The 72,089-nt window shown below is 37.4% G+C and overlaps 1 protein-coding gene across 1 annotated transcript; it reads right to left on the bottom strand.

Moving 5' to 3' along the window:
* Positions 1–53,800: 53,800 nt before the first annotated feature.
* LOC131637833 (eukaryotic translation initiation factor 3 subunit A-like) lies at positions 53,801–55,240 on the bottom strand. Its single transcript, XM_058908403.1, has 4 exons — positions 55,114–55,240; positions 54,761–55,005; positions 54,068–54,514; positions 53,801–53,980 (listed from the first exon to the last, which is right to left on the bottom strand). The coding sequence occupies exons 1-4, from the start codon at positions 55,238–55,240 to the stop codon at positions 53,801–53,803; spliced, it is 999 nt and encodes a 332-aa protein (XP_058764386.1).
* Between the last annotated feature and the right edge of the window lie 16,849 nt (positions 55,241–72,089).

Raw genomic sequence — 72,089 nt, 5'->3', positions numbered from 1 at the left:
TCCTAGCATAGCTTGAAGTCGTAATATTGACATTTGACGATGGTTAAAGTACGGGAATTTTATTTTGGACAGACAATCCTCGTTTTTTGTAATATTCTCTTTTTTTTTTTGTCGAGGATTTATAACAACCTCTTTTAGTTTTTTTTGACTTTATTATCCCTAACTTTTGCCTGAACTGTTTATTTTGAGGTTACAGTCAGCGGGATGTTTCAATTTTCGATAAGTCTCCTTCACAGATTTTGACTTAACAGTTTTTTTTTCTTCTTATTTTTGATGGATATTGACTGTCTGACTTAATGGTCACGGGAACCCATCATTATTTGCGTAACAACGGCTAGTATAATTGAGTTAACTGAGTAACTACCCTGCCCCAGGTTATGATTAAGGGTTTTAATTGCATGAAAAAGAAACTTCTACTCCTTAGGCTCAAAGGGGGTTAACGAGGGGTTAACATCCTTATATCTCCGCTGTTTAGGAATTGAAACAATGCCTGTACATCGTCAGCATTGTCCGTTCAAAAGCATTACTGTATGAGGTTGCGGTATCATTTTCGTCATCCTCCCTTAAAAGGCTTACAGCTTAGCAGGAGTCGAATATCACAAAACATAAACAAAGTAATGACCAGTTTAAATAAGTGATAGCGAAATAATTAATTCAAGACAAACACATGCAACGCACTAATGATGATTATTAAAACAGATAATGTCTATCATAAGTCAAATGTTTAAACAAACAGAAAAGAAATTGCAAATGAAAGTAAATCTAATGATCCAAAAGTTCATCCGTCTAGCCATCCACAGCATTAGCAATCTTGTTGTGATCGGGCATGGGAGCAGTGATCATGTTAGGGGTTGCAGGAGGGTCGAACTTGATTTCCGCGGCATCGATCATGTCTTGAATATTATTCTTCAATGTCCAGCAATTGTCAGTGGCATGTCCAGGAATATTGGAGTGATAGGCACACCTCGCGTTGGGATTATAGCAAGGGGAGGAAGTGTTGGGATTTGGATGAGGAGCTATATGTGTAAGTAGCTTTGCTTTCAACAAGTGTTGCAGCGCTTGAGTCAAAGACATGTTGATCTTGGTGAATTGTCTTTTGGATGCGCCTTGCTTACGTTGGTTGTCTTGTTGTTGTATCGATGCTTGATTAGAGACCAGGATTGCCCCAACAGTGTCAGATTCATTCCTCTCACTGTATGGTTTTTTTGTAGCACCCGATGAAGTATCCAATCAGTGAAACCAGATGATGAGCTTCCCAGCAGATGGCTATAGAAAGGTCTAGTCAGTGTACTCATAAACATGTCGACCAACTCTCCGTCAGCTAAAGGAGGTTGAACTCTTCCACCCAAGTCTCTCCATTTATGAGCATATTCTTTGAAGCTTTCATTAGGCCCCATGGACATGCTTTGTAATTGCATGCGAGTCGGCGCGAGGTCAGCATTGTATTGGTATTGCTTGTTGAAAGCAACAGCCAGATCTTCTCATGTATGAATGTTGGTACCCTCTAGTTGATAGTACCACTCGAGTTGACAGTATGAGGCTGAATCTTCCTTACATAAGACTTCAAGTGCAGTTTCGGACAAGAGACCCCATCGTATTTAGCAAAGGTGGGAGTCTTGAACTTTGGAGGGATAGCAACTCCAGGGATGAGTCCTAGTTCCTCAAAATCTAGCCCAGGTACCTTCTGAACTTCCATGGCTTTCATACGTTCTTCCAGCAGCTTGTATTTGTCATCAGGATGTTCGTCCTCAGAGTAGTAGTCTCCCTCTTCCTCAGAGGGCTTAACAGAATCAGGGTTACTTTTCGCATCAGCATTAACACTAGCATCATCCTTTTGTTCATCGTCGTTACTGTCTTCAGAGACTTCGGCTTCCCTGAGTTGCAAGATCGGTCTTCTGAGCCTTTTCCCCAGAGTCTTCTTCCCTTTCTTCTTCTTTTTAGTCAGCATGGTTTTCAGCTCTTCTTGCCCCTTGGCTAAGTTCATAATCAAGGCTTAGAACTCAGCATTCTGAGCCTGAAGGTCTTTGACTGATTGCTCGAGATTCATGATGCTGAAATAAATAGCGAGGAAGGATGAGAAACCCATCATATGAGACCTGTAATGCGATGTTATGAATGCAAATGCAATGTTTTCAAGGATCTTTAGGAATTTAGTTAGCAACTTTAGAAAATGATTTGGTCGCATCTTTGTTTGAAGAACTCTGATTCTTGGGTGTTCTTTTCTAGGAATCGAACTCACCATATTCAGTGTGTCATAGCCTCTGATTCGGAATACCTTACTTGGAAGGTATATAGCTAGAGGAAAATAAATCCCCTTGCCCCTTGATAGGTATCGTGTCTCTGAATTGAAAGACAAATGGCCAGAGGAAAATAAATCCCCTTGCCCCTTGATAGGTATCGTGTCTCTGAATTGAAAGACAAATGGCCAGAGGAAAATAAATCCCCTTGCCCCTTGATAGGAATTCAGTCCTTGATAAGAGCACCTGAAATTGTGCGCCCTAAATCCCTAAGATCCTTGAAAGGGTTAGTCAATCATGCTATGTTATGATGTCATGATGATGTTATGCGAATGTAATACAATAGGTAAAGCATAAGGTAATAAGGACAAAATGTCCTACAAGTAAATCCTGCAAGGAAATAGAAGGGTTAGTAGCACACACAAGCAAGTCACACAAATGTCCTTAGGTTTAAAGGCTTTCATGGAGTTTAACTAGGTAACTACCCTTCCCCAAAGGTACTTCTAGGGATAAAGAGATTTCAGCAACAGGGTTCTACCAATTACCCAGAATTGTCGGCCCCTCTAAAGCACCCTCGGACATGATGCATTCGCATCATGCAATGATACTTTAATAAAGAACCTATCTTAGTTGTAGTATCGGGTAGAGACTAGGACCTCAACATTTGTCAATAGTAGCCCCCTCACTACGTCCTAAAGGCCAAGATGGGTTAAGGGTAACTAAAGGTCCTTGAGCTCCGGCGCACCCAAAGTTACATACATAGACCTCCCTCATTTGAGAAAGGTGTGCATATATCTACGGAGTCCTAACTCAAGCGTGAACTTCATATTGACTCATCTCCCACATATGTGAAAGAGGTCGCCATGACTATGCCATTCCTATCTTAAGTGTACTTGAATCCGGGTATAGGATTCGTCCTTCATTTAAATTCCCAAGCAACCTTTAAAATAAAGCAAGCAAAGCAAACATTTAAGTGATCCTAAACTTTAAGGTAACCCCTCTTTTAATTTGAAAGCTTCCCCAGCAGAGTCGCCAGTTCTGTAATACGGTGAACTGACTTTATTGAAATGTTGCGGTAAGCAAGAGTCGCCACCGACTTTTATTTTATCCAATTAAGAAAGGCTAAAAGAACAGAAAAAAACCTTTTTGAAAGAGATTGAGTTCGGGGGGTAAGTTATACAAAGGAAAGGTTTAAGGCACCCTTTGTATCAATGGTTATCCATGGGCTCTTAATTGCTTAGCTCACTTTTGAATCATTTGAAATGTTTGAAGTGTCGTGTGTGTTTAGGAAAGATTTTTGAATAAGGACTTTAGCTTGTAAATAAGCGTAGCCTTTTGGAAATCATTTTGAAAAGGAGGTGCGAAAAGTAATTTGAATTTTAGAGCAAGCAATTAGTAGCAACTACCCTAAGTTTTGAAATTTGTTCTTTTAGCTTTTCAGGGTGAAAGGGTCCATCCATACCATGAGAGGGGAGGAAGTCTTTTAATTGGATGTTGAAGGGTCATCGAAGTTATCGTTCGCCACAAGACTGTCCCTACCATAAAGACGGCAGGTAGTCTAAGGGATGGATAGAATAGTCATTAATCTTTTTAGGCATCATGCGAGGATACCTTAGCAATAGGACAATCATCTTATTTTTTGAGGCAACATCGAGGGACTAGATGATTTTCAATCTCTTTAGGCAACCTTGCTTTAGGTATCCTCGGAATCGAGGGACTTGACTATTTTTGTATAATTAGAGGCAACAAGGCAATAGTAAGGCAACAGTAATAAGGCAACGAGAGGGGTTACCCTAAAGGTGTGTGTGTGTGTGCACCAATCACGTGAATTGTATTCAAAAATAATTTATCTTTTTAGTGAGCTAAGTTCATTAGGCTTGCACTCCTTAAGATTACTAACCATGCAGTATAATAAAATAACAGGCAGAAAATAAAATCCTATGCTATTACAATAAACACTTGTATGCGGAAAATTAAAGGCAGAAAGTAAAAACTTAAATCTATTACAATAAACCCCTGCAAACGAAAAGAGGCAAAAATAATAACAACCCTAGGCTATTACAAGGCTTTGGGGCAGTTACAATAATATTGCAAGAATTAAATTAGGCAAGGCAATTGGCATAAGGCAAACCCAAATGGGGAACAAATTAACCAGGTTAATAGAATAAATAAAGGGCAAACAAAAAGGTATTTGAGACAAATAAAGTAAAAGAGGTTTTGAAAAAAAACAAAAATATCAGATTGAAAGGAAATGCAAATCCTAACACTAAACCCCCTAAGGTTTATTAAGAAGAAACCTTGTTGTGACCTAAATAAGATTTGAACAGAGTGCGTTAACGGACAACACCTACCTAAAACACCTAAGGCTACTAGGGTTTTCTATGGTTTGTGAAGTTGAGGTTAATTACCAGCTAAATTTATTACCTAAATTATCTAATAAAAAATTTAACCCTAATTATTCTAATTAATTAAATTAAGCATCTAATTTTAATCCTAATTAATTAGCTAATTATTTAAACTAAATTAAATTAATTATCTAATATAAAAACTTAATTTTATAAATAATAATAAGAAAAAAAAGTTTTATTATTTTTGTAAAGTTAAAGAAAAAAAAAGAGTTAATTAAAAAATGTTTTTAGTTAAAGAGAAAATAAAATAAAAAGTAATTAACAACAATTAAAAGAAAGATTAAAAAACAAATAATAAAAAAGAACCTGGCGCAGTGATCTGGTATGACTGAGTCTTGAGGGTTCATGGTGAGGAAGCATCTCCTGGGCGTTAGATCTGCTCCTATGGGATGATCCAATGGCGGAAGGCTGAGGGGGCATGGTATGCAGGCATGAGCGTTGTATTGGATCTGTAAAAGAAATATTTAAAAAAATATATAGGAAAGCCAGGGTTCGAACCCAGGCTTATGAAGTTGCCAACAAGTCTCTCCACCAACTGCACCAAACACTTAAGTCATTAGTATGATAATTAAAAAAATTAAATACACAAAATAAACATTAAATGGACTTTTTCAAACGAGCAGTCAACGCGTGGGACCCATGTCTGCTGAGTGGCGAATCAGAATGAGGGAGAGTGAATTGGAGTTGTTGACTGGCCAATGATAAACAACGCGCGTGGGAGAGAGAAAAAATAGGCGCTGAACGACCACACAGAAGGCTACACGCATGGTCTTGTCTGCCACATTGTCTTCATCTTCTTCCTCCAAAGTTACCTGCGATTTAGCTTTGCGGTTTGCTGCGAATTCTCTTGCGGAAATACCTTCGAGTTCCTGCAATCACCAAAACTCACGCAATGCGCATGGAACAAGGATAAATCGTACCCAGACCTACTAATTAGCGTATTACAAACTCGATAGTGTGGTTCTTTGATCCTATAAACGCTTGTGCCATAGAAACCGAAGGTATTCTTCCCTTGTGTCCTAAACATGGCAAAACGTGATAGTTGCGCCAAAACTCTCATGTGAGGGCTCATAACAAACGCACACATTAGTATGAACATGAATATATGGATTAACAACATTAATATAACATATAACGCATGTTTGAGATTCAAGAAATTCTTCTAATGGTGTACCTTCGTGAGAGAGGTTCTGAGCGTGAATTAATTCGTTTAAAGGCTTGGATCAGTGGCTGGGGACCTGTGGAGCATGAATTGATCTTCAGAATGGATTGAGAACGGTTGGAGAACCAAGTTTGAATAATCCCTAGTTTCTTGATAATTTCACTACCTTGAAACCCTATTTTTTTAACCAATTTTTCGTCCTCTCTTGCTTCTGAATGTTAAAGGTATATATTGAGGATGATTTTAGGGTTATAACATTGGAAAGAAATCATGGGCTTGATGACTTAGAAATATGATAATATTTGATGGAAAATATGATAATATTTGATGGAAAATATGATGATATTTGATTGAAAATATAATGCCAATCTTTCTATTTTTACTCAATCTCTTCCCAATCAAATATATATGACTTGAGCTCTAAGATTTGAATTGAAAAAATAAATCATGCACCCATTTGTTATTTATTTTAATTTATCTTGATATAAATCAAAAATAAATAAAATAAAAAACAGGACCAAAAATCAACGAAATTATTTGGCCCTCAAAGTATTTCTTGGGCCTTTATATGATCCAAAATAAAGTTCTATGATTTAATTCATTAAGCTTGCATTTTATTTAATTTATTTGGCTTTTAATTGAATAAAATTCAAATAAATATAGATAAAAGTGACAAAAATATGAAAATGGGTTTAAAGGTCCTTATTTAGCTCATGGATGTGTTTGAAGTCCAAATCTTAGGCCCATTAGTTCAAAAGTTGGAATTTTGTCAATTAGGGTTTCATCCATTTTCCAAATTTTGCCCAACTTCTGACAATCATAACTCACTCAATTTTTGTCATATGAAAGTGTTCTAGAATTTTTTGGAAACCTCAAGATGTCCTCTACAAGCCACTTTGGAACATATTTTCCATTTGGAGATTTTATCTTGATGATATTGCTCCTGAAAAAAAATAGCCTTTTGCGATCTTCTTGAAGGACCTGTAATGTTTTGGCTCATATCTCTTATGCATAAGCATTTCTTGACCTTGGGCCCAACATCAAAGTTGTAGATAATTAAATTTCCTTGAGAATAGGCTTTGGTTGGGAAATTTCTGATAAAGTATGAGAGACATATGATCAGTCAAAGTTGGGTTGACTTTCTCCTATAAACCCTAATTTAGTAACTTGAATTCTTGTTGATTTATGATCTTTCCTTGATAAATCATGATCAACTTTTAATCAAATGATGAATCTAACATTAAAATGTTGATGTTGACCAAAAATCAGGATTTTTGACTGTGATTTGACCGTAGTTGACTTTTAGGTCAAACTGGTCGACTGTTGATCATTTGAACTGTTGACTGAGCAATCTTATGAATCAGAGTTTGAAACTTGGCAAGAGGATACTGTGAGGCATATGAGAGGCCATGAAGTTCGCTTGAAGTATCAAAAGTTGATTTTCCTTGGAGAGAAGCAAAACCCTAATTGTGAAGCCTTTAATTAGGAGAGTGTGTACTCAATTGAGTCTGGAGCTTTTGGTGCGTGCATGAAAATCTGGTGGGCAAATTTTGGGGTATGACACTTACGTTAGAAGATAAAGTAGTTCATTGGTTATCAAGAGATCCATCATTTCTCAGTGTGAGTGAAAAGAATAGTTGGAACCATAATCGTGATAATTCGTATGTGACTCCAATGGATGAGCAAAAACAAAAGTATCGGCAAAAGACCGCGGGTGGGAAAGCTAGGTCATTGAGCTGCAAAGTGAACATGCGTGAAATGTTTCAAGTGTGGAAGACGGGGACACCGTGCTGATGAATGCTAGAGTAAAGTTTTAACTTGTTTCAACTTTGGAGAACCTGGTCATATCAGTGCACAATGTTAAAAGCCCAAGAAATCCCCAAATGTCGCAAAAATTAGTGGGAAGGTCTTTGTTCTGAGTGGTGAGGAGACCTTTGCACATGATGACTGGATTCTGTTCAGACCCTTAAAAGGTTTTGTTGATAAAAGTATTTAAAGAATAATAGGGTTTTAGTAATGTTTGTTCAAGTGTGCAGAATCTAAAGGCATTAACCTTGATATAAATCAAGATAAACACTTATAAGAATCATCAAGACAGATGCAAAGCTGTTCTGAATCAAAAAGATCAGAACCAAGCTTTCATGCTCATGATAAGTCAAACTCAAGTCTCTCATATGTTGTGCTAAATCTTATTTAGAAATCTAAAGACCTGCAATATCTAAAGACTAGAGTTAGTTAAAGCAAGCAGATGCTGTCATAAGGAATGGCTCTGTAACTTCTGAACAAGCTTCATCAATAGTCTTGAAGTCGCTACTTCAAAGGATTATTATCTATATCAAGTCAACAAATCTAAAAGCACTAATCCAAATTAGTTCTGATTAAGACTCTAATAAAGGAAAACTCACCACCTGTGAACTCAGGACTTTGTAGTCTCACTCTAACCAGGTTCTAAAGGCATACTCTAACTTCTGATCAAGCCTTAACAAATTCTATAAGAATCATCTGATTCAAAAAGTTAGGTATAAAAGATAACAATGACTCTACTCATGCTTCAACAAACTTCTACAAGAAGTCTTCAGTAGGAATTTATCTTAAGAGGATCTTGTAACAATGTACAACTACTTTATGTCTATTCAAGAAAGTAACATTGTCAGGATCCCATCTCTTCAGCAGTTCTACAAACTCTACTTTTCTCATATCAAGGGCTTTATGCTAGCTTTACTTAGACTTCACTTTACGTGTTCTAGCTAAAGACCTTCAACTACTACTTGTACTATGGCAGTTTCAACCTTCAACGACTACTTACACTATAAGTAGTTTCAACCTTCAACGACTACTTGTACAGTGAGTGGTTTCAATCTTCAACAAATATATTTTCAGATATATAAATGAAGAAGAGAATTGAAGAAGAAGGTGTGCATGTGTAAGACTGTATACATATGAATGTGATACCAGAAAACACCAAGGGAGTTGAGAGAAAAACGATGTCAGACAGAAAACACAGTTTAGAGTAGCACACAAAAGAAGAATAAATCCAACTGGAAGGGTTATTGTGTGTTAAGAGAGCAAAGCAAGATATCTTAACATATGAGTAGGAGAGTCAAAATAAAGAACATGTGAATATGTACAACAAATTAAGACCATCTGTGTAGAAGAAGAAGAAGAGAAAATAATGAAGAATTCATTCTTATACACTTAGGAGCTACTCAAATTATATCATAAACGGTCACCCATCCAAATACTATATGTCAAGTACGCTTAACTATGAAGTTCTTATCTGTTAGACTACCGAAAAAAATATGCATCTTGTTTGTATAGGTAGTACCAATCAATCCTTATAAGCCTTCATTTAACCAATCAGTCTCTTACTTACACATCCTTAGGATCTCTCTCATTTCGATGTGAATTCGACGACCACTCCTCGCCCTCTTCGGCCTCGAGAGTGTCTCACTGTCATACCTCATGCACCGACAACCACTCCCTGCCCTAGTTGGCCTCAAGTGTTACATACCCACCAGCTTCCGCTTGGTTCGTCCCCGAACCACATCGTACTAGGAGTGGTATGCTCTGATACCATTTGTAATGCCCCCAGACTACTTTTAGGATTACCGACTGAATCCACAAACCAACACGTGTCTTTTCAGTATGTTTTGTCCTCACTTACACACTTTTCAGAAAAGTTCCTAGAAGGTCACCCATCCAAATACTACTCCAAGTCAAGCATGTTTAACTATGAAGTTCTTATATGTTAGGCTATCAAAAAACAAGATGCATCTTCTTTTCGGTAAACTAACATAAAAGAACTCCACAATTAAGCGTGCTTGACTTATAGTATTTGGATAGGTGAACTTTTGGGAAGTTTCCCGGAAAGCGTGTGAGTGAGGACAAAACATGCTGAAAAAGATCTGTGTTGGTTTGTGGGGCTAGCCGATAATCTTGAAAGCAGTCTGGGGTGTTACACAACTCCATACAACTTAAGCAAGCTAGATAATCTTGACCACTTCTCTATGTTGTTGTTTTACAAAATGCAGCCAATCCAATGAGCCACTCTAAAAATAACTTCAGGAGTATCATATTTTTTGTGATATTTTGGCGCTTGTGTTGATGCACTTCATCGAGATAGCGGCAAGATAAACTCCATAATCACTTAGTTGATGTTCCATCATAATAAGTTTGGCACAACAACTACCCATAATAACTTATTCTGCCTCAGTTGTGGATAATGCTACACTTGCTTGTTTCTTGCTATGAAAGGAGACAAGCTAGTTGTAACACTGTTCTAAACCCACATAAAATTTACGAATAATTTAACTTAAAATCACCGCACAAGAATGTCACACGTCATAAAAAAACATAAATCAATCCTGCTCCGTAATACGGGTTACAACAATAATAGTAACAATTCATAACATGCACATCAATGGTATTCATGCACCTTTAAACTTATTTAAAACATCGCAACAAAATCATCATTAATAAATATCCTCAAATTGTCAAAATCATGACATTTAGTCTCATAAAAGAGTTGAAAATAAAACTAATCCTACATTTAAAAATCCTTGCAAAATCACAACATAATGGTGATATAAAAGACCAATCAAGTCATAAGTTATCATCTAAGTCATGGTTAGAGTCATAGGTTCCCCCATACAAAGTGAAAATGTCTTTCCACGACCATGAGTTATCACTCAATTATGGGTTCGGGTCACAGATTCACGTCAATACAATTGGAACATCTCTCACCCCCTGCCACCTCTTACATGGGCCAAACACGGGTCACATAACTAGATACAACATCTCTCCGCACCCACTACCTCTTACATGCGCTACGCACAGGTCAAAGGTGTAATGAAGAAATGAAAAACACGAGAAAGGGGTTTTGAATTGATTTTTTTTAAAAATAAAGAAAAATGACACGTTTGGTTATCCTGGTTCGTTTGAACTCAAACTACTCTAGTCCAACCTGTCATACCCTAATTTTGACCCCCCTAAGATGTCGCACTTCCAGGCACTTCATCAATTCAAGACAAGTACCTAGAGCAGTTTCTTGCTTACCTAACACTCAGTCGAGGGTATTCAAGAACAAAGAAGCTCAGGCAAAAGATCAATCAATAAGAAAATGACCTCTAATACAATCATAGGACTCAAGTGATTCATTCATCCACCTGTGTTGATTAGACACCAGTCATCAGGACTCAAGCTTGCTTAAGTCACCAAACTAGGGTTTTGAGCCTATCAAGGACTAAAATCAGGGCCCACATCTGGGAAACCCTAAAAAGCTCCAGGGCGTCACTCAAAGGGTTCAATCATCTTCAAATGATCCCTATGACAATGTACAACAGGAATTGTACTTCAATTCAAGATCCACAGTCATCAATTTCATCTGACCTACAAATTAGGGTTTTTGACATAATTCACCTAGACAGTTGACTTTTAATCAGGACATGGCTCCACAACTCAAAACATGATTCAAGAACTTCTATTACCTCAATATGCTCCATTAATATCATTCATTTGAGGAGGAGAACTTGATTCATCACAAAAATCCAAGATTTCACTTCATTTGGAAAAACTCAACTGTACAAGATCACCTTTGACTTTTAGGGTTTTGGATCAAACCATGACTTTTAAGGATCAATATCATCAATATATGATTATTGAAGTCGTTTTACCAAATAAAATCAAGAAAATCCATCAAGGATCAAAAAGTCAACAAAAAGTCAAAATGGTGTATTTTGACCTAGTTCATGGATCTCAAAATTTCACCTACACAACTCAAAAAACTTCCAATATGAAAGTTGTAGATCTTACAAAATAAAACAAATTTTCAAATTGGAACTTTTTTTCAAAAGATCAATCATTTTAGAGATGTGAGTTTTGAAAGTTATAGGTCATAAACACTTAGTAAATTTTTAAGTGTTTTTAACCAAGTTTTCTTCAAACTTTAAGCCCATTTTACACAATTTTCCCAAATGATTTTGAAGAAACTCCAAACTAATGGATTGAAGTACATATCAAGGGCCTTCCAAATTGTGTTCAACCTCCTCCAAATTCATTTTGAGCTAGGAGTTATGTTTGGTTAAAGTTAGGCTCATGAAGAGATTTTTCAAGACATGACCAACTTTGGTCTTGGTCGTTTTGTGCCAAAGACCTACACTAATTGGTACATCAAGACTCCAAATATATTAGAAGAGATTAGAGAGAATCCTTTGAATCATTTGCATCAAGATTCCAAAACATCCAAAAATTAAAGCCATGTGATTAAGTAATCATTACATTTAGGAATTTATGGCAAATGATGAATCACCAATTGGAATCTTCTTCTAAGCCAATCAGAAGCTATTGTGCAACAGAAATGTCTCCCAAGATCAGAAAAGATCAATGGCTAGGGAGCTTGCTCGAAAATGTCATCATAACATTTGGGATATTCTTTGAACTTCTTCATGGCCAATAAACCAAAATTACCTCACTAAGCAAGCTTACTCTCTCCAATTGCTTTGAATCTTTTGCCTATAAATAGAAGAGCATACCTTAGTATTAGACACACCAAAGCAACTCAAAAATCTTGCTTTCTCCTTCTCTCCCTCATGCTTATAGTTTTCAAAAGTTCTTTGGCAAGAAGAATTGAATTCTTCAAACCAGAGCTTTTCTTTTGAAAGTAAGCCTTCTAACATCTCAAGGAGGTTCATTAGAAGTGATCCAAGCACCTGGAACACTTCTGGAAGTGGAGAAACACCATAGCCACTTTAATTTTGGAGCTTAAGCAGTTGGAGGTCTGTAGAACAATTTAGAGGGTATCAAACAAATCTAAGCACATCAACATGTTCCTAGGGATGTAGTGAAGCTATTCAGATGCCTGCAGCACATCTGTAACCACAGAATCACTAACCTCCATGTTCACTTGAAGCTCAAATAGAAGGTGTCGAGTAGGGCAGTTCTGAAGCATTCAAGTTGCAATAAGCATTCAGTTAGCATCATTGAGTCACCAGAAAGCTTTTGTGATCATCCATCCACAGCCAGAGGCTCTCCACCATAGCCATCGACCTCCATTTTCAGAGGTATTTTTTCAAACTCTAACACTCTTTTTTAAGTACTCTTTGCAATATATCTCGATACCAGTTTACTCAGCATCATCAGAGGATTAAAAACCCTCTATCATCATTTAATTTTAAAATTAGGGTTTATGTGTTCATCGTTTTTTCTGAAGAATTAGATAGTTGTAGTTAATATAAATCAATATTAGTTATATATCTGGATTCGTGAGGAAATTTAGAGCGAAATTCATGTATACATCATCTCCCGTTTGGTTGAGAAATAAGCAAGTTCAAAAATTAAAAAATTGAGAGCTTGAGGTTGAAGATGAAGATGGTGGATGGTACCATTTTTGAATTTTTAGAGGGAAGTTTCAAATATAATTAATTGGAAGCGTGTATTAAACGAATACATCGTTTAGCTCACTTGGTCACATGCGCTTCCCACTCTCTCTTGCCACAAGGTCTAGGGTTCGATCCCCCCTCAGACCTTTTGTTATTTTTTTCTATTTTTTCACACTGGGTTCACATATAATCAAAGGCGCGCGCATGTATTACAACCTGAGCGCGTAGCTCAGTTGGCTAAGTTTTGGGTAGTGACCATGGGAGCGTGAGTTCAAGCCTTGGTAGAGACAAAACCAATTTTTTTACCACTTTTCTTCTTCAATTTCTTCACAACTTTAACCAATTAATTCACCCATCAAATTAAATCATTTTCACTTGATTTTCACACACTTCTCATTTAATATATATATTTTGAGAATATCCAAAAAAATCACAAACAATATATTATTATAATGTATTTTAATTAGGTTTAAAATCATATGTTATTAAGTATGTTTTAATACTTTAAAATATAGTTTTTCTTTTAACTTTCAAAACCTAATCATTTTGAAAGTAATTTTGTGATAAAACCCTAATCATTTAGGTCTTAATTAGGTATAGGCTCTGTCTTTACCCTAATTAAGTTGACTTTTGTCAAATTTCAAACGGTTTTCAAGTCTTCAATTAAACAGACGATTAAGGTTTTCATTCAACAAAACCTTACATCCAGCAAAAACTCTTCAACTGTTTTTTATAAACAGTAAATCAATTTCAATGGGCCTCTAATAGAGTGTAAGACCCAACACCTTTTTCTTTTCATAGTTTGTTTTTCAAAACATCTTTAATGGGTAAATCAACCTCTCCGACCACTGATTTCTTTGATCCATCAAAAGCCTTGACAATCACATTGCTAAATCTCTTTGGTGTGCCACCATAAGACAGCTTAGCAAGAGTGGATTTGGCATGACATTCAGCGATGAGCCAGTATCGATCAACACATTAGACATTGAGTCCTCTATGCAACTGACAGAGATGTGCAAAGCCAAATTATGATTTCTTCCTTCCTCGGGCAAATCTTCATCATTGAAGCTGAAATTGTTACATGCAGTAATATTAGTCACAACCCCATTAAACTGATCCAACGTCACATCATGATCCACTTAGGCCTGATCAAGTATTTTCATCAAAGAATCCCTATGAGCAGGAGAATTCGTCAGCAACTCCATTATAGAGATCTTGTACGGAGTGCGATGCAACTGATCTACAATCTTATAATCACTCATCTTGATAAGTTTCAAAATATCATCCATCTCCTTTCCTGAAGACGACCCATCATTCACTTTTGTCACATCATCAATATTCACAGGCACTTGAGTAGGATTCCTCTGGACATGCACAACTGCTTGGGGTTGAGTAAAAACTCGTCCACTTATAGTCACTCTACTGACATCTGCTATATTCACAACAGAAGACAGAGGCTTAATCTCGACTTCCTTTCCAGCTTCCAGCATGGTGGCATTGTATCTGTAGGGTACAACTTTGTCAGAGCTATAAGGTACAGATCCAGGCAAACATATCACAAGAGGTTCTACAGTAGCTTTTCCTTAATAACCAATATCTATGCACTCTGGAATTTCAAAGCACGGATCAATCACATTGACATCATCTTCATCTCTGTCTCTCAGAATCTCGATGAGCCCTTGATCCATCATCTCTTGTAGGTCTCTTCTCACAATATAACATCCTTGAGGATTGACTGAACAAATCCTACAAGCAGCGTGATTATGCTCATAATGACTATATTCACACAGAGTGGCATGCATCTCTACCAATGATCCTCTGATGTGTTCCACACGGTAAACCTTATACTTCCCAGGGCATCCATACACCATGTTCACAGCAGACGCTTCATGAGTTGGCAATGGATTGTTCTGCACATTTGGACCAATATCACGGAAGGAAAGCATACCAGAACGGACCAATCTCTGAACTTCATTCTTTAGAGGCCAGCAATTCTCTAAGTCATGCCCAGGAGCATTCTGATGAAAGGCACAAGCGGCATCAGCTTTGTACCACCAAGGGAGTTTCTCTGGAACAGGAGGTGGTGACCTTGGTTGAACCAACTTCTTATGAATTAGAGAAGGATACAATTTTGTGTATGTCATGGGGATTGGATCAAAATTAACTCGAGGATAAGGATTCCGCCTCGCTGGTTGTTGATTAACAGGAGCTACAGGCGCTGAATTCACAACAGGAGTCACTGACGCCACTTGTTGAGGTTGACTTTTGGATCGACTATTCCTTCCATGAGAAACAGCATTAGCATATGATTCCTTCTTCTTATGGAAAGATGAACCATACTTCTTCGCACCACCAGACGGATTGTCATTCTGAACCAGACGACCTTCTCGCACAACTTCTTCAAGCCTAACACCCATACCCACCATTTCAGTGAAATCTACAGGAGCACTTGCAATCATCTTCTCATAGTAAAATGGGCCAAGAGTCTTCAGAAAAATCTTAGTCATCTCTTTTTCTTCCATCGGAGGAATTACTTGGGCGGCAACCTCACGCCATCTCTGAGCATATTCCTTGAAGGATTCCTTTTCTTTCTGCATCATAGCTCGCAGTTGATCTCGATCAGGAGCCATGTCCACATTATACTTGTATTGCTTCACAAACGCCTCAGCTAAATCATTAAAAGTGCGAATGTGGGTGCTATCAAGGCCCATATACCACTTAGAAGCAGCTCCAGTCAAACTGTCTTGGAAATAATGGATCAACAGACGTTGATCATCAATGTGAATGAACATCTTCCTTACATACATCACCAGATGTGCCTGAGTGATAACACGAAAACGTATCGTATATTTAGCTTAATTTACATGCATTATTATTCTATTTTATTTCGATTTTATTATTTTATTTTGTATTATGCCGGTATTTCTATTTGTTTTCAGGAATTTATTTAATCGGAGCTCGCAAAAGGAATAGTCGGAAAAAGGACTTAAAGTGGAAGAAAAATTGCTTAAAAGGACATTTAAATAAGGAGGTGAAAATAGAAGAAGGAAAGAGGCCCAAAGCAATGCTGAAGCAAGAAGCCCAACGCGCCAAGACTAAGTCCAGCATGTGACGGATGGCATGCTGAGGCTCCTGCCGGTCGTCGCACCCCCTCTCTGCCGTTTGGCACCCCTCTAAAATATGGTGTGTGACGTAAGTCACACACCCAGGCCCAGAGGAGTCTGTTTTCAAAGACGCTATTTTCTCTCCACCATTTTCTCTGCCATGAGATGCTGTTACGAGACATTTCAAAACCTAGTGCTGCTCTATAAATACAACACAAGACCTGAATCAAGGACGAAGATTTTAACCTAGTGTCGTAATATCTTTCTTCTGCAATTTCATTCTTTTCCCGAACCAATACTCTACAATAGTTTTCCACACCGGAACACTATTGCGTTTCAATTTCTTTCAAGCTCTAGATTTTAGTTTTAGATTCAGTTTATTTTCTGCAATAGATTTTGTTCCGGATTCAAGATTAATACTTCAAGATTTGTTCAATTTCAGTTTGCTATATTAAATTCAGGTTCATTTAATTGCTTTAAATTATTACTGTCTGTTTATGTTAGTTTATAGAATAATGCCTGGATCATTATTTACATGCTATATCTATCCTGTTCTGTTTATTAAAACAATGTCCGGCTAAGTACCTTTTATCGGTATGTAAGGTCACATAACCGAGGGAATCGAGTAACACTGTCGATGTAGTTTATTATTTGAATTTATTCGTCTGGCTGATATTTCTAAACGCTTAATTAAACTGTTTTGTAACGAGAGTTAAAAACAATAAAAGTTAGGATCAATAAAAACGAGAGTTTGAGATTTTAAATGGACCTTAGAAATTAGGCATTAACCTTAAATACAGCGAGAGCGCTTTAAGGGTAATTAGTTTTCATTGGTTTTCAAAAATCACTTTGAACTTTAATTGATACAGCGAGAGCGCTCGCTTAGGTTTAATAGTGAAATCATAATCAATATACACGAGAGTGTGAGAGGAGGGTTTTAAAACTAATAATTTCTACAGAAAAGTGATTTTAAATTACGATCCGCATCGATGGCTTACTAGATCCCCGAAGTTCGACCAGTGCATACCGATATTCTTATCCTAGATTTAATTTAGTAATATTTCTTTTTAATTCCCCGTCTGATCATAATCAATCAGATATTAGCCTTAGATTTACGTAGTAGCGATTAACTACATTAGGTCGATACTTAGTCCATGTGGGTTCGATATCTTTTAAAACTACGCGATAGACTATGCACTTGCAGTCATAATCACAGACATACCCCATTGTCGCGATCACTGAGGACAGGAATTTCGCTTATACTTCTCAAATTCAGGCAACTTAAACTTAGCAGGTAATTTCACATTGGGAACAAGGCAGAGATCATGCACATTCTCTCCAAACAGCTCTTTCCCACGTAGGGATTTTATCTCTTTCTGCAATTCCTCAAACTGAGCTTGGAAACCATCCATTCTGTCGTGAATACCCAAACCTTCACTTGGCGCAGTATTATAAATGGGCTCTGGGACAAAAGGAACAGTATGAACAATAGGAGACGTAGTGACCATAACAGGAGTCAAAGGACGAGTCATCTCAAGAACAGACAGATAACCTTCAGGCATACCCCAGGGATATCCATTAGGCATACGTTGCTGAGTAGCAGCAGCAGGAACAGCAGGAATTATTGTAGCAGCGATTTCAGAGATCACAGTGGCCTGACCTTAAGCTTGGGCATTGGAAGGAGGAGGAACCTGATTCTGAATCTGATTCTGAGTAGCCATCAATTTCTCAACTAGAGCAGTGAGACGCTCCACCCCATATCTCAAAGTAACAACCTCTTCTCGTAGCTCACGATTCTCTTGTTCAAGACCTTCCATTTTCTTCTTGCAATTAGCTCGAGTGTTATACCGGTGAGACATCCTGATTCTGTATGAAGAACACTGAATAAGACCTCGGGAATACTCTCGGAAGCAAGACCAAAATGCGGAATGAAGCATGAAATGCAATGCAAATGATTTTTATTTTTTATTGGTTTTCAAGGAACTTTAAGACATTAATTGTAAACATAAAACATAATTAAATTCTTTAATTAATAATAGAAAAGCTTACAAAAGGATTCAAAGATTAAAATTACAAAAAGAAGAACTAGAAGGGAACGCTTCTGATGAAGATCCAACTCCTCTTTGCAGCTTCCTACGGAGCTTCTCCAATTCATCCTCATAAAAGGCCTTCAAATGAGTCTTCTCGACCATCAGCTTATCAGCAACTTCCTTTCATGCAACCGAATCTTCATGACTACCAGAGGAAAATAAATCCTCTTGTTGTCTCTTCCGCTTTTCACCATGTTGTTGAAGTAGCTCTTCCTGACGACGGATCTGATCATCCTTTTCCATCAACCAACCATCTTGAATATAAAGCATCTCATCCTTTTCTTTCAACTGTATCTTCAACTCTTTCTTCTCAATCTCCAAAGCATGAAACTTCTTCTCCCAAGTATCTCTTTCCAATCTCATCCTAGCCACGAGCTCTAGGTGCTCCTCATTACTCTCGATGGGAATAGTGGAAGATGATGGTGGAGCAATGGGTGGATAGGGCTCCTCAAGTAAATAAGGCATCTGAAAAGTATGAGCTCTAGCTTGAACCCAATCAGTGTAGTCTTTGAGAGCAACACCTTGCTTCTTTCCCAAATGTCTCTTTCTATCAATATGGTGCCAAGCACGTACAAACCGATTTCTCATATCCAAATCTCCATCCTGATTATATGATAAAAGATTCGTGACACAAGAATACTAGCAGGCCGCTCCTTCATGGGGTAACAAAATTGACGCCTTGCAAGAATAGGGTTGTAGGTAATTCCTCCTTGTATACCAAGAAGAGGTACATTAGGAAATTCTCCGCAACTATCAATAATCTCACCAATGTCATAAGCAGGATTATACCAATGGATGTTCCCATTAGTAAGAGGCATGATCTTCTTAGACCATGAGAGACCATCAGGGTTGCTCAAGAAATTCTTAGTCTGAGGTAAGTGTGAAATAAACCACTTATAGAGCAAAGGAGTGCAACAGTTGATAAGCCCACCTTTCTTATCAGTCCTATGGTGAATGGAATGATAAGTATGCCTGAGGAAAGTAGGCATAGGATTCCCAATCATGAATATCCGAATAGCATTAACATCGAAAAAGTTGTGAATGTTGGGAAAGAGTATCAAACCATAGATGAGCAAGGCCAGAAAAGTCTCAAAAGAAATCATACTTCCTTTACTAGCCAACATAGAAGCCTTTCTAATCAAAAACTTAGAAGTTAATCCCCAAATTCCTCCTTTTTTGGTCATATTTGCTTTCACATCTGATATCTTCAACTGAAGAAGCTCTGCTATCTCATCAACCTTAGGCTCTTTCTCTAGACCACTGAACGGTATATCATTCGTAACAGGCAAACCAATCCAATATGAATACTCCTCCAAAGTGGGCATAAGCTGATAATCCGGAAAGGTGAAACAGTGATAAACCGGGTCATAAAACTGCATAAGAGTCTCAAGAATCCCTTTCTCCACTTTGGTCTTCAGAATAGAGATCAAGTTCCCATAACGGTTTCTGAAGTTGTCAAGATTAGGAAACAAAGTTGCTAGCTCTTTCAACTCTTTCGCACTTGAATTCCTGAAAGTGTACTTCTTGATGCTTCTCTTTTGATCCATGGTACCTGTGATGTTTACAAAAAAAGTCTCTACGTTCCTTGAAAACCATTTGTGAAGGACATTTTTATGAATGCATGAATGCATGGTTTATGCATCAATCACAATCAAGAGCACACAAAATCACACAAAATCACACAATCCAGGTTCAAAGGTTTGACTTCACGAGCATGGAGCCATGGGTCTACCCATCCCACAAGGCATGTTCTAAGGAATTTTGTACCTGCCGATCGGGTTCTACGAAGTGTAGCAACCTGCCCTAAAAATTAAAGTTTTAGAGTAGCCACCTATTCTGAAGGGCGAATAGGAAACCCTACGCAGTTTAGAGATCGGGGTAAGTTATTATAATCAGGTTGAGGGAAGGTGTTAGGCACCCTCAACCCTTTCCTAAGGTTTTATGTTCAAAGTAAAGGTTTATGGCTAAAATTGCGAGGTTAATAGCTAAGGGAGTGAAAAGGGTAAAAATTGAGGTTTGAACTGAATTGAGATTTTAGAGAGGGGGACTCGCCTTGGTTATCCAAGTGCCTACGTATCTCCTTAGGGAGAATCAGAGTCAACGTAGTTCGGGCACAGGGTTGTACGCCTTAGAATTTGATTATGGAGGTTTGAAGGCTTTTTGAATGGCCTATCGTAGTTCTTGAAATTGTGATTTGAAAGGCATTTTGAATTTCCTGATTGAGAAGGATGAAAATCCGTAGTATCGTGGTTTAGTGTGTTTTGAAGGTTTTGGGCGTACAACCCTGATTTGATATGGCACCGTTAGATGCGGTGACCAATAGATTTGGTCAGTATAGCTAACGGATTATGGGGCATTGCTGGTTACTCAGATCGATAGATTGATCGTCGCGGGCAGCAAATTAAATGTGTTTTGAATTTTATGTATTTTTTATCTCTCGTCTAATGCGACTAATAGCTTTAGTCGGGTCGAGGAGAGAATTAGTAAGAATAAATCGAATTAATTTATTTTTTCCAAATGGCAATAGGATCGGGCAAATCCTAATACTTAACCTTTATAGGGTTTTTGTGATTTAATAATTAAAATTAGAATAAATTAAATCGAATAATTTGAAGAAAAAGTCGGGAAAATAATTCTAATCCCAATTCTAATTCTAATCCTAGTTTATATTATAATTAAATTAAATTAATTAAATCAAGTATAATCAAATAAACATTTAACCTAAATAACTAAATAAAGAAATAACAAATAAATAAAATCTATGAAGAACCTGGGTGGTGATTCTATGCAGCAGCCCCTTGAGTACCCGTGGTGAGCCTTCAATCTCATGGGTGTTGGATCTAATATTGGTATGATCGTGTGGTCCATATCTGAGGGCGCATGGTGGGGGCGTGTTGATCGTATGTACTGGATTTGTGAATAAGAGGAACTAAAGAAATTTAATAAAATAAGGCAGGGTTGAGGATCGAACCCCCTCCCTCTAATATCAAGACCTTAAGCGCACTCCCTGCACCATTGAGCATATTGTAATTTGCTGATATTAACTTGGCATAGGATTTATATTAGCCATCAAACGACGTAAGAAAATAGAAAAAAAAATACAAAGCGCCGTCACTGTTCATCTCCACTTTCACGCCTTCTCCTTCGATTCGGCCATGGAGAAACCTGCATAAACAAGATACAGACACGCACAAGTAGCACAAATCGATCATAAACGTCCTTATGAATCCAACAACACTCTCGATTTGGCCGGGATTAGGTACGATTAGCGATGTTCATCCGATATGAAGGAGTTTGACGCGATGGATCCCTATAGGAGATCGAGGCAATCGGCGGTGCTTGGTGTGGGTTTCCGTCGATGGTGACTGCCTTCGATTTCCCTTTTTCTTTTGTTTCGCCCCTACGAGGGTGATGATTCTGACGTGATGGCCGCGGTTGTGGGGTGTTCTCCGGCGATGGTGAAGATGACGCTGTCATGTTATCGGCCAGACATTGCAATCTGAAAAACAAACATAACAAAAAACAACAAAAACTTGCCAAATGATATTTAAGTCAATTGTGTTATGCAGTTAACTTCACAAACTTAGCATTAGGTAATTTGTCTTCTTTCCTTGCTCTTAGTAATATGGATGGAGAATTAGTGGTGAGAATTGAGAGTTTGATGTATTGATGTTAAAGTCGCTGTTTGTGCCAAAAGGAAACGTGAAAGGAGAATCCCCAGGTGGTTTTGTGTGTGTGGGATATCTACAAGGGTTCGTTGGTTTCCTGAAAAAGGTTTTTGATCTTTTCTTTCGGCCCCCCTTTGGTTCACTAAAAAAATGTTTTATTTATATTAGTCAAAACTAGGGTTTTCTACCTCTAATGGGCCTATTGCCCAATTAACTTAATAATTAAAAAAAACTAAAAAAGAATCCTAATAATAATAATAATATTTACATTAATACTAATCCTAATAATAACTAATACTAATTAATAATAATAATAGTTAATAATAATATATACAAATTCTATAATAATAACCCTAGATAATATTAATAATAATATCACCTAATATTAATATTAATATTAATAATAAGATTAATAATATTAAATACTAATAGTTAGCAGTAATAAAAATTACTAATAATAATCCAAAAAAAACGCAAATGTTAGTAAAAGGAAAATAATATTAACAATTGATGAAACCCTTGAAACACCTGTTAATCGCACCCCATTTATTTCTCAGGATATTTTATAAGAGGGCGGGTTTGACCATAGGAATGTCAAACCCCATGGCTCTTAATCTTGACCCTTGATGAATTAAAAGATATAGATCTGTTTGGGCAAATTTTGGGGTATGACAGCTGCTCCTGTTCAATCTTCTTAAACCTGAAGAGTCGGATAGGCACGTCTGCCTATCGTGATCTAAAGGTAGAAGATGATTGGACACTGAAAATGCCATGAAATTTGCGTCTGTTGGGAAGACATTTCGTGGGAGATTGGCTTAGAGATGCCACCCAAGGTAAATACCATTTTTCGGAATATGAGGCAAATACTTTCTAGAAGGAACCAGATACTTTGGTTGTAGCACAGCCTAAAAGGCAACCTGAATTTTATGCGATGTTATGATGTATGCGATGCATGATGCGGTGAGCTTCTCAAAATAAATGAGAGCGATGTATGTATATGCATTATGTATGAATGAGATATGTTAGTTGAATGATGCATGATTGTCAGTTAAAGTATGTTAGTAGCTCTGAAAAGAAAGATAACACCTTTTATTGATGATGTTTTGGAGAATATCACTATCGAGGAACTAACGTGATAAACCCAATTGAGAAACCTTTTGAAAATCTTTGTTGTAAAATCCTTTGTAAAACCCTGTTTGCCTAGAAAAGCTCCTAGAAGGGATGGAATACGTCTTAAAGAAGACTGCCTGGATAGGCTCCTGAAAAGGATGGAATATATCTTAAAGAAGACTGCCTGGAAAGGTTCCTGAAAAGGACTGATAATATTCATTTGATTGTAGAATGACCTATATGTGGTTGAAATGTATTGATAACTCCGTGTAGAAAATCCTGATATGGGAAAATAAATCCCTGCACCAATAGGATCATTTGCAAGGGTTATCGCAACTCACCTGCACCAATAGGATCATTTGCGAGGGTTATCGCAAACTCACCTGCACCAATAGGATCATTTGCGAGGGTTATCGCAAACACACCTGCACCATTAGGATCATTTCTAGGGTTATAGCAACTCACCTGCACCAATAGGATCATTTGCGAGGGTTATCGCAAACTCACCTACACCAATAGGATCATTTGTGAGGGTTATCGCAAACTCACCTGCACCATTAGGATCATTGCTAGGGTTATAGCAACTCACCTGCACCAATAGGATTATTGGGTTTTACTGTAACATTCAGACGGGAACTGACTACCAAACGAGAATTGGATTTTCATGTACCAGTCAGACGGGAACTGACTACCAAACGAGAATTGGATTTTGACGTACCAGTCAGACGGGAACTGACTACCAAACGAGAATTGGATTTGATGGTTTTCCAGGACGAGAACTGGACTTTGTAATGATTTTCCAGGACGAGAACTGGACTTTGTAATGATTTTCCAGGACGAGAACTGGACTTTGTAATGATTTGCCAAGACGAGAACTGGACTTTGTAAGGATTTGGATTTGCAAATGAAAATTGGGCTTTTATAGTATATGAATGTACCAGATGATATGCATGGTTTGATGTTGGAGTGAAGCGACATGATTAATGCATGACAATGATTTATGATGACTTGGATGTTTTGATTGATGTAGTGAGTGGAACGAAATAATGTCTTCTAAAAGACTACCTGAAAAGGTTTCTGGAATGGATATGAAAAATTTGTCTTAAAGAAGACTACCTGAAGAGGTTCCTAGAAAGGATAAAATTTGTCTTAAAGAAGACTACCTGAAAAGGTTTTTTTTTTTAGCAAAGGATAAGGGATGTCTTAGAGAAGACTGTTTGGAAAGGCTAAAAGATGTCTGAAAGGACTACCTAAAAAAGGTTCTTAGAAAGAGATTGTCTTAAAGAAGACTACCTAAAAAGGTTCTTGGAAATGGCGATGATTGTCTTAGAGCAGGCTACCTAGAAAGGTTCTTAGAAAAAGAATGTCTTACAGAAGACTACCTAAAAAGGTTCCTGAAAAGGGTGACATTTTGTCTTAAAGAAGACCATCTGAGAAGATTCCTAGAAAGGATCGTGCGATTTGTTTTAAAGAATACTACCTGAAAAGGTTCCTAGAAAGGATCATGAGATTTGTCTTAGAGAAGACTACCTGAAAAGGTATGGTGTAATGTATCAACCAATGTATGTAATACATGACCTATGTATATTTGCATGACGCTCCAATGATAGGTTGTTGATAACCAAAGCGTATATAGCTTGCTGGAGTTGTAAGTTTGTTGGATGCTAGTGCGATTTCCCAATCCTTGTTTTTTTGAATTTTGGAGATCGTAGTTAGGAGAAAGATTTGTTTGATGCTGTAAAGTGTGAGAACGCCTTTCTTTTTTGCTGTGCGCCTTGCTCCAGTTTGACCTTTTGAATTGCTCCACGCCTTTGAATTTTCGAAGTTCTCCACGCCTTTAACCTTTTGCGGTTTACCTTATGGATTTGATATCCAATGCCCCAATTTTTAGTGGAAAAGACGCATATGATCTCCTAGGCATGAAGGAAGTGCCCCGGGAAATAACCTTGTCGTGTGCTTCGACGTTTAGATTGGAGGGTGTGCCCTTGATCTCCAGGATATGGAGGACCATCCATAGTGTTCTATCCTTTGTATTTGAATTCTTCCCATGTTTGACATGCCCCTGTTTGTTATTACTTCGAGATGTGCCCCCCAAGTCGATTGAACCTTAGGAAGAATGCCCCCTAGTAAATAGGATCTTTGATTGTATGCCCCTGCAATCCTTGAAAGTTTGCCCCTGTTTAGGAGAACCCCCTAGATGTGGTTCCCCCATTCCAGAGTCTTTATTAGAAAGGATCACCTTTGATTAACCCATTTCGAGATCTCCTCGATGCTAAGTGTATACTCGCAGATGACGTTGTACCATTTGAGAAGTAACTCCAATGCAATGTGTATGCAAGTTTTGGAACCGAAGTCCGTTATGAATTAGGACTGGATGATTAGAAGTAAATGCTTGAAGAAGCGTATTTGATTAGAAATAGTTTTAACAAACTTAGGAGTCAGTATAACAAATCCTGCTTTATATGCTTTCGTAGTTAACCTTGCCTCAATTAGGACTTTTGAATGTTGTAGCTTGGCCTTGGTTCATGTTTTAAGAAGCAATGGATATAAGGCTCAAAATTTTATTTATCCCACCCCTTTCTCCTTGATGTTTTCCAGATCCTAAAATTTGTTTAATCCAATGAATGTGCTTTGTTTGCAAGAGAATCGTTTTAGTTCTGATGTTGGGCAGAAGCCTTAGTAGAGATCCAAGCATTGATGGTAAAAATGTTGTAAAGATCTAAGCATAGATGAGAAGCTTCGATGATTTAGCAATCACAAGATTATCCTTTGTATTTCGCCTTTGTTTTTATCCCTTATTTTGCATGAACTAAATTCTTTGAATTTGATCCATCGGGATGCCCTAATTTTTGCCTAAGTCATTTTTGTTTTCTTTTATGAAATTTTCCATTTTGACTTAGCGGGCGTTTTTTCTCCTTTTGAGATTTGATCCTTGGATATTGAATGTTGTGACTGCCATGTTGATTTTGCTTTGTAAGTTTCGCCTTTGATACTTCCTCTATCTTGAACGATGTAATGAGGAAGAAGATGTTGTGAATGTTATCTCCCTTGCTTCCTCAATCTTGGATGAACGCGAGGAAGAAGATATGCTTGAAACTTTGCTTTGCTTGATCCTTATGCTTGAACCTTTGCTTGAATTGACTGATTCTCTTGACAACCAAAATACACCATTGAATTAACCGAAATCTACCCTGCCCCTTGGTTAAAATCAAGGTTTATTTGAAAAGTAGAAACAAACTCCAACTCCTGGCTCGAGGGGGTGACGAGGGATTAACATCCTTATATCTCCACTGTTTGGGAATTGAAATAATGCCTGTACATCCTCGGCTCGGTCTTACCTTAAAAGCATATGTTTAGCGAGATTTAGTCATTTGTATTCGTCATTCTCCCTTAAGTTTGTTAATTATCCTAAATTAAAAATAAAATAGAATAGAAGTGTGCGAATGGAAAGACGTAGTAGTGAGCGAATGAATTGACTCCAAAACCTGCATGGTCATCCTATTAGAATTGCTAATCCGAAGGTACAACTTTTTATCTTGAGTAACACTTAGCGATCGTAGGGGTTGAAATTTTGAGCATGATAAACACCTATTGATCCTAGGGACAACCTCCTTTGTAGATCCATTGACCTTGTTTTACTCCTTAGTTGATGAACTTGTAGAAGTGAAGGGTAACCTCGAGTTCTCCTTGGATATGTCAAACCTGTTGGGAATAAATCGTTAGCGGTGGGTTTTGGTCGTATCGGAACTTCATGAGTTTCCTTTGACTGAACCTCTTTTGTTTTTTGTAAGGATAGTGTCACACCATTCGCAATCTTCGGAGTTTGTAGATTGATAAAGAAACCCATGACCTTTTTGCCCCTTGGTGTGGGGTTGACATACATTGTATTCCCTCCATCCTAGTTATGCATCTTTGTTTAGGATTTTGCCCCAGTTGGACTAATCCCTGCCCCCAGATTATCGTAGAGCATCCTTGTAAGTTTGATATGTTCTAAGATGAACCCCTTTATGACTAGATACATCTTGAGTGTATCTATGAGGGAACTTCTTTGTTGAATTAATCCTTGCTCGATGACAACCTTTATTGTATTTACAAACCCGTTACGGAAAGGCATGGACATGCGGCTGGCATGATGAAAGGCAATCTTTTTCTTTTTTTTTAAAAGCTCATTCCCCATGATTTATCCTCCTTTCTCCATAGTCTACGATCCTTTTTCTTTGCGAGTCTCAGGAAATCGGCTACCACGGTAAGTGTGGATGCGGGCGAAGATGCGAATGTAAATGTATGATTGCATGAAAATGCAAATGCATGCGTATGCGAAAGACTCCTCGTATCATAACTCCTTGTATGCAATGCAGACAGGTGACATGTAATCCTAGGGATAGCCATTAGACCCTAGTGAAATCCTTGCAAGATAGATGTTTATGACACGCCAATGCAAATCCCTTAGATTAGGGAGTATGCAGAAGGTAGCAGCTGATGACCGTTCAAGGCAGTCACTGAATCGCATGGCCATCGAGAGGCCAATTGATGTATGCTAACAAAGATGTCCTTCGTACGAAGGATGCGATTTTAGAAATATAATCCCTACAGGCTAGGGAACGCGTAGATGTAAGCACATGGTGACTGTTCAAAGTAGTCACTGGATCTCATGGCCATCGAGAGGCCAATCGACGTGCGTAAATGAAGATGTCCTTCGTGGGAAGGACACGTAGTTGTAAAATACAAAGATATAAAAGGAAACTCCCTACAGGTTAGGGAGTGCGTAGATGAGGCGCAGGGTGACTGTTCATGACAGTCACCAAGTCTCATGGCCATCGAGAAGCCAATCAACGTGCGTAAATGGAGGTGTCCTTCGTGGGAAGGACATGTTCTTAGAAATGAAGTTCTTGCAGGTCAGGGAACACGTAGGAGTACCTGCAAAAATTAAACGCAAGACATTCGCAGTACATATATATAATAAGCACGTAAGCACATAAGCCCTAGGTTCATAGGTTCGACGTAACGGCTTAGGGTGCCTACCCTTCCCATGGGAATGTTCTAGAAGGTCTCATGGGATCGTTCGTAGCCGCCGAGACATTTTGTCTCTTTGGATTTTGGAACAACTCATTGGTCCATGAGGTTCGAATTTTAGGGGTAGGTTCCCAGAGAGATCAGCCAAATACCAAGTCCAGCCCTCAACAAGGTCAAGCCTCGTATCAGACCTTTCCGGATATTCAACCCACTCTGAGCGGAATTATAATAAGACTCGTAGGCGATGTAATTCCCATCTGGTCATTATTATAATTCCCACGCTTAGGCTTAACAGCAATTTATAATATCCCAACAGAATACAATAAAATAACAAATATAAAAATATTTAATTAAATTGAACGTAAATGAATAAATTGCAGATGAATAAATAAATAAAAATTTAAATATTTAATAAAAAAGGAAAACCTAAATCCTAAACCAAACCCTAATTTGGGCAAACCAGCCAAACCCTAATAGCTAGCCACAAACCTAAATAATTTGCCAAACCTAAATCCTGCCAAAACCTAGGAGCATAATAATTCACCATTTTTAGTTATCCCCAGCAGAGTCGCCAGCTGTAGCAACCTGCCCTAAAAATTAAAGTTTTAGAGTCGCCACCTATTCTGAAGGGCGAATAGGAAACCCTACGCAGTTTAGAGATCGGGGTAAGTTATTATAATCAGGTTGAGGGAAGGTGTTAGGCACCCTCAACCCTTTCCTAAGGTTTTATGTTCAAAGTAAAGGTTTATGGCTAAAATTGCGAGGTTAATAGCTAAGGGAATGAAAAGGGTAAAAATTGAGGTTTGAACTGAATTGAGATTTTAGAGAGGGGGACTCGCCTTGGTTATCCAAGTGCCTACGTATCTCCTTAGAGAGAATCAGAGTCAACGTAGTTCGGGCACAGGGTTGTACGCCTTAGAATTTAATTATGGAGGTTTGAAGGCTTTTTGAATGGCCTATCGTAGTTCTTGAAATTGTGATTTGAAAGGCATTTTGAATTGCCTGATTGAGAAGGATGAAAATCCGTAGTATCATGGTTTAGTGTGTTTTGAAGGTTTTGGGCGTACAACCCTGATTTGATATGGCACCGTTAGATGCGGTGACCAATAGATTTGGTCAGTATAGCTAACGGATTATGGGGCATTGCTGGTTACTCAGATCGATAGATTGATCGTCGCGGGCAGCAAATTAAATGTGTTTTGAATTTTATGTATTTTTTATCTCTCGTCTAATGCGACTAATAGCTTTAGTCGGGTCAAGGAGAGAATTAGTAAGAATAAATCGAATTAATTTATTTTTGCCAAATGGCAATGGGATTGGGCAAATCCTAATACATAACCTTTATAGGGTTTTTGTGATTTAATAATTAAAATTAGAATAAATTAAATCGAATAATTTGAAGAAAAAGTCGGGAAAATAATTCTAATCCCAATTCTAATTCTAATCCTAGTTTATATTATAATTAAATTAAATTAATTAAATCAAGTATAATCAAATAAACATTTAACCTAAATAACTAAATAAAGAAATAACAAATAAATAAAATCTATGAAGAACCTGGGTGGTGATTCTGTGCAGCAGCCCCTTGAGTACCCGTGGTGAGCCTTCAATCTCATGGGTGTTGGACCTAATATTGGTATGATCGTGTGGTCCATATCTGAGGGCGCATGGTGGGGGCGTGTTGATCGTATGTACTGGATTTGTGAATAAGAGGAACTAAAGAAATTTAATAAAATAAGGCAGGGTTGAGGATCGAACCCCCTCCCTCTCATATCAAGACCTTAAGCGCACTCCCTGCACCACTGAGCCAATTGTAATTTGCTGATATTAACTTGGCACAGGATTTATATTATCCATCAAACGACGTAAGAAAATAGAAAAAAAAATACAAAGCGTCGTCACTGTTCATCTCCACTTTCACGCCTTCTCCTTCGATTCGGCCATGGAGAAACCTGCATAAACAAGATACAGACACGCACAAGTAGCACAAATCGATCATAAACATCCTTATGAATCCAACAACACTCTCGATTTGGCCAGGATTAGGTACGATTAGCGATGTTCGTCCGATCTGAAGGAGTTTGACGCGATGGATCCCTATAGGAGATCGAGGCAATCGGCGGTGCTTGGTGTGGGTTTCCGTCGATGGTGACTGCCTTCGATTTCCCTTTTTCTTTTGTTTCGCCCCTACGAGGGTGATGATTCTGACGTGATGGCCGCGGTTGTGGGGTGTTCTCCGGCGATGGTGAAGATGACGCTGTCATGTTATCGGCCAGACATTGCAATCTGAAAAACAAACATAACAAAAAACAACAAAAACTTGCCAAATGATATTTAAGTCAATTGTGTTATGCAGTTAACTTCACAAACTTAGCATTAGGTAATTTGTCTTCTTTCCTTGCTCTTAGTAATATGGATGGAGAATTAGTGGTGAGAATTGAGAGTTTGATGTATTGATGTTAAAGTCGCTGTTTGTGCCAAAAGGAAACGTGAAAGGAGAATCCCCATGTGGTTTTGAGTGTGTGGGATATCTACAAGGGTTCGTTGGTTTCCTGAAAAAGGTTTTTGATCTTTTCTTTCGGTCCCCCTTTGGTTCACTAAAAAAATGTTTTATTTATATTAGTCAAAACTAGGGTTTTCTACCTCTAATGGGCCTATTGCCCAATTAACTTAATAATTAAAAAAAACTAAAAAAGAATCCTAATAATAATAATAATATTTACATTAATACTAATCCTAATAATAACTAATACTAATTAATAATAATAATAGTTAATAATAATATATACAAATTCTATAATAATAACCCTAGATAATATTAATAATAATATCACCTAATATTAATATTAATATTAATAATAAGATTAATATTATTAAATACTAATAGTTAGAAGAAATAAAAATTACTAATAATAATCCAAAAAAAAACGCAAATGTTAGTAAAAGGAAAATAATATTAACAATTGATGAAACCCTTGAAACACCTGTTAATCGCACCCCATTTATTTCTCAGGATATTTTATAAGAGGGCGGGTTTGACCATAGGAATGTCAAACCCCATGGCTCTTAATCTTGACCCTTGATGAATTAAAAGATATAGATCTGTTCGGGCAAATTTTGGGGTATGACACGAAGGTTCCCAGAGTTTTTAATCTTCTATCGGCTACTACCGACACGCACAATTGCTCATGGGCGCCAATAATATGCCTAAAAAGACCTCGTCTGAGCATAGCATAGCATGACAACAAGCTCAAATTGGTACTTGACCTTGTTTCTACGCTACATGCTAAAAAGGCTTAGATGGGTTAAAAAGGTTCTAGGCCATTCAACTTCTACGGACACTCACTATTGAAAGTAATAGCGTTCTTACGATGGTTCGTAACAACATCTACCACCTTCCATGAGGCCTCCACTGATTGGGGTTCCGCCATCTGACGCTCATGGTAAGGATTGCTCCTGACATGCGACTATTAGTCTAACCACCTCCTATCTCAAGTTACTCACAAAAGCTCGGGTTAGGAGTTTATCTCATCACAGAGGAACCATCGAGCACCAAAAAGAAAAAAGAAAAAACAAACAAAGCACACAATAATATATACAGATAAAAACACACAGATAAATAAGAATAGGATTAACACACTTAAAACTGGCTCCCTAGTGAAGTCGTCATTTTTCTGTAGCGGGGAAAATCTGAGATCGAAGCCATTAAATTGACTCGACTCAATATTTCAGTGAAAGTCGCCACCGCGCTTTATTATTTCCAAATGAAAAGGGAAAAGAACGAAGAAAACCTAAAGTTTGTTTTAAAACAAAAAAGAGATCTTAGGTACGGGTGTTGATTATACAAGGGGAAGGTTTTAAGCACCCCTCATATCTGTGGTACTCCACAGGAACCTTTTTGAAAATCTGTGTCATGTGTGCTAAAAAAGATGTTTGTTTTATTTTTAAAATAAGCTTGGCAAAGCGTTGAGCTTTGTGCCTACATACCTCCTCGGTGCAATGGAGAAGTTAGAGATAATGTAGTTCCACTTAAAAGGGAAAAAGGTTTTAAAAAGGAATAAACACTTTATCATCGTCGGAGAGAAATACTCAGTCATTGATCTTGAGCATGAGAACAAATGAATTATTTGCATCACCAACTCGGATAAAAAATCAACGAGTATGCCACTAGCTCTCTCATGCAGAAAAGATCTCATTATATCAATCAATTTCAAAATCGTGGGGTATCGCCACTCGTTTCAACAATTAGTCGTGTCTAAACTTTTTTGAAGAAAAAGCCACTAAGGGCAAAAGATATTTTAAAGAAAAGGTTTTAAAAGGTTGCAAACATAAGAAGGTTTTTGAAAAAGGGAGGAGATTTTGAAAATCTAAGAAGGGGAAGATATGAAGAGGCTATCCTAATGCGTAAAAATAAAAGCTAAGGAAAGAAACGGTCTAACCGAAAAAGAAGCCAACACTTGACATTATGAGTCAAGGTAGATTTCCTATCCTTTGGAATATAAATACTAAACCAACACATTATCACTTGGGGATCCAGATGAACTTATTATCTTTAGCACCACTTTGCATTAAGCACTTTAAAATTCTGACGAAAATCGGGCAGAGTAACGGCTGTTTTCGGGTAAAATCCTTATATCACTGCCTTGGAATTAACCATCAAGGACTTTCAAGGAAATACCTGCACACATGAACAGACAACAATCCAATGCCAGACAGACAGAATAACAACAGAATAATAAGGGTCCAGAGGTACTAAGTCCAAAAGTCCAAGTCTCCAAAATGCTAGGGATAGTAACCAATAATCCGAAAGAAATCCTTAAACGTTTTTTAGATTTTTGTTATTTATTAGTGTTTTAGCACAAAAATAAAGTATGGTCCAAGTGGACAAAAAGAAAATAGCGGAAACATAAACAATACGTCCAAATGGACAAAGAGAAAATAGCGGAATATAAACGTCCAAATGGACAAAGAGAAAATGGCGGAAACATAAATATGATGAAATGATAAAATAAAGCGATAAAGCGAGAAATATAAAGAGCAATATAATAAAATGCGGAAATTAAAGTCAATTGTTAGATCTTAAAGATAACCATCTTGAAACTTGTCAAGTATGTTATCAAAGTTAGTAATAAAGATCGATGGTGAGTGAAGGATGTTCTCGGATTTAAATTCAATGGAAATTTATCAGAAGCATGATAAAATCATAGCGACTACACGATAAACCTCCATAAGTCTTAAATCAACCGCATAAAATTCTCTTCCATGTTTGATCTTTTTGATTCGGGACACGAAATATTGCGCTATATTAAGCAGATCGCCAAGTGATTTATGTAGAAATCACCCTACAACGAGGCCGGTCAAAACTTTATGTGCTAATGTATGCGAGAGAAGCGATATGTAGATCACTCTCCGAAAGTAATACCGCACGAAAAGAAAATAGGTAACGATCTAGTCTTTACGAAGAATCCATAAGAATTCTCAAGGTATTAAGACTTTCATCGATCAAAAGAAAAAGAAATAAAAGATGGAACCACATTCAAAAGCTCCTTTCATCCGTAATTTCAATCACTTAATATTGCGGATTCAGATTTTCATCCTATTGACGCCCTAAGTCCATTGATATTAGAGAGAAATTAGGCCTCTAATTTGTGATTCAAAGAAAATACCAAAAGAATGGAGTAGAAGAAGAGTTAGAACCAAAAACAAGTCAAAAATAGCAAAAACAAGCATTCTGCCTCACTGGAAATCGATTTCCCTTTGTAGGAAATCGATTTTCTGCCTGCAGAATTCAAATCTGGCGCAAAAAACAGAGTGGAAATCGATTTCCCTCTGTAGGAAATCGATTTTCTGCGCACAGTTTTCAAAAAAACAGCATTATGAAGCATAAAACTTGATTTAGACAAATATACAAACACCTTATGATCACATATCCATTGGAGCACGAATTTTCCATCAATTCACCATCAAATAGGACCAATATAGCATCAAAGATGCATTGAACACAAGCAACAAAGATCTACATCTTAGATTTTAGGATTTTACCACTTCTTGAACAAAATTTTGGAGTAGCTTCAAGAACAAGCACAAAATGAGTAGATCCTTTAAAATTGGAGATGAACAAACAAAGAAAAGAGTGAAATGTAGGAGGTTTAGTTCAAAACTAGCAAGATTCTAGGTGAATCTCACTAATACTATGAAAATGAACTTTGGGTGAGGGTTTTGGAAAGGATGAGAAATGAATCTGCAAGAACTTTTTTGGCAAGGCCTCTATTTATAGACTTGGAGAAAGAGTAGTGGTAATTTGGTCATTTTGCATTTGGTAATTAATTTGTGCTTAATTGGTGTTTAAATGGTAAAATGAGGTGAAAATGGGGTTTAATGAGGGGAATTAATTTTGGTGAGGTGGAAAATTGGTAAAATGACAAAAATGATCAAATAAAATAGGTGCCAAAATCATGTCATGCTTCCCTCTCTATTTTTTTTTTTTTGAATTTTCGCCCCAGAAAATCGATTTCCCACATGGGTAAATTGATTTCCACCTTCAAATTTCCAAAAATTCTTTTTCTTGCACTATTTTGATTTTTGCCCGATCTTTTACCTGTAAAATATAAACAAAAGAGACAAAATACATATTTTTGGATTTTGGTTAGTATTAAACAAATAAAAAGCTATAAATGCTTGATGATTCCCCTCAGAGATAATCACAGTATTAGGAATGGAGCTTCACAATGGTGCTCTTGATTGATGATTAAAATGCAACCAATAAATGATCTTAGGGTCAAAAATTAGGGTATGACAATGTCAAAACCTAGAATTTTAAGAACAAAATCCCTAAATTATGTTAATCTACCCATTGACCCAATCATACTAATCCATAATAATAAGGATTCTCCCCCTTACCTTGGTAAATTTGGACTCTTTCACCATAGCTCTAAGCTTTTCTCCAAAAGAAATCCTTTCTAACATCATTTGGAGAAACACCTAAAAACCAGTTCGGAAATCGGCTTATTAGACGAACATAAAAACCTCAAAATCAAAATTGCTCCAGTCAGAACTTACCTTTATGGGTCAGGAACGTTGTGTCCAAGTACCGCATAGATCCAACGGTTGCATTGAGAGATACGCCCGTTTTGCCGAGGCGACTCTATGCTGAAACTTGCTGCAAAAATTGAGGCTTCCTCCATAATTTTTCTTCTTCTCTCAAATGCTCCTCCCTTCTTTCTCCCCCAAAATGAGTTATGAGACTCCAACTCTTTCTACTCTCACTATCTCTCTTATTTCAATTGGGCTTAACCCACCAATCCATCTATTATGTTTCTATCACTTAGGCCCATTTAGTTATATCTCTCTAATAACTCAATTAAGTCAAACAACACAAACACTCACATAAATAAATACTTAAATAATTATTATATCACATAATAACTAAATAAATAAGTAATTATTAAAAACTCAAAATAATATAATTACTAATATAATTAATAAAAATATTAATAAAAATCGGGATGTTATAACCTTCCATATCTTTCTATCAACGAAGTTGATATGTACACGCATACAATCTTTCCAATAACTATAGTTGTCACCGGTGAAACAGGCGCTCTATTGTACGCCCCTTTTGGATCGTTCTCCATTTTCTAAGAAGTTATATTCAAAGTACTAGATAAACCGGCGCTCGTGATACCACTTGTTAGATGATGTGACGGATCTAGAAGGGGGTTGAATAGATCCCTCGTTTCCTTTTCGCGTTTTTAAAGAGTTTAATGCGAAAGCTACCCGGATTTGGAAATCGTCTAATAACGACCCTTTATTGGAAGGAACGGATATGCAAAAACCAACGTGATGAAAAAGTGAACTAATAAGTTGTATTATCAATTGACTTATTGGTGTTACTTTAGAATATTACTTCCAATGCTTTATAGAGAAATAACAACAATAATCTGTGTGTGAGTGATTTTATGAAACACTTGGTGTGAAGTAGTTACCAAGCTCTAACGGTTCACACAAACACAAATCAAGCCAAACAAAAGTAAAGAGCAATAAAGTAAAAGAGACACACGATTTGTTTAGGTAGTTCCCCTTATCGTCCTCGCGTAGGGTATGTCTTCCCCTAATTCTAAACTTAGAATTAGGATATTTAATATTGAATGCAAAGTGTTTACAAGAGAAGAAAATGTTACCAATTACCAACTACAATATGTAGAAATATTGATAGAATGTTCTTCTCTTCCCTTGATTCGAGATGAACCAAGTGTGTCATTGATCTTTGATAAACCTCCGGTTGTAGCTACCTTGTTGAGAACCAAATGTTTCTCAAACCCTCTGTTCGGCTGATTTAATCCCAAGATCGTGACCCCGAATCTTTATTCTCTATCCTCCAATTGTTTCTACCTTGTTGAGTGAACCCATGATTCCTCGATCCCTTAAACACGACTGAATATTGATGAAGCGAAGAATCGTCAAACACCCCCAAATCCCAATGACCTTGGAGGACAAAACCCTCAAACTTTACTCAAGAAAAACCCACAATCTCTTAAATCAAACAAGAACTGAATCTATCGTCGAACGTTATCAACACACGCTCCTCACCTTGATTGACACAAATTGTTATGTGTAATTATCGATCGATGAGCGAGAGGTTGAAGATGATAAGAGCCTTGTGTATATCTTTCACTTTTCTTATTGTATCCAAATGAAATAACCAATCAATCATTTATATGTCATGTAGAGCTAAAGCAATAAGAAAACAACAAAAATCAGCTTTTCATAGCGATAGGTCGACCTGAGCAACTGAGAGGGTCGACCTGTGCAAACCCGTGGCTTCAGCAGAGAAGGGAAAACAAGTTATGTGTCGACCTGAACATGCTATGAGTCTACCTCAGGGTCGACCTGAGAAAATTCGTGGCTCACTCAAGGTTCCTTGCGTCGACCTAAGCAGGGTCATGCGTCAACGCATGTTGTCCCAACATGGATTCCTGGATGATTCGACCTGAGGGTTGACTTGAGAAAACCCATGGCTCTCCCTAAGTTTCATGCGTCGACCTGAAGGATCTATAGGTCGGCCTAAACAATCCAAATCACCACAAGTACCATTTCTTGAGCATGTGGGTCGACCTTAGCCCTGTGTAGTTCGACCTATACCTCTTAAACAACCAAAAATGCCAATTTAGAGATTCTCCAAGTTTCCTACTTTGTCTTATTGGTTTGAGACACATCCATACTAGAATTTCAAGTTTTGACATCATTAAAAACCATCCTTGCCCTCACATACTCCCCCTTTTTGTTGATGGCAAAACTTGTTCTCATGAGTCAAGCAAACTTTTATCAAAGCATGAATCGTGTGATTTTTAAACAGAACGAGCCAAGCAAAGTTACATAAAGAGAATTCTCTCCCATCTTGATGCACCCTATTTCACATTGTTTATGAGCAACCACAAGCAATATGAGCAAACCAAAAGCAATATCATGGAGATAAACACTCCCCCTATCTTGGTGCACTCTCTTAAGTGATTTGCATGACTTGACTTTTCCTTAGCTTCCATTCCTTAGCTATTAATTGTTGACTTTCCTTAGCTTCCATTCCTTAGCTATCAATTGCTTCTCCCCCTTTGACAATATCAAAAAGGAGATCAAGCAACTTGTTATAACAAACATATAAATTCATTGTTGATTATGTCATTATCAATTTTGCATTCAAGGACTCTAACAAACAATCACATAAAGAGAAATTAGAGAATGATTAAAGATACGGAAATAACATAAATATCACATCCAAGGTTTGAGCTTACACTTGATGTTCCGTCTTACAGCAAACACAAAGTAAGTAATAAGAAGCAAGGATGCATAACATTACATAGAAACACACACAAAAAAAAGTTCACACATGATGCAAGATACAAAATCATGGAAATAGCTTTAGTCTTGGTCATTCTCATTTCCTTCTTGTGTCGTGGAATTTGAGGTTGGTGAAAGGGGTAGTGTTGCATGTAGTTGTTGGTGAAGGTGTTGAATTTGTTGGCTTGAGACTCCATCATTCCATACAACATGGTATAAATTTGTTCTTGAAGGATGGAGTAGGCAGTAAATTGTTCACCTTGTTCCGCAACTCGGTTGGATAAGTTAGAAAGACGCTCATTCATAAGAGTTGAGTTTTTAACTTGTTGGAGACGCATAGCTTCAAGAAAGTTCACAACATGAGCATTGTGACCATCTTGTTCTTCATCCTCTTATTCACCCATTGACTCATCACCCTCACCCATTATGTTCTCAATTTCATTTTACTCATCACTCCCGTCTCTTTGATGGCCAGCATTATTGCTTCTCACAAATTATGTATACCTTTCTTGACTTCTATTCCAAACATGACCCATCATTGTAAGAGTTTTATGAGTGAATTCTTGATTAGTAGGAAATTTTAGCAAAGTCATGTTAGGAACACCAATGTTTGCCTTATTGAGCACCAGTTGAATAAAGGATGCATAGCTCAAAGCCATCCCTCTACCTGATTCTTTCAAATCAAACATATGCTTCACAATATAGTAAGTCCAGTTTATCCTTATTCTGTTTTTGATGACCCATACCAGGTGCACTTCAGATTGATCAACACGTGAATATCCACCCTTCTTGGGATGAATAATGCGAGATATAATCCATTGTAGGATACGATCAAGTGGCTTTAGGACTCCCGTAGTGACCGATTTTGGAAAGAAATTGCTATTAACAACATTTGCAAGATAAGGGCGCTTTAGCATAGAGTTCAAAGCCACCCTATAGTTATATTCAGCAACATGTCGGATGTCGGTTATTTTGACGACCACCGGACTTGGGGGAAACAGTCCAGCATCCTTCCAAATTTCAGAGTTGACAGAGTACACTTGATTTCCCATTTTGTACTTAAAAGAGGTACCCTCAAAAGTGCCTTGTAACCCATTGTAGAACATTATTACTAAATCCTCATTGTAATCATTATCAATTTCCAAAAACACTTCTAGATTTTGAAACCTTTAGAGATCTACAACTTCAAGTAAATGTAATCTTCCTAGGGTTTGCCTATGAACTACAATTGCTTGATAACCCCTCTCTTACTAAAATCTACCAGTTAGGATTCAACAAAATCATTTGAGAGAAGAGATAACAGAGTTACTGGATCATTTTGTTGAGTAGAGCCACTTCCTTTCACTAACCTTCGCTTGGTTGAGTAGAGCCACTTCCTTTTAGGGTTTTGGAGGCTATTTTCGTGTAGATAAGAAGAAATGAGATAAGATCTTTGATATCCATTCATTTGTATCAGAATTTTAAAAAAAATTGGAAAAATTTATACAATGCATCGACCTATACAGGTCTTGCATCGACGCACAGACCTCAAATTTTGAAAAACATTTCTCAGTATGGGTCGACCTGTAAAATGTGTAGGTCGACCTAGGCTTGCTAATTTTCCAATTTTGCAAATGTTTGTGAATTTAAATGCATGACGCAACATATATTAAGACTAGAGCATGTATCCCACATCAAAAGGAACAAAGAGGACATATAATACAAGAACATAAGTAGATATATTTCAAGTTCACCATATTTAAGAGTCAAGAGAAAAAGCTTTTAGTTGAAACGATATTACCTTTATGATAGGAGATGAAACTTTGCCCTCACACCACTTTCATACACAACTATAGCAATTTTATAAGAGGATAGATATAAACAAGAGCAATGCAACAATTATAGTTGCATCCTATCTGAAATATCAAGAACACCAAGCTCCCTACAAATACAGAAGAAGGGTTTGGTAGCTAAGGGTTTTATAAAAATGTCGGCAAGTTAATTTTTACTTTCAACATGCTCGAATACAACGTCACCTTTCTCTACATGATCCCTAAGGAAATGGTGCCTAAACTCAATGTGTTTAGTGCGAGAATGTAGTACAGGGTTTTTGGTTAGGTTTATAGCACTCGTGTTGTCATAGAAAATAGGAATATGGTCGAGCTTGACATTGAAGTCTAGTAGTTGTTGTTTGAGCCACAAGATTTGGGCACAATAATTACCAGCTGCCACATATTCCGCCTCGGCCGTTGACAACGCAACAGAAACTTGTTTCTTGCTATGCCAACTCACTATGGAATTTGAGAAGAAATGACATGTTCCACTAGTGCTTTTCTTATCCAACTTGCAACCAGCAATGTCAAAGTCGGAGTAACCAACCAAGGAACAATCACTTCCCTTGGAGAATCATAACCCATACTTAGTTGTACCACAAAGATACCTAAGTATGCGCTTGACTGATTTTAAATGTGACTCCTTAGGACATGATTGATACCTAGCACACAAACATACACTGAACATGATGTCAGGACGAGAAACGGTAAGGTAGAGAAGAGAACCGGCCAGTAAACAATGGCTTTTGAAGAAGATATTGTTACATATGGAACATAAGAACTACATGGTTCCCTCAGGCCAAAAGGCGGGGTGTAATTCTACAAGAGTGACAATCATTCGAATTGCCACACACAAAGTATGGGTTATCCAAACGATTGAACTTAGCAAAAGGGAAATAACCAAAGAGACAATGGCTTTGACAAAGAAAGACTTTGTATCCAATCCAAACTGGAGGGAGAAAGTGGGACTTCTTCTGGGGATATATTACCTTGTGCCTTTGAAGCACATACAAACTTGGCTTATGCATTGATGCATGTTTGAATTTTTCCATGGCGTAATGCTCCATATTCATGGAAATGCTACACTTTTTGTAGATGCAATATGAATGCAATGATTACTATATGCAGAGATGACGAGGTCCCTTTAGAGAATATTCCGCTGACTGGTCGATCGAGCTTCGTCTCTGACCTCGGGAGAGGTAAACACCAGGGAGAATCCCCTTAGAGTTAAGAACTTTGTGGGGGTGCCAATAGACATTGGACTTTAACTTGCACGATATACTTCTTATTTGACTTGAAGGATACTTCTGACTTCTCACTGTGTGCCATTGCTTGGGGATTTTTCAGCTTGAGGAGATTCCTTCATTTCACCATGTTGGGGATAAGAAATATTGATGAGTAACCCTTGTTGGGAGGATTGGAACATTCCTAGGAGAAATAAACTCCTATGACCGGGGAATAGAACCAACTCTCAGGAGAAATAAACTCCTATACTTGGGGAGTGACTTTTCTAGGAGAAATAAACTCCTATGCTCGGGGAGAGAGTAACTTGCTGGGGAAAAGCATTGTGATACTTCTCCACTATGTGATGGCCAACCGCACCTTACAGGTGAATGACGGTTTCTTCAATACAAACCAAAAGAGTATGCCCCAGGCTGCCTGACATGTGAAGATATCTGATTTACAAAGACATTCGCCTCGAAAGGATCCTTACACCACAATTACTTGAGATAATTCTTCCCCAGTATATTCAAGCATTTGAAATAGTCTCTCCTGATCAACGGGTCCTTGAAGAGATTTGTCGAATCTCGACGTAACGGTCTCAGCATGACTAAACTTTGAGAGATATATCTCGACATCACTTCCCCTGATTGACTAAAATCAAAAGAGAGATTCCTCGACTTGATTGACCCAGATTAATTGAATTTGAGAGGTCAAACCTCGACTTGATTGCCCCAGATTGACTGAATTCTAAGAGAGATGTCTCGACATCACTGCCTCAGATTTATTGAATTCACAAGAGAGATTCCTCATCGTGATTGTCCATGATTGATTGAATTTTGAGAGAGCTGTCTCGACATCACTACTTTAGATTGGTCAAAATAAAGAGAGATTCCTCAACTTGATTGACCCAGATTGATTAATTTTGAGATGTCAAACCTCGATTTGATTGCCCCAGATCGGTTGAACTCACGAGAGAGATTCCTCGTCGTGACTGCCCCTGATTATGTACATCTTAACGGAATCCTCAAGTTTACTTCCCTTAAGGTCAACCAAACTATGGAAGCAACTTTATCGCGCTCAATGGGGTTTTCAAATTCTTTCCCTCAGGACACTTGATCAAAATGCATCTACTCAACAGAGTATTCAGACTTCTCCCTTCAGGGTAGTCAATCAAAGAAGGTATCAACTGATTATGCTCAATGAAGTCTTCAGGAAACATGCCCCTTGACATCAGTCTCTAATATGATTTCTTTTTCCTATACAGAGCTCTCAAGTCCTTTTACTTTAACATGATCAAGCTCTTCATGAATTCTCATCATGGAAACTTTCTTGATGTTTAAGCAAATGTTTTGTATGCAAAAGATTATTAATTCTAAGAATGACAATTCCAATGCAAAGCCTATGTTAGTCTTGAAGTTTAAACAAATTTTTTATTGAAATGAAACGAGGCGGCCAGCTCTTGTGAATGAAAGATAAAGTGGGCATACGATACCAACATAGATATGTGTCACGCTTCATTGGGAGTCAGCTAAACGTTATCTCATTGGAGTGCGTCTTTGGAATAAACCCTACTTCAATTAGGACTGTTAAGGGTTGTAACTTGGCCAGGTTCACGGTTTTCAGAAACAAAGGATTTTTAGGCTCAAAATTATTTGGTACCCACCCCCTTCGTGATGTTCTCCAGTCCTAAGTTCAGTTAACTCAACATGAGTGTCAATTCCTCACAAGGAATTTTCGAAACGATTGAGGAATCAATGAGGTTTTTCGGACATGGCAGTTGCTCACCTTTCATTCTTTTGATTCATTATCATACGACTTTGTTCTTACTTTCCTTTCACCATCATTTTTCTTTTTATTGCTATATTTTTCTTTCATCCTTTTTTCTTTTCATCATTTTTTTACCTTTTTTTTAGCTCTTTTTTTTTAACAAGTCGTGTGACCTCGCGTTGTCTTTGATTCGTTGGAAGTGATTGTGACTGCCTCATTCCATGATTGATGAAGGGTTACCGTTGTGGTATCATCATCTTTTGTCCTCTTGGTAGGTGAAGGATAACCATCACGGTTTTGACTTTCCTCAACCTTTTGAAGGATAACTATTGTTGTATCCTTAGATACATACCCGTTATGAGTTTTGAACACTTGATCAAGTTAAATGAACACTACCCCGCCCCAGGATTAAAATAAAGGGTTTTTTCTGAACAGAAAAGAAACTCCTACTTCAAGGCTCAAAGGGGTTAACGAGGGTCTATCTCCCTTATATCTCCGGTGTTTGGGGATTGGAAACAATGCATGTACATCATCAGCAGGGTTTTATTCAAAAACACACAATTAAGGATTTTGCATTTTTATTCGTCATCATTCTCCCTCTGCTCTTTGCCTAAGCAAGAGATTAGTAAAGTTTGTATCGTAATGCCAAAAACATTTTATGAGTGAAAACAAATGGATTACTTCAAGACAAACATAAACAATGTATTATGATTCTCATTCGAAAATTAATAAGTTTTTACATGCTAGCAATGCTTAAATAAATAATGAAATGTTACCAATGAGAATGCAATAAAGAACTTAAATGAATGCCATTGTAGAGGAGACTTGACTCCGTATGGACTTATTGCTCTTGAATGCTTTTTTTTTTTTGCAGTTTTGATGCCCCATTGAGACTTCAAGTTATGCATAAAACCTCTCGGAGTGAATGTGATTGCTCTGGAATCAATGAGATCTTAAACTTTGTATCCGAATGGCCCACAACCTTTAATTAAATGGCTAGGTGCCCCAGCATGGTAGCCACCTATCATTATCATCTGCTCTTTCCAAACACTTTAGATTACTCCCTAGAAAAAGACCCCAATGAAGTCGTACAAGAGTTGTAAGTTTTTTTACCTTACTCTAGGGATTCGAGCAATGCAAATGATGCAATACTCAAGATAGACAATGTCTTGCTTATCCCTCGGTCGGGAGCCCCAAGCATAAATGTTAGAACGGTAATCACCATCATGACTGAAAGAATATTGCATTATCATCGAACTCAAGAGAGCTATCTGTGGTGAAGAAGACCCAAAACACCAACTGAAATACCAACAATCAGGGATATAACTGAGCACAAGGCACTGAAATTACATCAGTTCATTTCTCATATTCTTTCTTTCTCTGTTGACGAGCAAAGGCCACTAAGAAGAAAATTCCGGGAAGAAATGACACATGATATGAAGCAACAACTTGAGAATGAGAAATGCCTATGCAGAACACTCTTGATTACCACATGGCAAAAGATTCTGACGGAGTCTTATAAGAATTCGCAATGCTTTAGGGATTCGAGCAATGGGAATGGTGCAATGCTCAAGATAAGAATACGTCTTGCTTATCCCTCAGTCGGGAGCCCCAAGCAACTTCCACATATGTACAAGAGATAATTACCACATTAGCTTCAATATCCAAACCATTCTAAGTGAGAGTAAATGACCCTTCCAAACTTTTCTCCAAGAGTTGGAACCTTTTGTCAATTTCAATACTTGGAAACTTAGGAGACTTCAATTTCCAATTTGTTCTCATGATGCAAATTCTCCTTGACGTGAATAGGAATCTCAACATTATTTCAGACATTTTGATTCATAAGATCTTCCCCTGGGTAAGATTAACATTCGCATTTGGCCTCTGAGGAACCTGTCTATATTCTTCTTGTCTAAGAGAGAATCATTGGATAGCCTCCATACACTGATTCACGTTAATCCCCATTTCTGTTCTCATCTCATTCAAATCCTCACGAAGTTGTTCCATTATTAACTTTCGAGCACGTAGCGGTGAGAAGTCACTTTTGTTGTTGAAATCAGAATCTGAGTAGAAAGGGCCCCCATAAGTTTCTGAGAGAACTATGAAATGCATGATAGTATAAATGCATGTTTCATTTCTAAGGGATCCTAAAGTCTTTTCATCAACTTTTATTTCACTTTTATTCTCTTCTTTTTTTGTATATAGTATCTTTTCTTTTTTTTCTTTTCCATCTTTTCAGTTTTTCTACTTTTTTTCGTTTCCTCTTTTTTTTTGGAAATAGACTTTAGGATTCCCCACCAATGAAGTGGACAAAACAATGATGTCATGCAATGCAAAACATGGGACCAAGTCCATAGAATCCAAGTAACCATTATGCATTCCTCTAAATAACAGATGTAGGTCAGATGTCATGAGATCAAAGGTCTGGCATAGGTATCACAGAAACAAAGGAACAATAGTCACCAACAGAACTGAATAGTCACCAACGGTACCTGTCATGTATATTCCTCCCCACTTACAGGTGAATCTAGGTCAGGGTAGGTCAAAAGGAAACCAGCGTTATCAGTTCTCCTGAAATACCACCATTATTGCATCTACATGCCAATGATGATACCCCATTTAAACCTCGACTGGGTGTGGGTCTCATGATCACACTAGACAAGACCTGACATCTCGTCGGCGTCATGACTATCCACTCTATCTTATGTATCCTATGTGTCAACTTTGGCCTGGGTATTGGGCCTTTTACCACATAGAACATCCCACCCAACCTGCAAACAGAGAAAATATGTAGCCCCCACGGGGGCCCTGTAATATGGTCCAGAATGCGGAAAAGTAAACATGATATGAAAACAGAAAATAAACATGATATGCAAGCATATATACGGGATGTAAACATATAAACAAACAAAGAAACACCCAACAAACGAAACAAACAAAGGCTAGGATCGACTCGCTAGGAATGGACCAGCACAGGTCTATCACATCCCCAGCAGAGTCGCCAGCTGGCGCTACCGCGAAAAATGTAATCAGAGTCGCCACTAATATATTTATCCCATCGAGGGAAATGAATACCAGAAAACCTAACTCAAATAAGAACAAGGTCTTGCGACCAGAGAAACTAGGTATGGGAGTCGGTTATGCAAGGGGAAGGTGTTAGCACCCCTCACGTCCATCGTACTCGATGGTATCCACCTATGTTTGTTTCTATCTAAAGGGTGTAAACTATGTCTAAACCTAAATGTAAATGAATGCAAAAGAAATACGGGGAAAAGAAGGAATTATTTACAATTGTGCTCGCTTAGGCCCCGCGACCTAATGCCTACGTATCCCTTACCAGGAATCAGAGCTACCGTAGTTCGGCTTAATATTTTCCATTTTGTTTTGTGTTTTTTAGTTGAACAGGGGTTAAGGTCGCAATCCACGATGCTCGGCCTTTGGAGACTTACACACCTACTTTTGGAAAGGACTTAACTTGTTCTTAGCAGCATAATGAACTTGGGTTTGTGTCTTTTAGTGTAATTCCATGATGACAAAACCCACTACAAGGCTTCGCACCACTTCCTTACTTTGTTTTAAATATGATCATTTATTAAGTATTTTGAGTATTTTTGTTAGGTGTTTTTTTAAGGGGAATTTATTTGTGACTTAGATCATACAATAAAGTTTGATTATTTAGAGAAATACACCAAGGCCAACGCCTCAATCATTTCTCTAAATAGCGGTTAAGAAATATACCTAGGCCTACGCCTCAATCATTTCTCTCCCGCTAAGTAGAAAAGAAATACACCGGGGCCTACGCCCTAGTCATTTCTTTCCTACGATGAAAATAAGTAGTGGTACGATCCTCGCCGGTATTTATTAGATTTTTAAGATTGAAAAAGAAAAAGGAAATGAAAGGGAGACTATCCTATCATACTAGCCTAATGATTATTGTTCTATGTACAAAGGGATATCTACCTAAAGGGGTGAGAAAAAGTTATTTAAGTTGACTAAAGTCAACTTTAACAACTCGAGGGTATTTTGGGTATTTCACAAAATATAGCAAATATTCACAAAAATAAGAGAAACAAAATCTAACTAACAATGAAATATTTACAAACACAATGGTATTTTTACTAAGCCTAAAACTATTTTCAAGAATTAAAACATAAAAACTAAGTATTTTTATTTATGAATCAATCAAAATTCAAAGAAAATAACAAAACAAAGTCAATTAAATCCTAAAATAAAAATCTAATGCATTCTAAAAAAATCTAATTAGTTAGAAACATATTTTTATCATTTTTTATTTAAGGGAAAGATGATTTAATAAGCAAAAATTGAAGAGAAAACAATTTAAAACAAATTCTAAAATATGGCTAAACTGGGGGTACATTAGCAATTGTAAATGAACTGAAATCTTGTTAAGGCGCACTGGGCCTGAGTTTGGAGGGTGTGGAAAACGAAATTGGTAAGCCCAGATCACTCAAACATACGCGCCAGTAGCAAAGGGGTGGCACACTCAGAAAAAATTGGCCAAAGCCCAAGCAGCATTTCGTGGCCCAGCTTGTATCACTACCTCACCTATTCCATTTTCATTTCATTTTTGTATTTATCATTCAGCAGGTTATTATTTTATTTATTATGGTCTGTCACTATTTACGTAACCTGAAAAAATCATGTGATATTCATCAATAGGGCAACTCTCATTTAATTAGCATAGGACAAAATAACAGCTCCAGCCAATCACACCTTGACACATTGCCATACCAATCATATGAGTAAGACAAAATAATAAACTAATGGGAAACAAGCTAATAAGAGGCGGACACGCAAGCGAAACGGAAAACAAAACAAACAAATATCCCAGACACCGGAGCTAAGCTCTGGTCGTCTTCTCCGGTAGCCCCATGGCGGAGATAACATCAATTCTTTCAGAAATCCAAAAGACCGGTGTCGTTCGACTCGGATTTTCGCACTGGGCATGAATCCGTCCTCAGAATCATCTAAATCCCTCTCTAAACCCTAAACCGAAAGTACATCTAAAACCCTAACTACAAAGATTTCTATGAAAGCTCAAGATAACAGTTCCAGAATAACCACCATGAAGTATAAAACTCTTGTATCCCATTCAAACATTCCAACATTGATCATTTTGTACATATTGAATCAAGTATCAAGAACCTATGAATTGAATTCGTATACGACAAACAATGAACATACACCAAATGCACTTCACCTATACATGTTAATGGAATGTTGAGAGAGTTTTCAGATCTTACCTGGAAGAGTTTCGGATAAAGATCTTTGGAAAACTTCAATTATTCAAACTGGATCTTGAAGATGATGTTGTCACTTAACACACCATGCACAAGCTCACACTCTGAGAACTAAACTCAGAGCCTCGTTGCAGCCTCTGAGATCTGGGAACAAGAAGACTTCATTGATGCCATAGTTTGATAATGAAAGCTTGATGCAATGATGTTGTTGCAAGGTGATGGAACGGGTGGAAGCCAAAGATGATGATGATGATGCTATAGCAGTAGTAGAGAGATGATTCAGAGGTGATTGGTGGTGATGCTCCAAAGCATGGCTCAGTAATGGTGGGGGAGGTTATGGAGGTTGTTGAGGTTGTTGAGGTGGTTAGAGAAGGAGAGAGAAGAGAGAGATGATAGCAAGAGAGAGTGAGGAAAGAGATGAAAACTGAGGAAAATGAGTGCCTATTGTGGGATTTGTGAAGGGTTTTTGAGTCATATAGGGTGAGTGTTCATGGTATGTTATGGTGTGGTTGGTGTGTAGTAGATTTTTGCCTCACTAAACTTAATGTGCAAGTGTCTTTTTGTAGTAATATTCCTCCAATGCTTTCACTTTTTCATGGACACGCATGACTGTTTTTGAATGAAATGATGCCACTGCCATTAGATACTTAACCAACAACCAATGCAAACCCTTTTCAAATGGCTTACTTCAAAGCATTATAACTTCATGATCTTCAGCTCAAATGCCCAGATTTTTGTTGCATAGTAAAGATGTTATAAGATGGAACATAATTCGTGTTGGAAGGAGTATAAGGAAATGATTAGAATTCACTCAAAATTACATTGGAACTATGGTGATGCACCATTGGCTCGTGTCTGCGCGTGCTTGACCCAACTTGGGCTGAGGCTTCTTGTCAACGTCCACTTTCTGGACACGTGAATTTAGGGCTCCACATCTCATACAATACTCTACTAATTTCTATGAATCTTAGGTAATTAGAAAAAGGGGATGTAGGAGAACATGTGGGGATTGATATTGATTCAAATGGGTGTTCACAACTCTTTAAATGTGGCATCAAAGTTGACGCATTACATGTTTGATCAAATGTTTCGCGCGTGCCCTGAACTTGTGCCCGTGTCTTTGTTAGAATATGACTTTGCGAGGGCTTGACTTTGATGACTCATAATTGGCTCCACACATAACCAAATCTCATGATTTTTATCTTGTTGGATAGAGAACATAGTAGAGAATAGATTGAAACCAAATTTAGATTTACAAGGTTCTTGTAATGATCTTAAACTGGCTTCTCATTTTGCACACCAAGTGTTTGTGGAAATGCTTCCTGCTTGCCCTGAAATTTGCCATGATTCATGACTTGTATCAAATGGAACTCCCTAACTTTGAACCTTAATAACTCTTGAATCCAGCTTCTGATGAAAAAGATGTCAACTACAAAATTGTCCATCTCCATGAGGTGAACAATATTGATGTTAAACTTTTTGTGAAATAATCCCTTTAGACACGTGTAATCATGGCTTGAAGTTGACTGCTTATCCATTCCAAAAATCCAAAAATTTCTCTAAGTGTAGAGATTTCTATTTTTGGTAATTTCAAGTTTCAACTAACTTTCCAAAAATGGCAATTTTAATGATTTCTTGATTTTATTTATTTCTTTGACTTTCTTTGACCGATTTTCCACCAAGAGTCAATATTTGACAGTTAACCTTGATTTTTTACCACAAAAAAGTCAACTTTTTGACTTTTTCGGTTTCAGATGAATTTTTCTAATTAATCGATCTCCAATCTAATTCTCAATCAATTTTCAACCAAAGAGGCTCCTATGAATATTTCTTCAAGACAACCACAAGTCACACTCAAAATCATCTCCTGATTAAATTTTGACCAAAAAGTCAATAGGGTTGACTTTGGTCAAAACCCTAATTTGGAAATCCTGATGAACCTGAGGATTGTATTTCTTTTTAATCAAAGCTTTAACTTGGAGATGATAAGACCCTGATTTTAGGAGGACTTCAAATCTTCTCTTTTTTTATCAAGACTTTCTTCAGCAGAAGCTCTTTTCCTTATAAATTTTGAATAGTGATAATGATATGAAAGAATGTATTGAGTGAATGACCTACATGAGGTATGCATATGAGTGTGATATGATAGTCAATTGGGTATAAATAAATGGGCAAATTTTGGGGTGCAACACCTGAAGGATAGAAAAACACTTAGAAAGGGGGGTTTGAATAAGTGTAACTTTAAAAACTCTTAAGATAAAAACAATTGCACAATGATTTTTATCCTAGTTCGTTGTTAACGAAAATACTCCAGTCCACCCCCTTAGAGTGATTTACCTCACCTGAGGATTTAATCCACTAATCAATCTTGATTACAATGGTTTTCCACTTAGATACCCTCTAAGTCTTATAGAGTATTCTGATCACAACTTGATCACTCTAGGAAATCAATGCTTAGATACCCTCTAAGACTTCTAGAGAATCCGATCACAACTTGATCTTCTCTAGTTCTTTTACAAATGAATGTAAACAAATTCTTACAAGAGTATTACAATGCTTCTTAATAAGCTATAATCACAACTGTGATATTTCTCTTAAGTTCTAAGCTTAATCTCACTAAGATATTACAAAAGTAATGTGAGGTTGAAGATGAAGTTTGATAGCTTTTGATTCAGCAGCGTTTCAGCAAGATTGAAAAGTTGTTTGTGAATTGGTAACCTTACTTCTGATCAGAACTTCACTATTTATAGGCGTTTTGAGAAGATGACCGTTGGGAGGATTTAATGCGTTGCATGATCCGTACAGCATTGCATTTAATGTTTCACTCTTTTGTCAACTACCTCGAGCCTTGCTTTTCCTGCTTTAACTGACTTTTCCTTTAATAGCTTCTAACGTTCCTTTTGTCAGTCAGCGTAGCCTGCCATCTTGTACTTGCTTCTGATCTGATTTTGTAGATACAACGTTTGAATTAATCAGAGTCAAACAGCTTGGTGCAGAGCATCTTCTTGTCTTCTGACTTTGAAGTGCTTCTAGCATGATACCATAAGAACTTCAGTGCTTCTGCTTCTGATCTCAAGTTCTTCTGATGCTTCAATAGACCATGTTCTGATTCTGCTTGACCATCTTCTGATGTCTTGCGAGAGCATGTTCTGATGTTGCATACTGAACCTTCTGAGTCAGTGCTTCTTGCGCTGAATTGTGCATACTCTTTATATATTTCCTGAAATGGAAAATGCATAGGATTAGAGTACCACATTGTCTTATACAAAATTCATATACATTGTTATCATCAAAACTAAGAATATTGATCAGAACAAATCTTGTTCTAACAATCTCCCCCTTTTTGATGATGACAAAAACATATATAATTGATATGAATTTGCAATCAGAATATCAGATGACCAAAGACAATTACAAAGTTATAGCATAAGCATATAAACATAGTGTGTGAATATGTCTCCCACGAGATTAACAATCTCCCCCTGAAATAAATACTGGAAGAATTTATGAATAAAAGACTTCCCTAAGTATTTTCCATTTTAGTCGAGACGTTCACATTTGCCTAGAACTTCAGAACATTCAGAGCTTCTGCTTCTTGCTTCCATAGGATAGCTTCAGAGCTTTGAATTTCTTCTTGAATCATTGCATGCTTGATTGTATCAGAACATTCTTGAATGTACCAGAGCATCATCAGAGCATCTTTACATCCTGAAATGTTTCAGAACAAACTAGACGACAAAAGTCAGAGCATGAATGAATCAGAACATTCTTTTAAGAAGGAACATGTATCAGAGCAAAAACTCTGGTAAGTTCTTAAAAGAAATATGTATCAGAACATATGAGAGGAGAGGATGTGTTAGAGTATATTCTTCCACGAGAATATTAGACATTCTTCCTTCTTGCTTCTGATCTTGAAGCTTCACAGCACTAAGCTTGCTTCAATTCCAAGAACATGCTTCTTTATAGAATTGCATTTCCCCATGTATTTGCTTCTCATGTTGAGCTTTTTCAGAATATCTTCAATCCTGCAAAAATCTCAAAGACATAGAACTTGCAAATATTGTTAGGAATGTTGAGACTTACTCCCAGCAACTGATATAATAAATCAAATCAATTATCATGTTTTCTCCCCCTTTTGTCATAACATCAAAAAGCATTTAAAAGATTCAGATGAAAAACAAACAAAGTGAGAGAAGATAATGGTTCATTGATTCATCAAAACATATCAGAAGATACAGAAGGAGAGAAGCAAATGCAAGAAACAAGAAACAACTAAGACCAAAGGACTACGACTAGCCTAGCTTAGAAACTATCTTGGCCAGAAGGTCTTGAATCTCAAAAGTGCTTTATGTCTGCTTCTTCATGATGGTTCTGAATTCCTCATGCATTTCCTCATGCTTATCCAGACGAGAAGCAAGATCAGCTTGGTTATGCTGAAGAGCCTTCACAGTGTTCACCAGAACTGAAGGTCCAGCAGAAGAAGCTTCACAGCTATCGTTCAGAGGAACAGCATGCTCAACAGCAGCATCTATCATAAGAACATCATCTTGATTTTCCTGAACAGGAAGTTTCTCAGCGGGATGATTCTCAGCATCTTGTGTCTCAACAGCAGCTTCTGACATAGAAGCATCTTCAGCATAATCTGGAACAGGAAGATCAGAATCTTCATTCTCAAGAGCCTGAAGAATCTTAGCCAGATTCCTTGGAGGTGTAGGAGCAGCAACTTCTGATGGATATTCAACAGCTGGATATACCATATCTGGTGCTTTCTTTGAGGGATTCTCCCTTAGCCAGTTGAATATAGACTGAAAGTCTCCAGTCAGAACAGAATATGGAGGCTTCCACACGACCATGGCAAGACAAGGCGCTTGGTCAGACACATCTTCTGCAAGCTCATCAAGAAAAGCTTTTTCTTCAAGACAATACCTGCCCTTGAGATGACTGACCCAGAATTCTTCATAGGATCTTAGAAATCCAAGATGACCTGGAACTTCTGACACACACGCCTTCTGAAGCTTTAGAAACTCATAATGCATCTTTCTTCTGAAAATCCTCCAGAGATTTATCAATTCAACATCATCCATCTTGGCATGATGTGCTGCCTTCAATGTCTCTAAACATGTCTCCATTTTCAGATTTAATAATTCAAAACATACACCAACAGAAAATTCCCGGCGGGATTTGAGTCTGGTGACAGCAGAATCTGGGTTCAGAAAGAAGTAGGGTTGAGGTTCTCTATCAAGAGAGAGATGATATTCTACTTCTTCTGACTCAGCGTCTAACACCACAAGCTCAGGTTCAGGACGGGGTTTAGGAGTGAAATTGCAGTCGCAAAACAACTATTCTAATGAATCAGAATTTGGAGATTCTGATATGGTAGGATTATTTTGAGTGGGGGACGAGATTGGCTCATAGTTTGAGTGAGGTGGAGGTTGAGAAGTGGATATATTTGTATGAGGGGGAATGAGTGTTTGAAGGGGTTGAATATCAAGAACGAGTGTATCAATGGGATGGTCAGAAGCAGTGTTGGTTATGGGTGAAGAAGGAGGGGTGAGAACTTTGGTAATTTGAGGTGGTTCAGTAGGGGCTGTTTGTGGTTGATTTTCTGGTTGAGAAGGTTGAGGAACTTCTGTTGGTACAGATTCTGAATTTAAAACAAAAACAGAGTTAGGTTCAGAAACATGAATACTTGAAGAGCTTTTCTTCTGAGGCCTCTCAGAGACATCTTCCATAGCCTATCGCTTCTTCTTCTCAGAAACAGCCTTTATCTTTTCTAGAGCAAGTTCTCTCTTTCTGGCAGCTTCCTTCTCTTCTTCTTCCCTATTCACTTCTTCTTGAATCATTTCTTCTTCTGACCTCTTTTCAACAGATTTATTTTTCTTCTTCTTATCTTTCTTCTTCTTCTTCTCTACTTCCTTCTCAGCGTTATTCTCAACATCTTATTTCTTCTCTTTCTTTGACTTCTTCTTTTTCTTCTTTTTCTCAGCATCTTCTTGTTGTACATTCTCAACAACGTTTTCATCAACTTCTGCTGCAGCATCTTCTTGATTATCTTTTTCCTCATTGACAGAAGGAAGATCATGCTTGCGCTTTGTTCTTCTTTCCTTATGATGAGCAACTTCTGGGACAACTTCTGGAACATCTTCTGATACTTCAGCTTTGGAAGAAGAAGGCTTCTGACGACTTACTCTAGCAGGAGCATCATTAGCACTACCCTTCTTGAGAGTCTTACGATACTTAACCTCAACTTCTGATAGTTCTTTACTGAAAAACATCTCAAACTCAGCTAGAACAGGACCTCTTCTGATTCTGATTCCAGGAATAGGTTGAGGAGCATGTTCAACAGCTTGAATAAGATTCGTCTTTCTCAAGGTGTTAGCATTCAAGATGCTTCCAGTGACAGTGACAAGATCCTTGATGACACCATCAGATTCCAGTTTTTCAACCATCTTGGTTTGAACCAGAATATTGGTAATGATTCTTCCAAAAGGAATAACATTGCCTTTCTTAGTTCTGTTTTGATCTCTAGAGTCTCTTACAGCATTCCACATATGAATGAAAATGATGTAAGGAACATCAACCTTCTTCTGAGTACCAATACAATACATGATGTATTGTTGGTCTTTGTTTATGAAGTTTGGTGAACAGGTTGATTTTCTGTGATAGAAACACCCTAGAAGAATCTTTGTCCATACTTTGTAAATGTCCTTCAAATCCTTGACATTCTTGGTTTTCGTCACATCTGGGTATAGTTCAGCAAGAACATCTGCCCAGTTTGCTCTACGAGAAAGTTCAAAAGCGCCAGCAGGCTCTTTCAAATCAAACAATATTCTCAGAGTATCTTCAATGATAGCAAAGAATCTTCCATGAACAAAAGATACAACTGCTTTAGGAATGACGGAAGCATAAGCCCATAAATCTTTTACCAGGTTAGGATAGACTGGTCCACAGATTTCATGAAACAACGATGACCATCCTTAAAAGACCATATTATCTTTGACATGAAACTCATGTTCTTCAAGGTTATCAAAATCAACCATCAACTCACAAATAACTTCTAAATCTTCTCGAGGAATCGAACACGTGACCGATGGAAAAAATAGTTGTTCTTCTTCTTGTTGATGTTGTTGATGAGGAGATGAAGAATCAGCAATATGTGATGAAGAAGCAGCCATTTTCACACCACTGAGATTTCTGGGTTTCTTTCTTTTAGGGTAAGAAAATAGGGCAAAAAGGTTGCAAAAGTGCATAAACAGGAGAGAGAAGGAATGCGTAAAAGAGAAAATGTTATGATGAGAGATGTATATATATATAGACGGATTTGAAAAAGAATGCAATGAAATTATGGGAATGAACAGTTACAGAATCAAAAGAATCAAATGCATTTAATGATGAATGACGTTAGGTGGGATAACGTGAGATTTGAAATGATTTGCACAGTTACCTAGGGCGGCGTCTCATCAGTTGCACGCATGCCTGTCCAAATAGAGTGAACACGTGTTCAACTTCTGGAGCAGTTGGTGACAGCTGTTTTGCTTTGACTTTGATTCTGACAGAGTTAGAACTTCTCATCTTCTCATTCTGATCATAAGTTCTTACTTACATCCTTTAGAAAAGATCTTGTTCTGATAGGATCTTCTTTCTTTCCAAGAATGACATCTTCTGAGTGAGCAGAGGTGAGTCTGGAAGATCTTCTGATAGTTGGCTCTTCAGAGATTTTGAGATTCTCTAACGAAGCAGCAACTTGATCTTCTGATCCTTTGCTTCTGGGTTCTCCAACTTCTGAGTCACAGACTTCAATATCTGCAAAATTCTCAAACTGCTTTGGCTTTTCAAGACCAAGCTTATCATCAAATATGATGTTAATTGATTCTTCAACAATCAATGTTTCAGTATTGTATAATCTGTAGCCTTTTGAGCGTTCAGAATATCCAAGAAGGAAACACTTCTGTGCCTTAGAATCAAACTTACTCAGATGATCCTTAGTGTTCAGAATATAACAAATACATCCAAAAGGATGAAAATATGAAATGTTGGGCTTTCTGTTCTTCCACAATTCATAAGGAGTCTTATTAAGAATAGGTCTTATAGAGATTCTATTTTGAATATAACATGCAGTATTTATTGCTTCTGCCCAAAAGTGCTTAGCCATATTGGTTTCGTTGATCATGGTTCTGGCCATTTCTTGTAGAGTCCTATTCTTTCGCTCTACAACTCCATTTTGCTGTGGATTTCTAGGGTAAGAGAAATCATGGGCAATACAATTTTCTTTGAAATAAATCTCAAAGAATCTGTTCTCAAATTCGCCACCATGATTGTAACACCCTTCTAAACCCCGCGGCAATTTTAAATAAATAATCAGAGTAAAAACATACACACAAGGGTGCCACAATTATTTAAAACAGATAATTCAACTAAGGTCAAAGTCATGCTTCATTAGGAAACGGTTCACCAAACATAATCATGTTTATCACAGCGGAATAAGAAACATCATCAAATACAACCAAATGGAAATATAATCCAACACCAAATAAAATGGAGTAATCTCATAAAAACTCTAAAATTATCGTTCCCTAGTGTTACAGATCAGAGCATGACCGACACGACCCAACATAAAAGGATAAACTCTACGAGTCATCCTCACCAAGCACTAATGCCGCTACTCCTCAATCTGAAAATGACAACATGTAAGGGTGAGTCTCATTCTCAATTAGTAAATATTATGCAATTCATAAGTAACAAGCATCATAATATACCGTTCACCCAATTATACATATTCAGATTCACATCTATTATTCATCAATTCATACAATAATAGATTACAACACATAACACAGAAATCCATACCATCATGTTATGACGAAATGCATATGACACAACTGACACTATGCATGTGGTACCAATAAACCGTGGAATCAATCCACCTAACCGATCTACGCCTCATCGAGATACGGCCCACCGACACAATTTCCGCACAATGGGAAATATGTCCACCAACGATCCAAACATCACCGGGATCCAACATCAAATGCATATGAATGAATGAAACACACATAACATACTTAAAAACATCACCGATTCACAATGAACAATTCATCTCAACACCACATCACCGAATAAGTATGTACATGTTTTCAACATCATTCAAATAGTCATGCATTCATCACAATCATAATAATAATCACAACCAATTCATCATCACATCAAATACATTGTCACACCTATCTCATTTGCACACAGTGTTCCATTCTCATCAAGTAATTAAATCGAGTTTTAAAGAAATAAAGTCGGCTACTGCCCATATTCATCATTCATCATATAAAACCTTTAATTACTTACACAACGCCCAAAACGGGACTAAGAAATGATTCACGGATCAAAAGATACGCTATTTTAAAGTTTAGAAAAATTCTCGTTCAGCAAGGTTCGCTCAGCGACGCAAGGCAGAAGCGAAATCCTTCAGACCTCCGCTTAGCGGATTTATAGCGACGTCAAACAGAAGCGAACTACGTTGGGACCTCCGCTCAGCGGACCTGCGATTTCAACAATTCTCAGGTCTGCAACAGACCCTGCGATTCCACCTAATTTCAGTCCAAAATCGACCCCAGACATCACATACAGGCATATAATCATCATACATTCAATCATACACCACAAAACATCATTTAAACTCATTATCAACCAAATAGTTCACACAATCATCATCAATTCAATCCAAATTATAACACCCTAACCTAACAATCCCAATGTCTAATTGAACCAAACCATACATCAATCTACCTATTACCTAAGACCATATAAGAGATACTAAAAGGAAGAGTCCCCCCTTACCTCGATGAATTTCTTGATTTCTCTCCTTCCGGTTTCACGTTCTTGCCCCTTTCTCTTCTCTTGCCCTTTTCACGTGTTCTTCCTCTTTCTCTTCTCTTGGTTCATTTTCTTATTTTATGAAAAATAAAATAAAATGAACACCACTTAGTAAAAAGGCCTAACCAAATAGCACCCCTCTTTTACTAACATCACACCATAAGCCCAATAGCTCTTATTCCATCATTTTCTAATTAAATCTAAATAAAATACTAAAATTCCAATTATTTAATGCAAATCCAAATTAAATTAATAAACTGAAATTAAGGGGTGTTACAACTCTCCCCCACTAAAAGAGTTTTCGTCCTCGAAAACATACCTTAGACGAAAATTTTCGGGTAAGGGTCCTTCATCTGGCTTTCTAACTCCCATGTAATATTTCCACCGGCTGGCCCTCCCCAAACCACTTTCACCGTTGCTATCTCTTTATCTCGCAACTGCTTCACTTTACGATCCTCAATCCTCATAGGTAATGTCTCTACAGTCAGATTATCTCGCACCTGTATATCATCTATCTGAATCTCATGAGACGGATCCGCAATGTATTTCCTCAACTGGGATACATGGAACACATCATGCAAATTAGCGAGTGCAAGCAGTAAAGCAATCTGATAAACAACCTTCCCAATCTTCTTAGTAATCTGAAATGGACCAATGAAACGCGGAGTTAACTTCTTCGACTTCAAGGTTCTCCCAATGCCAGTCATCGGAGTAACTCGCATGAACACATGATCTCCCTCCTTAAATTCAATATCCTTCCATCTTTTGTCATGGTAACTTTTCTGACGACTCTGAGAAGCTCTCATCTTCTCCTAAATCATCTTGATCTTTTCCGTAGTTTGTTGTACAATCTCCGGTCCAACCACCGCATTTTCTCCAGATTCGTACCAACACAACGGCGTTCTACATCTCCTACCATACAATGCTTCAAACGGAGCCATACCAATGCTCGAATGATAACTATTGTTGTAGGTAAACTCAATCAAAGGTAAATAACTATCCCAAGCACCACTTTTTTCCAATACACAAGCTCGTAACAAATCCTCTAACGATTGAATCGTTCTCTCCGTCTGACCATCTGTCTGCGGATGATAAGCAGAACTCAACCTCAACTTAGTACCTAAGGCTTCTTGCAATCCTGTCCAGAACTTAGAAGTAAACCTCAGGTCTCTATCTGACACAATACTAGCCGGAACGCCATGCAAACTCACTATCTTCTCAATATACAACTGAGCCAACTTCTCCATTGGATAATCCATTCTTAATTGAATAAAGTGAGCGGATTTCATCAACCGGTCTACAATAACCCAAATAGAATCATAATTCTTGACCGTTCTGGGTAAACCAGATACAAAGTCCATAGAAATTCCATCCCACTTCCATTCCGGAACAAACAACGGTTCCATCAATCCAGACGGCTTTTGATGCTCAATTTTCGACTTCTGACAAATTAAGCAAGCATAAACAAACTCAGCAATTTCCTTCTTCATTCCAGGCCACCAAAACAACTTCTTCAAATCATGATACATCTTGGTAGTACCAGGTTGAATGCTTAATCCACTTCGGTGTCCTTCTTCCAGAATACTCTTTCTGATCTTAGCAACATCGGGTACACACACTCGGTCTCCAAACCTCATAACGCCATTCTCATCGACTCGGAATTCACCTCCTCGACCTTGGTTAATCAATGTCAACTTATCTACCAAGCCAACGTCAAATTTCTGTCCATTTCTAATCTCCTCAAGGATACTATTAGTTAACTTCAACATTCCCAACTTAACACTATTGGAAGTACTTTCGCATACTAAACTCAAATCTCGAAATTGCTCAATTAAATCCAATTCTCGCATCATTAACATAGACATATGCGATGACTTCCTACTTAATGCATCAGCAACAACATTTGCTTTACCAGGATGGTAATTCAAACCGAAATCATAGTCCTTCAGAAATTCTAACCATCTTCTCTGCCTCATATTAAGCTCTTTCTGATCGAAGAGATACTTCAGACTCTTATGATCGCTGAATACCTCAAATCGAGAACCATAGAGATAATGTCTCCACAGCTTCAGCACAAACACCACAGCTGCCAATTCCAAATCATGAGTCGGATAATTCCTTTCATGAATTTTCAACTGTCTTGAAGCATAGGCCACTACCTGCTTATCTTGCATCAAAACACCACCTAAACCCATCAGTGAAGCATCACAGTACACATTGAAAGACTTCGCTGGATTAGGTAAAATTAAGACCAGAGTACTTGTCAATCTCTTCTTCAATTCTTGAAAACCTTTTTCACATTCTGAATCCCATACAAATACTTGTCCTTTTCTTGTTAACTTAGTCATTGATAACGCCAACTTTGAAAATCCTTCAATGAACTTTCTATAGTAACCTGCCAGACCAAGAAAACTACGAATCTCTGAAGCATTCTTCGGCGTCTCCCACTGAGATACCGCTTCTACCTTCGTTGGATCCACCGCGATACCATTCTTCGAAATTACATGGCCAAGAAAACTTACTTCATCTAACCAAAATTTACACTCGTTAAGTACTCCTCAACTTCAGGGCCACTAATGTACTCATACATTACTATTCATCCCGTCCCAAATTAAAATCCTCATCGTAGCAAAAGACCATGACAACATTCATAACTTGTGGTTTTACTCCAAATTCCATGACATCCTTCACGTCCAAATATCATTCCACTCGGAATCTCAACAAAGTCTTCCTCACATCAATAGGTGTTAGAAATTCTCTACAATTCTTCTTTTATACATGTCGTTGCTTTGGCATCACAAATACGACTTCAACCATCCTAAAGTTTATTTCACCTTTACTACTAATTCACTCCTCACTAAAATCAATCGGAACTCAAATCATCTTTATTACCGAACATCTCATCAACTTATTCATCAACAACATGTTCTACTCAACTTTGTTTCAAACAATCGCGGTAGTAGGCATTCATATTCAACAAGTTCCACGCTTCCTTAACTGAATTTAGAATCTCTCCTCATAGGATCACTCTACTTTATTTATAACTCTCCCATAAGGTAGAACATAATCTCTCCTCTTCGTAGGGTCAAACGGCACATTAATCCGACACTCGAAACTCAAGATATGAATTTTCCAATCGTTATTCGAAATTGCAACACCGACGCCATGCAGCGACATTCTAAACGATATCCCCAAAACTTCTCAAATGGTACACTTATTTCCTAAAATTACTTCTCAACAAAGCTTTTAATTATCCCTTCACTCCGTTCAACTTTGACACTGACATCCCGTGTAGTACCAACAAACAAGTCTAGTTCTAAGAACAAGTGTAACCGTAACTTCACCTCTTTCCGACACCATTCTGTCACAATTAAATATGTTACAGCTGCTGCAACCATTTTTATAACAGAGTTCATCTCGTTAGCTTTCCGATGCTTCAAACGGAACTCAAATCGGCTGTCCAGAACCCCAGTTATGAATTTTCGAAGTTTCATAACGATTCAACAACTTTCCTGCGTTTTTCTTACGTAAATTCCGCCCCAAAACTCATCATCTTCAAATCAATCACATTTCAAACAGCCCCTTATCATATCTCTTCGCTCCCAAACTTCTTATAACTTGAGCAACGCATTCCTTCGCCGGAGTTTGATTTCTAAAGCATCACGACAACAATCCTCTTTGCAAACTTGCAACTGAACCTCTTCCGAGAAGCAAAGCTTCTCCCCCACTTCGCTTAAACCAACTTCTGCACCAAAACAAACAAGTATCGACAATGATTCGCTCACATGTCGCATACCAAGGGATAATACACCGACGGTATTCAACTGTTGCGCAACTCAACTGACTCGACAATTGGTCGGACGGACCGACCTACTCTGATACCACAACTGTAACACCCTTCTAAACCCCATGGCAATTTTAAATAAATAATCAGAGTAAAAATATACACACAAGGATGCCACAATTATTTAAAACAGATAATTCAACTAAGGTCAAAATCATGCTTCATTAGGTAACGGTTCACCAAACATAATCATGTTTATCACAGCGGAATAAGAAACATCATCAGATACAACCAAATGGAAATATAATCCAACACCAAATAAAATGGAGTAATCTCATAAAAACTCTAAAATTATCGTTCACCAGTGTTATAGATCAGAGCATGACCGACACGACCCAACATAAACGGATAAACTCTACGAGTCATCCTCACCAAGCACTAATGCCGCTACTCCTCAATCTGAAAATGACAACATGTAAGGGTGAGTCTCATTCTCAATTAGTAAATATTATGCAATTCATAAGTAACAAGCATCATAATATACCGTTCACCCAATTATACATATTCAGATTCACATCTATTATTCATCAATTCACACAATAATAGATTACAACACATAACACAGAAATCCATACCATCATGTTATGACAAAATGCATATGACACAACTGACACTATGCATGTGGTACCAATAAACCGTGGAATCAATCCACCTAACCGATCTACGCCTCATCGAGATATGGCCCACCGACACAATTTCCGCACAATGGAAAATATGTCCACCAACGATCCAAACATCACCGGGATCCAACATCAAATGCATATGAATGAATGAAACACACATTACATACTTAAAAACATCACCAAATCACGATGAACAATTCATCTCAACACCACATCACCGAATAAGTATGTACATGTTTTCAACATCATTCAAATAGTCATGCATTCATCACAATCATAATAATAATAACAACCAATTCATCATCATATCAAATACATTGTCACACCTATCTCATATGCACACAATGTTCCATTCTCATCAAGTAATTAAATCGAGTTTTAAAGAAATAAAGTCGGCTACTACCCATATTCATTATTCATCATATAAAACCTTTAATTACTTGCACAACGCCCAAAACGGGACTAAGAAATGATTCACGGATCAAAAGATACGCTATTTTAAAGTTTAGAAAAATTCTCGTTCAGCAAGGTTCGCTCAGCGACGCAAGGCAGAAGCGAAATCCTTCATACCTCCGCTTAGCGGACCTCTAGCAACGTCAAACAGAAGCGAACTACGTTGGGACCTCCGCTCCGCGGACCCCCTCCGCTCAGCGGACCTACAATTTCAGCAATTCTCAGTTATGCGACAAACCCTACGATTCCACCTAATTTCAGTCCAAAATCGACCCCAGACATCACATACAGGCATATAATCATCATACATTCAATCATACACCACAAAACATCATTTAAACTCATTATCAACCAAATAGTTCACACAATCATCATTAACTCAATCCAAATTATAACACCCTAACCTAACAATCCCAATGTCTAATTGAACCAAACCATACATCAATCTACCTATTACCTAAGACCACATAAGAGATACTAAAAGGAAGAGTCCCCCCTTACCTCGATGAATTTCTTGAATGCTCTCCTTCCGGTTTCACATTCTCATTTCTTTCTCTTCTCTTGCCTTTTTTATGTGTTCTTCCTCTTTCTCTTCTCTTGGTTCCTTTTCTTATTTTATGAAAAATAAAATAAAATGAACACCACTTGGTAAAAAGGCCTAACAAAATAGCACCCCTCTTTTACTAACATCACACCATAAGCCCAATAGCTCTTATTCCATCATTTTCCAATTAAATCTAAATAAAATACTAAAATTCCAATTATTTAATTCAAATCCAAATTAAATTAATAAACTGAAATTAAGGGGTGTTACAATGATCACTTCTGACCTTTATGATTTTACACTCTTTCTCAGATTGAATCTGAGTGCAGAAATTCAAAGAACACTGAATGAGACTCATCTTTGTGTTTCAAGAACTTTACCCATGTCCAGCGGCTATAATCATCTACGATGACTAATCCATATTTCTTCCCTCTGACAGAAGCTGTTTTGACTGGGCCAAACAGATCAATGTGCAGAAGTTCTAGCAGCCTAGAGGAAGAAACGACATTCTTAGACTTGAATGCAGGTTTGGAGAACTTTCCCTTCTGACATGCTTCGCAAAGAACATCTGATTTATATTTCTGATTTGGGAGTCCTCTGACCAGATTTAGTTTGTTAATCTGAGAAATCTTTCTCAAACTAGCATGGCCTAATCTTCTGTGCCAGACCCATTGCTCTTCGCTAACAGACATAAGACAAGTTACCTTCTGATTCTTAAGATCTTGAAGATCAATCTTGTAAATGTTGTTCTTTCTCTTGCCTGTAAATAGGATTGAGCCATCCTTCTGACTTACAGCCTTGCAAGACTTTTGATTGAAGATTATGTCATAACCATTGTCACTTAATTGACTTATGGACAATAAGTTATGAGCTAATCCTTCTACAAGAAGTACATTAGATATGGAAGGAGCGTTACCAGTACTTATGGTTCCAGAGCCAATAATCTTGCCCTTCTGATCTCCTCCAAACTTAACTTCTCCAGCGGACTTAAGCACCAGGTCTTGGAACATATACCTTTTTCTCGTCATGTGCCGCGAGCACCCAGAATCCAGGTACCATGACATGCTTTGCTTTTTCTTCTTTGCTGCCAAGGATATCTGCAACAGAAATTATCTTCTCCTTAGGTACCCACAACTTCTTGGGTCCTTTCTTGTTAGTTTTCCTCAAGTTCTGATTGAACTTGGGTTTAGCATGATAAACAACAGGAGGTATAGCATGATATTCCTTAGGTTTAGCAGCATGATATTTTCTAGGTTGTGTCACATGCTTCTTAGTGTGTCTAACATGAAAGCTTTTGGCATGTGAGGTGAGCCTAATATCATGGGAGTGGCCATACTTGAACTGATCATACAAAGGCTTGTATGTGATTTTCATATCATCTACAGGTTCAAGTTTGTATGGGGTATCACCCTCATAGCCAATGCCAACTCTCTTGTTTCTAGAAACAGCATATATCATAGAAGCAAGATGACTTCTGCCAATACTTCTAGATAAGAATTTCCTGAAACTCAAGTCATATTCTTTAAGAATATGGTTCAAGCTTGGAATAGATTCTTCTGAACCAGAAGATGACTCAGCATCTTTGGATAGTTTTAAAACTTTTTCTTTAAGTTCAGAATTTTCTAATTCAAGCTTCTTAGTTTCAGATACAAAGAGCTTTCTCAGCTTTTTGTACTTGATACTAAGCTTAGCCTTGATTTCAAGAATTTCAGCTAAACTGGAAGCAAGCTCTTCTCTAGATAGATCAGAAAATACCTCTTCAGAGTCAGATTCTGATTCTGATGTAGATTCTGCTTCATCATCCACAGTGGCCATCAGCGCAAAGTTTGCCTGCTCGCCTTCAGAGTCTGATTCTGATTCTGATGAATCTGAATTATCCCAAGTAGCCATAAGACCTTTCTTCTTATGAAACTTCTTCTTGGGCTTCTCCTTCTGAAGCTTTGGACACTCATTCTTGTAGTGACCTGGCTCATTGCACTCGAAGCAAGTGACCTTCTTCTTGTCAGATCTTTTGCTTCCAAAAGATTCTCCTCTTTCAGGCTTCTTAGAACTTCTAAAGTTCTTGAACTTCCTTTGTTTTCTCTTCCAGAGTTGGTTTACCCTTCTGGAGATCATGGACGGTTCATCTTCTTCTTCTGATTCTGATTCTTCAGAATCTTCTTCTTCTGCCTGAAATGTGTTAGTACATTTTTTATAATTAGATTTTAACGCAATACACTTGCCTTTCTACTGAGGTTCATTAGCATCTAACTCAATTTCATGACTCCTCAGAGCAGTGATCAACTCTTCAAGAGAGACTTCATTCAGGTTCTTGGCAATTTTGAATGCAGTCACCATTGGACCCCATCTTCTTGGCAAGCTTCTGATGATCTTCTTGACGTGATCAGCCTTGGTATATCCCTTGTCAAGAACTCTTAATCTAGCAGTTAGAGTTTGAAATCTTGAGAACATTGTTTCAATGTTTTCATCATCCTCCATCTTGAAGGCTTCATATTTCTAGATTAAAGCAAGAGCCTTGGTCTCCTTGACTTGGGCATTTCCTTCATGAGTCATTTTCAATGATTCATATATGTCATAGGCAGTTTCTCTGTTTGATATCTTCTCATATTCAGCATGAGAAATAGCATTCAGTAGAATAGTCCTACACGTGTGATGATTTTTGAATTGCTTCTTTTGATCATCACTCATTTCTTGTCTTGTGAGATTTACACCACTAGCTTTCACTGGATGTTTGTAACCATCCACCAGAAGATCCCATAAGTCACCATCTAAACCAAGAAAGTAACTTTCGAGTCTATCTTTCCAATATTCAAAGTTTTCACCATCGAATACTGGTGGTCTAGTGTAGCCATTGTTTCCATTTCCATTGTGTTGCTCAGCACAGCCAGATGTAGGTGGTGGAGTTTCAACCATCTTGACTTAGCGTTTTTCTCTTCCTGAATCTTTTCTAAACACGGTTAAGTGCTTGCACCTTAGAACCGGCGCTCTGATGCCAATTGAAGGATAGAAAAACACTTAGAAAGGGGGGATTGATTAAGTGTAACTTTAAAAACTCTTAAGATAAAAACAATTGCACAATGATTTTTATCCTGGTTCGTTGTTAACGAAACTACTCCAGTCCACCCCCTTAGAGTGATTTACCTCACCTGAGGATTTAATCCACTAATCAATCTTGATTACAATGGTTTTCTACTTAGATACCCTCTAAGTCTTCTAGAGTATTCTGATCACAACTTGATCACTCTAGGAATTCAATGCTTAGATACCCTCTAAGAGTTCTAGAGAATCCGATCACAACTTGATCTTCTCTAGTTCTTTTACAAATGAATGTAAACAATTTCTTACAAGAGTATTACAATGCTTCTTAATAAGCTATAATCACAACTGTGATATTTCTCTTAAGTTCTAAGCTTAATCTCACTAAGATATTACAAAAGTAATGTGAGGTTGAAGATGAAGTTTGATAGCTTTTGATTCAGCAGCGTTTCAGCAAGATTGAAAAGTTGTTCGTGAATTGGTAACCTTGTTTCTGATCAGAACTTCACTATTTGTAGGCGTTTTGAGAAGATGGTCGTTGGGAGCATTTAATGCGTTGCGTGATCCATACAGCATTGCATTTAATGTTTCACTCTTTTGTCAACTACCTCGAGCCTTGCTTTTCCTGCTTTAACTGACTTTGCCTTTAATAGCTTCTAACGTTCCTTTTGTCAATCAGCGTAGCCTGCCATTTTGTACTTGCTTCTGATCTGGTTTTTGTATATACAACGTTTGAATTAATCAGAGTCAAACAGCTTGGTGCAAAGCATCTTCTTGTCTTCTGACTTTGAAGTGCTTCTAGCGTGATACCATAAGAACTTCAGTGCTTCTGCTTCTGATCTCAAGTTCTTCTGATGCTTCAATAGACCATGTTCTGATTCTGCTTGACCATCTTCTGATGTCTTGCGAGAGCATGTTCTGATGTTGCATACTGAACCTTCTGAGTCAGTGCTTCTTGCGCTGAATTGTGCATACTCTTTATATATTTCCTGAAATGGAAAATGCATAGGATTAGAGTACCACATTGTCTTATACAAAATTCATATACATTGTTATCATCAAAACTAAGAATATTGATCAGAACAAATCTTGTTCTAACAACACCCTTCATATATCACACCCAATTGGTACTAACCCCATAATCAAGCTTAAAAAGGAATCCCGCCTGAATCAAACCTGCAACTTCTGGATTTAAGATGAATAGGTGAGGTGATGGAAAGGCTTAATGATCTTCTTTCAATTCCTCAAGAGTTATTCGCATGAAATGAGATTTATTAAAGCTTGTTTCCATCTTCTTCTTTTGATCACGACTACTGTATTTGATGAAGATGATAAGATGATGGGCAATAGGTATTTAAACACTTCATAACTTGCTTAAAGATTCAAAAAAATTTGAACATGCATCAAGTGTGGTAGCTTCTTGCCCAGCTTCTCCTTCTCCTATATCTTCTATCCATTGCCTCTCCTCCTTTCCAAAACTCTCACGCTCACTTTCTAAAATTCCAAGAGGAAAATGGGTAGAAAATGTGTGAGTTTCTCTTGCAATTAGCTTTTTATAACTTCTAACATTATCACTCTTCACTAATCAAGGTCCTCGAAATTTGGGGTTTCCTCAAAAGGTGAAGCAATTATCTACACTTCTGAGTCTCGCGCCCGAATAGCTTTACTAAGGTGCAACTAATCCTTCAATTTCCAAGGGTCTCCTACGCATGGCTCTCTTGACGAATTTGAGCTTTATCCCTATCTTCCATGATTTACTGTATTATCTCTAGTCTCAGGATTTCTTCATATCCAACTCCTACTCTACACTAGGTGTCTTACAATCTTATAAGGCATGCTTCTAATGCGCCACTCTAGCTTAATTGGTCATAGGATTCTATGGGGTCTTCGAGTCACATAGGTCAAACACATCTCATTCTAATTGGATTACTCCTCTATGCTAACACTTTAGAGTTCCATTCATCTCTCTCAAAGCTTCCACATAAAATTTGTCATCAACAAACAATCTTAAGTAAATATTTACAATAAAAAAATTTAAAAAAAAAAACATTTTTAATAACATATCTAAGATCAAACACATAGATCCCTCAAAGCTACACTAATATCTATAGTTGAGTTTCATATTATACTTTTTGATAAAGAAACTAACTATTAAAACGCAAAAAAGAAGGCAAATATTTTAAAATCCGGACAGATTTTTAACTTTGATTTTGCACATGGATTATATGTGGTGTGGAGTGTGTTCGAATTTCAATTTTTGTAAATTATTATTTCTGATTGCAATATCCACACGTGTTTTTTTACCTTCGCTTTGACGTGTTTCAAAAAGAATTGACTCACTCCGGTCATAATTATAAGCTAAAATAACTACTTTCATGCAGATTAATAAAGTTAGTTAAGTGTAATTAATTCTCATGATTTCATGTACAATCAAGATAAAATTTACTATAATATCCTTATTTATATGTGATGAATCAACTACTAATAATAACTGTTTTTGAATTAAATTAAGGGTATAACAGTGATATAAGCATTAATTAGTCTAACAGTTAATGGCTTCAACTGCCTGACTAAGATTGTAACATGCCTAAGAACACCCTAAATTACCCTTCAATTCAAAATTAATTTACACTAAATCCTGCCCTTAATGGTAATTAACTAAATACATTATACATTGTCCAATAAAAATCAAAGCTTTTGCCAAGTGGGAATTGCAACGTTTATTGTGCCTTTTACTCTCTCTCTCTCTCTCTCTCTCTCTCTCTCTATATATATATATATATATATATATATATATATATATATATATATATATATATATATATATATTTTAATACTCTTCAGTTTTCTCTCTCTCACTCAATCTTCACGTGCAAATTCTCTCTCCCGCTTTCTCTATTCTTCTCCATTAAAACCTTCATTCATCTCCTCAAACCCTAAATCTTCCTCCCCCTTTCTCCCTCGTCTTAGTTTCTCTCTCAAAAGGTATGTTTTCCCCTTTCTTTCTTTCTTTCTTTCATGTCTTATTCTTCTTATATTCATAACAAATTTTGTTCGTAACAGGTTTTTTGTTGTGTTATTTAATCTTTGTAGTGTTCCATCGAAATACGTGGCGGAGGGATGGTTACACAATGAGTTCTTTGTTTTTTTGTGTTCTTTGATTTTTCTTGTGTTCTCTGAGTATTAGGGTTTTTATTGATTTTTCTAGTGAGCTTTCATGTAGATATTTTGCAACTGTAGGTACCTCTTTGTCGTGGCGCAAAAAAATACTCGAGCACGTCGCACACTCAAAATACAACAGAGTCCCACCAAATTTTATTTATTTCAAAAGTAAAGGGAAAATATCGATAAAACCCACAAAGATATGGATAAGATGGTCATCGAAACCAAATTAGGGTTCGGGGGTCGGTTATGCAAGGGGAAGGTATTAGAACCCCTCGCATTCATCGTACTCGATGGTATCCATCTAGTTGTTTTGCAATCAGACGCTAGCTTAAGTCTAAGTTTATTTTATTAAGAGAAAGAACATGTTTTTTATTAGTTATCTTGTTTTAGGATTGGCTAAATTTTTGTAAAACAAATAATAGCAGCAATAATGTAATGTTAGATAGGATATAATAACCTACTAACAGGAACAGGTACAACAAGAAGTTCTATCTAATGTTGGAACATGTTGTGTTGAAGTATTTCAACATCTGGAACAACATGTCGATAAAGATTTCCTATGAGGGAGCATTCGACATCTCGTCTGCAGAATTGATCTATCATATGAATCAGCCGTTTCAATAGCTACAGAATATTGAGGAATGTTCAGTTAGCTTATGTGTCGTCCAAGATTGATTTAAAACAGATATATTTGATGGTTTTCGAAAGAATCATTAGGTTTCTAAATATGGAGATATTTTAGGAAACTAAAGATGTGAAGACCTTGTTTCTTGGAGAACAAGTAGCAGACCTTTTTGCAGTCTCTTGGCTTCATTTTGAAGGTCCAAATCCAGTTGGGTACAGGTTATAAATAGAAGGGTTTATAACTTAGAATTACACGGGTTCAAGATGTGGAAGTCTAGGGTTTTGTCAAAGGTAAACCTCCTGGATTGTGGGAAGGTTACCCGTACCCCTCGAAGCTTGTAGGTAAGAGGTAATAGGTATGTTCTTAGAGGAAGCTTTGAAGCAACTCCAGGTTGTGTTCTTAGGTAGGAGGAAGCTAACAAACGGTGGAGTTTGGCTTTGGTATTAGCTAGGTTGTATGGGAGTGTGTCTCCTCGGCATAGGAGTTTGTTTCCTCATCATGGTGTGTCTTCCTGTCTATCTGTGTGATCAGAATGTTGGTGAAGGGCTCTTGATGCATTGGCTGAGGTGTTGAATGCTAGACAGCATTAGGATGATTGGGAGTGTGAGGGGATTCTCATATCTATGGAGGACCTAGGTAGAAGGTGTAACACCCTTTTAAACCCCGTGGAATATCAAATACATTCAGAGTAAAAACATGTACAAGGATATTACAACTCCAAAAGAAATAAAACATCAAATCATGTTATTCCTTTTGAGGAACATAAATAATATTATTCAGTAAACATGTTTAACATAGAGGAATAGTTCATAATCTAAATAACATAAAACATCGGTATTCAACACCCAAATCACCAACTCATAATCCAACCAAAACTTATTCAAAACAATTGAGAGAAAAGTTTATCAAATAACTCGAAAATAACTAAACGTCCCCCAGTGTTACAAGACCAGAGCATGACACCGACACTACGTAACTAAACGAACTACTCTACAAGCATTCCTTGCCAAGACAAATGCTGCTACTCCTCAATCTGAAAATGGTCAACAGTAAGGGTGAGACATATCACAATTAAACTATATTATAAGTTCATAAAGATAAAATATCATAAGCAGATTATTCACCCAACTGCAACATATTTAGATTTTCAGATTATTCATCAACAATTACGATAATACAATCAAATACATCACCACGAAATAATACTGGAACTCTTCCAATCATGTTATAACAACATATATGCAAATGCAATGACACTATGCATGTGGTACCAATCATGGGACTAACCCATCTCACCGATCCAAACACCACTGGGATACGGCTACCGCCAACTCACTAATTCCACACAATAGGAATTAGCTACCGCTGATCCAAACACCACCGAGATACAGCCACAATATGATTATGAATGCATGCACAACATTTTGCATTTTATTCATCAACACCGATTAAGATGAACATCGTCATCATAATCTAACTCACTAAAACAACACCGAGTAATGCATTCATGATTCAACACCGTTCAAACAAATCATATTATACATAAACCACTCTAAATACAACATCAATAGAGCAATTTCATTGCCACAACGCCGCCGAATTGTTACATTTATTAGTTATGCATACAATGTACAACTCACCATCATAAATTAAAAATCGGGAATTCAAGTAAAATCGAGCTACTGCCCGTCACACCATTTTATTTCATAAAATATTTAATTATCTTTATATTGCTCAAAACGGTGCTTAAAACGGATATACGGTTTAAAAGATATGAATTTTTAAAATATTTTCAAAAAGTGTCAAGTGTAACCGCTTACAGCATGGAGCGTACCCGGTTACGCCTTTACGTAACTCTATTCGCTAT

This window comes from Vicia villosa, unplaced genomic scaffold (assembly GCF_029867415.1).
Source record: "Vicia villosa cultivar HV-30 ecotype Madison, WI unplaced genomic scaffold, Vvil1.0 ctg.002094F_1_1, whole genome shotgun sequence".
Taxonomy (NCBI): Eukaryota; Viridiplantae; Streptophyta; class Magnoliopsida; order Fabales; family Fabaceae; genus Vicia; species Vicia villosa.
This window is presented reverse-complemented; position numbering and strand designations above follow the sequence as displayed.

Coding starts and splice junctions, on each gene's coding strand:
- LOC131637833 (XM_058908403.1), bottom strand. CDS start 55,240: ATGGCTGCTTCTTCATCACATATTGCTGATTCTTCATCTCCTCATCAA. Junction 54,515..54,760: donor ATTTGAAGGACATTTACAAA/GTATGGACAAAG, acceptor GTTCAAACCAAG/ATGGTTGAAAAACTGGAATC. Junction 53,981..54,067: donor ATGAAAACGTTGTTGAGAAT/GTACAACAAGAA, acceptor AACGCTGAGAAG/GAAGTAGAGAAGAAGAAGAA.